The sequence below is a fragment of the Sabethes cyaneus genome, chromosome 2 (assembly GCF_943734655.1).
Source record: "Sabethes cyaneus chromosome 2, idSabCyanKW18_F2, whole genome shotgun sequence".
NCBI classification, from domain to species: Eukaryota; Metazoa; Arthropoda; class Insecta; order Diptera; family Culicidae; genus Sabethes; species Sabethes cyaneus.
In genome coordinates, this window is record NC_071354.1 from 1,017,308 (window position 1) to 1,067,796 (window position 50,489).

General features: G+C 36.8%; 1 protein-coding gene across 1 annotated transcript; it reads right to left on the reverse strand.

Annotated features, from left to right (window-relative positions):
* Window positions 1-6,434: 6,434 nt before the first annotated feature.
* LOC128737751 (uncharacterized) lies at window positions 6,435-46,436 on the reverse strand. The gene is made up of 6 exons (XM_053832455.1): window positions 46,259-46,436; window positions 12,010-12,233; window positions 7,815-7,959; window positions 7,440-7,733; window positions 6,866-6,979; window positions 6,435-6,798 (listed from the first exon to the last, which is right to left on the reverse strand). The coding sequence occupies exons 1-6, from the start codon at window positions 46,422-46,424 to the stop codon at window positions 6,734-6,736; spliced, it is 1,008 nt and encodes a 335-aa protein (XP_053688430.1). The 5' UTR covers window positions 46,425-46,436; the 3' UTR covers window positions 6,435-6,733.
* Window positions 46,437-50,489: the final 4,053 nt, after the last annotated feature.

The window sequence follows — 50,489 nt, forward strand, 5'->3', positions numbered from 1 at the left end:
GATTCAATAGGGGTGTACTAAGCTCGAAAACACTATTATCAGCTCGTAAAAATTTATTTGCATCGCTTTGATAGGATCACATCCATTAATTTGGATTTTATGCATAGGGAAGAGTAGTCAACAGTGAGACAACAGGAACAGCCAACGGGAATACTTTGTACGTCATAAAACATTCAAGATCCATGATATTTTCATGCAAAGTCAAGTTTGTGAACCTACATTGCATAATGCAGTTTGAGAAAAATTTGTTGATTTTTTAACATATTTTTCAACAAAAGTTAGTTTTGGGGGGGTCAAAGTAAATGTTGTTGCAATCATTTTCAAGTGATTTTCAACAACAAAATACATATTAAATTAAAATTAAAATTACTGCATGGTATCACATACTAATAAGAGTAAATATTTGAAAAAAAAAAATGACAATCGAATTGTTTGCTAACTCCGCTAGTTCACTATTTTTCATAAAACATTCCTATCGGCAACGATGAGACACAGAGTCGTGGGTGACACTGAGCCATAGCGAATTTTTTTGTGTTCAATTGCAAATCAAATCAAAATTTTCCATAGGAAATGACTGGAAATCAATTCTGAAGTGTAAGTTAAAAGTCAGATGTCCAGGATTTGTCCTTTATATGAGCATAAAGGTACATGTGAAAATAATTTTCAATCATACCCATAATAATGTATGCTTTATAGAAACAATAAACATGTTCTTTATTACCCAAAAATATTGTTTAAATCGATTTCAAATTAGTGTCTCAGTATGCAACACTCGTTCTCTCACTCTTCACACCTATTGGTTAACAGCGAGCCAGAAATACACCTCCACGTTTGTGGTTGTAACTAATTTAGCTTATAACCAAAACAACTGAAACTTTTTTTCAGGTAACTAGAAGGATACACCTGTCAAATGATCGATCAAAATGGCGGGGACTATAGAACCCTAAAACTGAACGCTAATTCCGCCAATGGATAGAGTGATATTTTCTGGAAAGTAAACCATACTGTGTCTTTTCCGCTTTATATTTCAATAGTTTATATCTTTCTCCATTCCCCGTCTCTGTCTCTGTGCTTCTAGTTTTTTACATTCATTTCCATGTTTAATTTCGGTTTCATTTGCTGTAATTCTCAGTTCGAAAATGTGCTTTACATGTATATACTGCGCGTTACTTACTGGCTCTACTGTTTGTCTTACCATTGTCTGCATTTCTAGATGGCCCTTACAATATAAAATTGTCATGTAATCTACCTTGCAAAACTGTTTCCCAAGCCATTTTTGCCTTTGCTTCTTTGTTTAGCTTTTCTGTTTAGCTTAGCTAATTGATAATTTCCAGTATCCCATTACTCGTACGTAGCTGCTCTTATCGCATGATAAAATATATATGTATTAATATATATTTATAGTTTTAATACCATACACACACGGACAATGTTACAGTGATTTTTTTTGCTGCTCAATTATTTCCCATCTTTAGAAAGAATTCATTTCCTATACTTTTTGTATGTAGTAAATTCTGCATTAATTTATGTTGTACGAATACTTCTTCATCTCTTGCTATAATATAGTTACGATATTTTGTTTGTTACAATAATTCGACTTTTCATATTCAACTCTCAATAAAATATGTACAATAAAATGAAAGTTTTCGAACCCAAAATATCAATGTGTATCATGCTAGAACGGATCTGACTCTATGTTGGATTGGTTGGATTGGTTGACGATAAAATTTTTAACTATAGATATACGTTACGTTGATTCCGTGGTTTTAGAAAGGGTTCTATGTTTTACTATTTTAGCTATAACTGGTTTAAGTAATTCTCTTTATTTGCATAGATTTTTTCGTATATGGGTTGTCAATATACATGTATAGAGTATTTGTTGACGTAATATTTTTCTTGTAAAACTGTTGTCATATCGATTTGTTTTATTTGGTTCGCTTAACTATCTCACAAGGGAGGGGACAATATATATCAGAAGCACCGGGATTAATCTCTAGTTCCTGTTCAGATTGGGGAAAGATGTGTTTGGTTCCTAAATTGTTTGACATGTATGATAAATGACTGTTGATTGCAGCAGTTGTATCTCGAAGGAAAATCTACTAAGTACACGTTTTGTGAAAGCTTATGGGTTTCTATGAGAACAAAAGTACGACGAACTAAAACTTATAGATTGTTGTAGGAAAGTTTTGATATTTTATCCAATAACCAAACTGAAACATGGACTTTTGACGAATATATAGCTAAAACATATAGAGAGCTCGAGAGCATTCTTGTGACAAATGTGCTCCCTGCGTTTACTGCTCCTTACTGCTACAATCAGTTCTTCAGCCTTTGAGAATTTGTTTGTAAAACCTAAGCCGATATGTGACAAAAAAATTCTGTATTTTATTTCATTGCCTTTCGTGGGATCAAGTCACGCTTGATATAAGATCTCCATTTGTATAGTCTGTATAGTGGATATGTGTAATTAACGGATTCGTAAATTCAAATTTTGCATTCGGTTAGTTACTTTCGGATAATTGCTGCTTGATAAAATAATTTTGAGTTAGTTTTTGGCTTCATGTGAAGCTAATTGTTCTCGACTATAGATAGTTTTTCTCCACGATACATTGATGTTTTCAGGTTGTCTGGGCAACGTCCCAGTTCGAAATTGATCCTACTTCACTTCATTTTGCAAGGTTTGAATAAAAACTATTTATGTAGATGTACTTAGGTGATTTTTTTTTCAGTTTGCTATTGTCGCAATAAATTGATGACAGTTGAAAATGCTTTACAAATAATTGCGCCACATTTTGTGCGTCTATTATCTCTCTTGTATGTGTCCACGCATCATTGTGTTTTCATGATTTTCTTTTTGTTCAATAAGTTTTTCCAGTAATGATATAGCGTATTCCAAATAAATTTAATAAAATAATGCTAACAAACTTTGCCCGAGATATGATCAATCCTGTATTTTTTCTTAAATTTTTATTTGCTGGTATTTGAAAAATAAGAATAAAGAATTAGCTTTCTTGATTTCATTACATTTATGTTGGCAACACTGATTTATTTGGATTTGTTATTATCTTGGAAAAGAAAGACGTCTAAACAGTCAGCGTTGAATGTTATTCACGGTTTCCAAAGTTTGCTGGCAAGCGTTCTTGTAATATCTTAGCGTTGCATTCTCACACGTGTAAACACAATCCGTATTTAATTCGGAGTGCATGAGATCTACTTTTTACTGTTAATGGGTTTGTTGTTACTATTCGTGCAATTATTTCAGTTATGATCATGATAGTAATTTGAATGATGATTTGCTTCTCGGTTGTTATTGACTAATTACCGTTATTCTAAATGGTTAAATATTTCTGCAATTCTACTTTAGCATTACATGCTTTACTTTTCGGTCAATATATTATTGTTTCGTTTTCTTCTCTATTCAAGCTTCAAGCGGATAATAGTAATAAAATTTCTACTGCTCTTTGTATGCATTTTATTTTTGTTTTTAATGTAGAGACAGCTTACACTTGTTGTAAAAATTCTATAAATTCAATATGCTCAGCCTTTCTCTAATCAAGAGGAATTATGGAAAGCGAAAATTAAATGAATTAGTTTGGTTTGTAGTTTATGGAATAAGTGGTTTCCTGAAAACTAGCGGAGTAAAATGTTATTTGTCCTATTTTTCTGAGTTATTTCACGTGACGATGCAGACTTTGCAAAAAATAGCATGGCTTATATAATTTTTCAACCGTTCTTAAAGTCTACACACGATATAATGCCAGAGATTGTGTGGTTTGTTTTCCAGTGAAGATGATTTCCGCATTGTTCTGTTGTAACAATCAACTGCAACTGCGTGTATGAGTAAATTTCGATTGTACTTTTTAGTGATCGCTGCTCTATTGTTTGGTTTTCGTTTTTTTTCTCTCTATTTGGTATACATGTATAGATTTCTTGGTTTAACATTACACCAACATTTTATTTTTTGTCCAAAGTTATCGACACATCCCAATACATGTGTATATTATATTGCTACAAATTTGGCTGAGTTTTAATCCAAACAGTTTAATTGAAATTTACACTACCGTGTGTACGACATCCGATAAGGGAACTGCAAACAAGCAATGATCAATAAGTCAAATCTTGTTAAATCAATTGTTACAGGCTTATTAATTACGTCGTTCATTTTGCTAATATTCTGAAAAAATACATTGTTTGAAGAGCTTTGGGTTTCGCCGAATCTTATTGCTGACTAATTAATTATAACGAAACGTTAAAAAAATGCACTATCTAACAGCGCATCCGATGCAATTAGGAAGGAAATTTTCTGCTCAAAATGACGCTTTTAATTAATGCAAGCTTGAGTTTGCCAGTTGTACTAATGAACAACGTTTTCGTGATAGAAGCCAAGGATGTTAAAAATAAACATCATAATATGTATTTATGCATATGTATTTATGCATCTCACATGTCGTCATATCATTACTGTTTTGATAGATAAAATAATTCTTTTATTTTATGATTGTTCAAACAATTTTGTGCAAAACAAGAAATTTACCAAACAGTGAATTCCATTTTCGACTACTGATAGTATGCGAAGTGTGGGCAGTATTGTAAAGCAAATACGTTTTGAACTACCGATTATGATAAAACAATGAGGTCACAATTTAAAAAATGTTGAAAGAAATCGAAAGTAATTTGATAAAAAAAATGCAGTTGTTGAAGATTCGACGAATTTGTCAATCTTTCTTAGCAACGCATACCATAGACCCATTATACGATTGTTGAGCGTAGTTAATTGTAATGCAATTCCCAATATTTGTTTTTCCCTAGCCTATGATTCAATGCAACCATTTCTTCTTGTTATTCTACTGAAATGTGCATTTTTCAATTTGGATTCTTCTGGCCACGGTCATCCGTTTTGTCTCAATAGTATCTGAAATACACTTGCTTGTTTCAAGATGTCAGTAAAAGCCTAAAATGTCTCAGCTTCCACTCATGACAGCGGTTAGTAACACCCTAGAATCGTTCCTCTCCACTTCCTACTCTTGCCTTTAACTATTATTAGTTATGCAGCCAATCACACATAAATCATCATCATTATCTTCTACTTGATACATAACTGACGATTTTCTCAAAATTATATCAGAATGGCAATGTATAGTTAATAAACAATAAGTTAATTAATCTGAAGCGGTAATCAGGGTTTGAACCTATTTAACTGATATAGCTTCTTCGATCGCTTTTTTCGATGAACAGAAAAACTTGATGTCACTGTATAAACTATTTTCTAATAATTCTAATATGCTAGTTTAGCTGGCTATATACTCGCATTCTTTTTGCCAATAAGTTAAAACCAATGAACATTCGTTTTGTTTTATTCCTAAACTCTTATGCTGTGCGAGTGCAGTTTTTACACTTCCTTTGTTTATTTATTCAACACGACGTTGCTAGATTTGCTACATTAGATTAACATTAAAATTTGTTTAGTTTTTTAGGGTTTTCGCATTTTTCTTTCAGTTTCTTATTGATAATTTGTAAACTACATATTCTATTGTGATTCCATGCATATTATCCACTCATATCTACTTCATGCAGTATTTCCAAACATTCCTCCGAACATTAATTCATAATTGTAATCTCTCTATATATAGTTCTGCAATTCTTTTTTGCTATGCTATATACAATTAGTTGCTAGATGTTGGGTACACTGATACTCCCTTTCAATTTACACCCTGCGCGGTTTTTGATGACCAACCAGACAGTCCTATGAAGAGAAATAAAAATGTTAGAGTTAGCATTAAATATATAAGAGCACTTACTTTGGATAATTTATGAAAAACAATAGGAGATTTTTCCGAACCCAATTCACGTAACACAGGTTGATTTTATTTTTATAAAAATTGAATTGAAAAAAGTGTAAAAAAATCAAATAGAAATATAAATGTTTAAACACATCAGGTATAAAACCCGACATAAACAAAAATTTTGTACATAATTTTAAAATCCTCAGTTTTCATTCACTATTTGCCAGTAAAATTAATTGCGTCTTAATCACATACTCACTTCATATAGTGCCAAAAATTGTTCTCCAATTGTGTATAATTTGTTCGTTTATCGGAATGGATGATTTTGTTTTTGCTTTTCGTAGTTTTCTTATCTTCTTTGGTTCTTCATTTTTGCTAGTAAAATTTGGCTAATTTGCATTTGTTCGTGTTCTTCTATTGCACGCCGTTTGGCTTTATTCATTGGTCGTTTGCACGATCACGATACTCTCGCATGACTTCCTTTCGGGATTCTTTCACTTTTCCGTCGCTTGTGTTGAATCGAAAGGTGCACGTTTTGTTTTCGCTTTAGACGTGAAAAAAGATGCATTTGCGTGTATTTTGCAGTAAGAAGATAAATTTTACAAGCGCTTTATGTGATGACCATGATATTCGAGTAAGTGCTTTCTCTGATCTTCTTGCTGCTGTTGTTGCTATCTATCTCAGTTGGTTAGACGCAGATGTTTTTGCTGCTGTGTCGCTATTTTACTCTTTTGTCCGCTGCACGTTGTTTTTCCTCCTCTGCATTATTGAACTTCTTCATTCTCGAACTAGTGTTGGTAATAGTTTTCCTTACCTTTTGTGTTTGCAAGAATTTCCTTTACATTTTTGGTGATTTTCATTTTTGTTGCTCTATGTGTTTCCTGTCTAGCTCTAGACAAACCACTCGTCTTTTTGTGAGGTTTGTTGCGATAAATCCGGACCTAATTGTCTTAATTTGCCAGGCACCAAATGGGACGGACTTTGGCCATCAATTTGTGTGGAATGCGGAGGTACCCTACATAATCGAAACGGAAACAGTTAGTTGACAGAGAAATGTTTTAAATAACGAGGGTCAATCCCACCTAATGGTCCCGCAGGGTGATGCAAGTTTCCCGAAGCAGGTAGCGTTGTTGTTTCCCGCGGCAGTGTTGCATGCAGATGCTTCGATGAACCGTTCGATTCTATCATCTGATTCACTGATTGTCGAGGTTTCGTATGTTCGATTGTGTGGGTGTTGTGTGGGATGATTTGTTGGAGTTGTAAAAAGCACATGTTTTTGTTGTTGATGGATTGTTGGCAGGATTTGGCAGTTTGTATTGCATTGAATCACATAATTGATGATGGATGAATGGTTTCGAAACAAAACGGAATCAGAAAGAAACATGGAAAGAAAAGTTTATGTAAATCAAATTGTTACATGATTGATCGCTTATTGTTAATATTTAGGAAGAAAGAAGAAAAAAGCGATATGAAATTTTTTCGTTAACTATAAGTTAAAATATCTCACTTGTAGACATTGAAAAAAATAATTTGTGAGACTGAATCACACAAAAATATGCCTAGACCTTGCTAATCTAAACACAAAACTAATGCTAATCTAAACACAAACATAAATCTTTTTTGTTTTGTCTTCACGGAACATGGTCCACCACTTACATTGTATTGATGAGTTGAGCTGATTGGGTGCTGCACCCGGGCGTGAGTTTCGCAAATAAACACATATCGTCACGCCAATGATGCACCCACACACGACCAGACTGCTCACACCGATCAGAATAATCCACGTCAGGTCGACACCAAAGATCGTCTTGATGTACTCGTTCGGCGCGGGACATAGCGACCCGACTGCTTCGTCCGATCCATCCGCACAGTGATTCACTCCATCACAAAGCAAATCCTGGTGTATGCAAAATTCCGGTTGAGTGCACCGGAAGTCAGCACAATTTATTTCTGTGAAAAGTGGTCGAAAAAATAAAACGTTTAATGTCACATTAGCTTTAACTAACGCTGTTGTACATTGCTGGTACTTACTGGAATCCTTGACCGAAGTTATAACCATTTTGAAACCGTTCGTTTCCGTGCCCCAGTTGTCGGTCACGTACTTGAATGTGAGAAAGTTTGTCTTGGTGAACAGTGCGCCCACTGATTGTTTTGTATCCTTACAGGTTAAATCCGCCTGCCATACGAGAGGAATTATATGAAAATAAGATGAATGAAAACACAAGTTAAAAATTACACAATGGTGTTGCGTTGACCTTGCGATTTATTTGCTTGCAGAACGGTTCAAAATTTTAAAATCCACTTATCACTAAAGAATATCAGAAGTATCGCTAGTTGGTCAAAAACTAACCTTTAGATATTTCTACGTGGAAATTACTTATTAACTTAACGATCGAATTTATCAACAATCAAAACACTTAAGTGATTTTGTGTGACGTAAGATTTTTAATAACATTTAAAACTTCTCTTCCATCCCGCCCTCATTAATAATATCCTCGATTCCCAGTGAAACTATGCTCGTCGAATAGCCAGAGACTAGGACTTTAGCAAGTTTTTCTCATTTTGCACCACCCGTTTGCACAATCCAAGCCGACTACCGTAAGCGTAGTTCCTACGAACTCTGCCGCTCGGTAACATGATGAAAATTTAATCGCATTTGCTTTATTGATAGAAAACTTGGTGCCTGTCATATTACATTCAGCTAGGTTCGTCCGTTACTGGCTCCATGGTATTGCACAGCCTGATAGCAGTAGCCAGACGAGCGCGAGAAAAACGGTTTAACTTTATGTAAAGTTTCGTTTCGATAATGAGTTTTGATTTACACTTTTACGCTTACATATTATTTGTAATTTGCGCAATGAGCTTTGAGGCAATTGGCAACTGCAAATCATTTACTTTACTAATATTTTATGACAGTTATCCAATCCAAACGATTTATTTATTACAATCATTTTAATTATTTTACTCAACAACGCCATCCGCTTCCTTTACTCGGCTAATGAATGGAAACGCATGGTATCTTTTCACAGTATTTATTACTACCAGCTGTGTAATAACATTTCGATTAAAAATTAGTGGTCAGTTTGATTATCTTATCATTTTTCACGATTCGTCATAATATTGCATTAGTACATACTGAGAGAGATTTTGTGTTTGATAAAAAATTGTGTCCGTATACAAGCAATGTAAGATTTCGCCAACCAAGCCAATTGGTTTCATTAATTACATCAAACAATATCTGCACAGTTTTGTCTTAATATTGCCTTGTTTCCAAATACAAAAACCTTGCAAGCAATATGATTTCACTTTTTTCTAAAGACAGTGCTATCTACGTATAGCATAGTGTGTATCTATGAACACGAATAGCACGATACACTGTTTTGCATGGATACAAAATATCAAGAGCAGCTTGTTGAAGACGAGGAGCATTTTTATTTTATTTTTTTTTTTTCATAGAAGTTTAGTCAACTGTTTGCAAAGCAGCCATACAACGTTTGCGAGCAGCCATACAAGCGTACAACAGACCAGAACTAGACCACCGGCAGGACTTCAAGTGGTATGAGTTTCATCTCATTTTCTCGGCACGGAAGAAACGGTAGACATAGAGGTACCGTTTATAAATAACAGCATTGGTTCACCGGGTCGGATTATAGCAGCAAGCCGTTGTTGAAGAACCAATCCAATGTTATTTTGCAAGGGAATAACAGCGGATGGGTGAGGAAAATATTCAAATTTCTAACTACTGTGGGAAAAATCTTCAAAACGATGGGATGAGGTAGCCCCATTGTTTATTCTGTGGGTCGTCTTTCACTTGTGGATTTTGTCTCTATACGATAAATCCGGTCTAAATTGAGAAACGTGCATTGCACCATGTGGTGGAATAGAAGGTGCCATTCCACTCAATCGTTTCCTTCTTGCTACATGCACTAGTGATGTACATACATACGTACGGAAAATCGGAAGCAGCAGATTATGTGCAATCAAGATAAATTGTGTGCCTTCAAAGTGACCGTAGAACTTTGTGCATTTAGATTTGATAAGGCTGGTAATAGGGTAAAATAATTATTTTGAATTGAAGAAAATCTTTAGAATTATTTGATTTTCACGCATTCAATCCTTTATAATTGGGCGGGGATATAGCGGAAATGTGTGTGGAGTATTCCGAACAACAACTGTGGCTAAATTGAATGCAGCATATGGTAGAATATGTATGCACAAATCGGCAAGCGTCAACATGACAGACTTGGACGACTCATTAGGCCAGAGGTTTTTGTTTGCTTATGCAATCGGCCGATTTCCAGCGTAAACCTACTCTTGAATGAATGAGTTATTAATAGTTTGGTAAACTTCGATTGTTGCACTTGATTTTGTGTTGGATACGAGGAATATGATGTGTTTTGCCATTCGTACACGAAATATTCACTTTAATGATAGTTCGTAAAACAGTAAACCTACAACGCCTTTCGATCTTTCTGTCATAGTTTATTTAGAATAGCAGTAGCCATATCGCCCTTTATGACTTTAGACTTTATGGTTTTTTTATATATTCGATGCTTTTTTAAATATAGGTATGAAATGGGGAAGGCAAACAAGAAAGCGACCAGCATAGCTCTTGCCATCTCAAGCCCCTACCTAGCGCCTCCACGCGGCCATTCCCGGTAATGCTCTATTGAGCAGCTAAGCGAGGAGGTACGAGTTGTGTGGTTCCCAGCTGCCTGATTTCAAAACTGAGATTTTGGGTAGACGACTGAGCCACACGACCAGGTAAGCCCAATATGTTATTCTAATGATTTGTTTTGTTTTAGTTCATCAAGCACCTCCTACTGTACAGAGAAAACTTTGGCCGTGACAAGTTTGAATAATGCACATGATGGAAACCCAAATGACGCAATTATATTTCATTCTATGGATTGCTGGTGAGATTGTTCTATTTTTCCCATATATGCTCCATTTCATTTTATTTTTACTATTATATTCATATCGTATACTACTGGGTACAAGAACACCTATGAAGATTGCGTGAGTTTTTGCGCATCCTCTTAAAGTAGGTGTCCAAATAACGTACGCATTTCTACAATTGTAAGGACATGGCCAGGTGTATGGTGTTCTTATGGGTACACCATATCAGCCACCATGGTGTGTACGGTTGTCTGTGCTATGCTATGCTACGCTATTCGTTGTTTTTTTAAATATATATCTCTCTGTTATTCATTTACTGGATATTTGCAGAATTAATAAATATAAGTAAGTGTGTTACTGTGTGAAAATTTTATTTTAAATGTTTGTTAACATTTTAAGAATTCATATATGTATTAGGTATCAGCATTTGTGGCTCGAGCAGCAGCACTTTCCTCATAGTTGTGTGGTAGATTTGTGCTTTGCACCTATTACTCGTATGGCGATGGGGACGGGATTCTGATGCTGTTCTTCTCCAATTGTCCCGAACACTCGCTATTCCAGCATTTTCATCGACATCGCATATCTAACAGTTGCAGGCTCTGTCTGTCTTGAAATCTTCGGTCTCTTTCGGGTTCTCTTTTTAATCCGGCATTCTTGCTGCGTGGCGCGAGCTTTGTAGCCTCTTTTACGATTGATTTATTGAATTGGAATTGATTATTCACAAAGATTAACATTTTGAGCATATGTGTTTGAAGCCATTTGGATGAATAATAAAAATTGACAAAGTCACAGCTATTCCTACCGCGCGTACCGCGCGTCTGGAACTAACTAAAACAAAAACTTCAATTCCGTTTTTCTCAAAACGAGTTTTAGCCGACTTTCAAAAGTCGGTAGGTACCATAAATATCTCAAGAACGGCAATTCACTTGATTCTTTTTTCGATATTTCAGTTTTTGTATTTTTTCAAACCTTTTGTATTGCTTAGAACTTTATGTTTAAAACACTGACTTTTATGCTTGAATGTCCACCAATTTGTTATGCGTTCGAAATTAAGAAGCCGTAAGAGAGGGAGGAGGAGGTTCCCAAACTAAAACAAAATTGTTAATATTAGCCTGAAGTGCAATGTTCAGAATGCAAAAAACCCGAATCGCTTTTATTTCGCATGAGGGACAATACTTAGTGTGACAATATTATATATTCCTCAAAACTGTTTTTTTCTGTTGCCATGGAATTACATATGATTTGAATGATTTGAATTTGAATTTCACACAAACTTCCACAATCTTTCTTTTGAATTATGTATTCTGACTTTTGAATTGAAGCTTACCTTATGTGTGCCCACAGCGTGTGCTCCATCATATACATATAAATGATCATTACAGTCTAGTTGTAGCATATCGAAACGTAACATAAATCTTTGCAGTATTGAGTGTGTTTGAAATGTGATAACACAGTTTAGGTTTCTCTCGTTCTTGGAGGAGAGAGTAGCACCATCTATTTTCCTATACAATTGTTGTAGAAAGTGGTTTTTACAGATTGAGTCCATGTGATCTGAAACAGATTAGAAAACAAATCTAGATTAGTTCAATTTAATACCAGTTGCAGTTCAATGGGGTATGTACGATGTTCAATGGGGTGTGTCTCTTTAGTAAAAAAATTGGTATGTATTTTCAATATGGCATCGATAGTAAATCCTCAAGGACAATAATGAGTTGACTCGATTGTGTGCTTTTAAAGACAATACAGTATACGGGCTCCTTAAAATTTCAATCACGAAGGCATTTTCGAAACAAAACAAGTAAATACAGTTAGTTTTTATTCGGTTTAATTCTATTCCCCTATCGTCCGTACCCTTTCAGCTTTTTGGCCAACTTCCTGTTCCGGTCAGCCTGAATCGTCACGGGTAAAGTTCCTTCCGCTGTGTTAACTTTCCCATCCCAGTAGACACTAGTAAAAACACGCGCACATTCTGTCCTGGTTGTCTGCAACCGGAAACGCTGTGAGAAAACCAGAGTGCAAAGCAGAAGTTCAGTTCTTTGTTACTACGGATGTCTTACTATTCGTGTCCCGTGGAATGGATTCTCACCCCCACAAGTGAAGTGATACCCACCGCGCACGAGTATCGCTTACTCTTTTTCGGCCTTCTGGTGATTGCTTCTGCCCCAGTTAAAAGCTCCTACCGAACAGGAATTCAAACCGCGACATAGAGAAGAAAGTTTTTTTGTTCTAGTAGAGCGAAGCCATTGTAAAACACGAGATAAACTCACCTGAACGCAAGCCTAGGGTTCAAACCTGAAGTGTACTTTGCCCAACAGACAGAATGCTGGATCGCTTCTGCTGCTGCCATGCTAGGCAGTGCTAAGTGGAGCACCCAATGAAGTAGTACTCAACAATCTGCTTAAATTATTTATAAAATATTCATCATAGATTGAGTTGGAAAAATGATTTCCATGAGCAAGTTTATCAAAGCGCGAAATTATAGCTGGGAAGGAAACTTCCGCCGTTGCATTCGCCTGTGCTGCATGAACAATTTACCGTTTATTTTCTTTTACTGGTGAATAGTTTTTGAGAGATTTTTTCCGGCAAAGCATAACAGAACTTCGAAAAAAGATTGTCGTTATCAGTTAACAATACCTTAATTACATAGTTTTATTCTTAAAGTTGAATGATTCATTATGAGTTTTTTGTTAATGTGTTGTTAAATGTTTTTATATAACATATAAGCTAGATTATTGTGTATGTAACCTTTTTAAAAGATCTAATACGCAATTTGAATGAAAAAGGAAAAGCTATTCCAAAGCAATAGCAGTAACGTTTCTCAACAAAAAACAGCAGAAATATTTCTGCTCACGTTTTATGAACACCAATCAAAACATCTAACGACGTTCCGGTAATCCCCTTCCAGATTCCATTCCGTGTCTCCTCACTTCATCCTACGGCAACGTTTAGGACTCAGCTGATCGCATGCAGATTAAGGCGTTGCTGGACGGAGCCATTTTCTCTCAAAATATAAATACAACGCCTTCTTTCTTATGTTTGCACAGAAAATAAAATCCCAAAGAGCTATTCTTTTCGAATTGGAGACACGGAAAATAAACGAAAAACACGAACACGACATTCTGTTATGCGCACACGTTCCAGCTATCGGTCGTTACGGATATTTTACATTCCTGAAATTACGACTGTAGCTGGTCGGTGTGATCTGATCACAATCGTCCGACAGATGCGATAAAAAGAACAACTTCCAATCGTTTACAGCACGATGATATCTGCTGCTTCAAAAGAAGCCAGAAAAATCACAGACCATTTCTGCGAATCTGCTAAGTACAAATGTTGAATTATATCTATTCTGTAACGATTTCGTGCCACATGTTTTCCCGAATTCTCCGCTGTATGCTTGCGAGTTTATGCCAAGAAAGCTTTTTTAGTTGAAACTAGCCGAATCCCTCTAAGAATCAGCGACTAAGGTAATAACTCTATTGATTCTGAGTCGAACTAATACGTTCCAATATAAAAAATTGCTAATACGTACAGCAAATGTAAATATAAAGCTTGCTTCGTTTAGAATTGGAACAAACTTTTGCTCATATTGTAGATTTGGAAGTTCTTGGCGCCCACGCGTCGGAATTTTGTTTAGCTTCACCTATATATTTTTGACATTCCGCAAAACGACTGTATTTTGTAAACAAAACAACATAGAAGCCGAAAGAAAGGAAAAAATTGTGCACAGTTATTTTGAAAATCCATTGTGGTCTGCATCTAGGCTAGCTAAACAGCTGAAATTGCCCAGAAATACCGTATGGCGTGTTATCAAACGGTATAAGGAAACATTGACGACGATTCGGAAGCCTCAAGTAAATCATCGGAGTGGAACAGTCGACCGGAAACTAGGTGGTAACATTTTGAAGACCATCAAGAGGAATCCCAATCTGTCGGACCGTGATTTGGTCAGAAAATTCGATGCTGCCCATAGTACCGTGAAGAGAATTCGACTCCGGGAAGCGGAGCTTCGAGCTTCGAGCTAGCAAACAGCCAAACCGAACCATAAAACAGAATAGTGTGGCCAAAATCCGTGCTCGAAAGCTATACGACCGGGTGCTAACCAAGTTCGACGGGTGTCTTCTGATGGACGATGAAACCTATGTCAAGGCTGACTTCGGGCAAATGCCAGGTAAAATTTTTTACTTGGAAACGGCTCCGGGGATGTTCCAAGCAAATTTAAAGTTGTTTTTGCCGACAAATTTGCACGAAAACTTATGATTTGGCAGGGCATTTGCAGCTGTGGCAGAAAAACGAAAGTTTTCGTTGCAAATAAGGCAATGACGTCGTAATTGTACCAAAAGCAGTGTCTCCAAAAACGAGTTTTGCCGTTCATTCGATCCCACCACCATCCCGTGATGTTTTGGCCAGATTTGACAAGCTGTCACTACAGCAAGATCATTCAAGAATGGTACGCAGAAAAAAGGGGTCCAGTTTGTTCCGAAAGACCTTAACCCACCTAATTGCCCCCAGTTCCGCTCTATTGAGAAATACTGGGCGATCATGAAAAGGAGACTCAAGGCAAAAGGAAAAGTTGTCAAAGACATCAATCAGATGAGAGACCTGGAGGAATGAGATAGCCAAAACGATGGACGAAGAAAGTGTGCGCCGCCTAATAAGCCTTGTTACAGGAAAAGTTCAAGAATTCCTTCGAAACCGTGACGAATAATTTTATCCGTATTTTTTCTTAAAAGTATGAAGAAAATGCTACATTTGTGTAAGACAAGATCTTGAATTCAATAATAAACTATTGAAATACACGCAATTGTATTTGTTCCAATACTATCTGAAGAAAGCTTTAAAGCCCAGTAGTGCACAAGCACTTCTGTTCTAGACCACCAGGATCAGTTACTTTGTATACACACGTATTTTCGTTTATGTTGAATATGGCTTTTATTTTTGAGACATTTTGAAATCGATATCTAGATGAAATTGTAGCTTAATTTGCTATATTTTTTCTCTGCAGCAGTGCAATACTATAACATAGTGCAGTAGTTTAGCGCATACAACACCATTTTTTTCAGACTAATCGCTACATGCTCATAAATTGAGCGAACGTTTGAACAGCTTTAGTTGCGTTACTGTGAAGTAAATAGCGTGATTTAACCCTTTATAAGGCAGTGTGGCAACTATATTGCCACCAACAAAAATTTTTTATTTTGCTTCTATAATTAAAAAAAATTGAAATTGCCACGGCCTTATAAAGGGTTAAACATGTAACATGAAAAATAATAATTCATTGAAAAGACTATTTTCGAAAACTTAAAACGTTCTAAGGCTCATATGTAAAAACAGTTGCATAAATAGAATTGAACAGATTGTCCAGACTGCATTTGCTCTGTTTGAATATATCATTAAAGCGTTACTTTCCTCAACTTCTTAAATCACCAGCATTCTCTCCTGTTCGGAAAATTAATGTCCTTTTTTATTAGTTTCGTCTCTTCACCATGCTCCTGGTAAGTAAAATACGCTCGCTTCGACACACATACAAGCCGTAAAAGGGTGTTCAGTGTCCCAACAATGCGAAGCACCCCGAACCCTTTTCAGTTCTGTTGTTCACCTTTTTTAAGACCGCTAAGGTTACTCACAGTCAGACTTTTTAAAATATTGCTATAAATAATACATACGGCCATTTTCAATTTCCATTTTCCGCCAACTTCCGGGATGCGGATGTGTCTCGACCTATTTCATATCACCTCTGCTTATACGTGGGCCCGACTAATATGAACCTGAACGTGTACCGATGCAGATAATGGGCCAGCATTCGTCGCCGTCGGCGTGGGTAAAGGTCTTTTCTTGTAAGCGAAAGTCCTATATCACTATATATGTATCTAAAAGCAAGCACAAGAGAATGAACCACACCACTAACGGGATCTGAAAACTGATTGTTCGAAAATGGCATTGCTTTCATAGAAAATTTGCCACCTTCCGGGTGATTCGCCGATCAGGAACGTTCTGCCGGTGGAAAAATGATGGTGTAGATAGGGATAACTGGTAGTCTAGTTTGTTAGATAAGTTTGACGCTGAATGGAAACATCGATATAATACAGTTTGCTGGTTGCTATCTGGCGTAGGAAGTTGTAATCGTCGGCAGTACCGACTGCATATTGAACTCGTAAATTGTGAGATCGAAATAGGAAACTGGCTACGTGTGGGCATGAAATTACATATTTTGGAAAAAGTTTTCCATTGGCCATAATTTGCAGTAGTTTTCGATTAGTGTTATGCATGGCAATCTCGCTAGGTGCTATTTTGGTAGTAATTGAATAGAGAATGCATAATACAAAGTTGAGCAGATCCATCATGTATCTATGTAGGTATGTAATGCATTGTTGCTTTACGTTAACTAATGCGTTGCATTGTAAACTACTTTTTACGTTTTCTACTCTGTGAATTAAATGTTTGACAATTATTTGAAAAAAAAACTATGTAAAAATTGTCACAGGATTTGAAAGGTTTTTAAAACACTAGTTAGTAATTATTTTCCAATATATATAAGTAACATAGGAAGTAAGAACAGTTCTTATTTTTGCAGTTTACTTCTACAGAACGTGTCGCGCTGCTTCAGTAAGCAGAAGCTGTCGCATTGCGCGAAAACGCTTCCGGCTGCGATGCTCCTGATGGCCGTTCGGTTACCCTTCCATCGCTATCGCGAACAGAGAGTCAATAGCGCAATCTTAACAACACAATGCAGGATATGCGAACGACCAGATTTGACTTGAAAATTGCTTTGAGAGCTTCTAAGAAACTGCCACCTACTTACAATCTGCATATAATGTTTATTCACTTTTCACTACCGCTCTTGTATTACTCTCCCACTTCGTTCGAGTAGATTCACTGCCAACAGCAGACGGTTGGATGCGGCGATGATGCTTTTGTTGTGCCTCCGCACTTTCTCAAACTGTAGCTAAGAAACCATGAACTGATGCTATAGAGGCTGATGTCTTGTAGCGATAACGTCAAAGAATAGGTCAGAGGCAATAGCATCGCAGCCTGAGTGAGAGGGCAGCAGCGTACCTTATTCCGTTGCAGGAGTACATGTTTGCTACCTGCGGCTATTTTATGTACCGTGTTGGAGCTGCTACGTCTAAGAACCTCGGTCACAGTTAAGCCAAGCTGTCAACTTGTGCCGCCTGCGGTAGTAGCAGCAATAACCAATGCCAATGGTGATGTTGGAGACATAAACAAGTTGATAACAAGTTATTAACAACAATGCAAACCATTTTTCGGTTGGATTATGGTTTACGCATAGCTAAATGCGAGCTGCATCCCGATCAAATGAAAACAACAAATTTATAACAGGATGACTTCTGTTATAAACTTGGTTTTGTTATAAACTTGGTCTCGTTAGAATTTAAAATAACAAAAATTATAACCAAATCCGCCCTGCGCAAAAACTTCAATCAACAGTTTTGTTTTTAATACATGGATAGAAATTTGATCTCCAAAACGAGCAAAATGACTCATGATTCCAGGTTTCTAGCTTATGATTTATGAAAATACACCATGAATAATAATCATAATATCACGAGCTTCTTGCAGTACAACACAACGCAAAATCATAAACTATTATTCATGATTTTGTGCTGTCTGATATGGCAGTTCAGTCATGATTTGACAGGAATTCACATTTCATGATTTCATGATTTCATTCATGGCATCGGAATCTAATTTATTTCCGTGTACTTGGAGAATCACATTTAGGCCATTGCCAATTTAGGCCAATTATTTTTAAAGTTTTTGTCACCCCACAACCCACAAGTTTTTGTTTTGTTTTTTTTTGTTTGTGATATTGTTCAAAAGTTTTTGTTTGAAATCAATTGTCTATGGGCTCTACATAGCCTGAAGAACTCGAAAGATGAGTATACGACGTATTAACACGGAACGACGGAAAGTCAAATAATAAAATTTACGGAAATCGGCAAAAAAATGCAAATGAAAGCTTGTTCACGTTTACAAAGTTGTTTCCAAAATGCGGATTGAATCGAAAACTAAAAATAAAATCCTGCACATTTGGTATATCGAAAAGGATGTTCAATCAAATCGCGAAAAAATTAAATTTGTCCGGAGAATGTGCAACGCACCATTGAAAAATTTAGTAAGCAGTGTTCCCTGAAACTGAAGGATCTACCAAGCAGTGGACGAAAACCTCATGCTAGCTTTTCCCAATTGGTTCAGAAAGTTGTGAATTATCTTCATGAGAATGAAAGATTTGAAGACATAAATAAAGCAAAAGCCAAGGGGTGCTACAACATTCCGTTCCCGAAGCTTGACCTTCTGTTTTTGCTCAGCAGCCTCTCCCGACCGAGATTCGAACATACGACGACTGGCTTTCGTCAAGACCAGTGTCGTACCTCGAAGCCAGCTGGGAATAGGTTTGAAGACATACTAAAAGCAAAAAGCACCAAAACAAACTTCGGAGCAACAACATCGTGCTATATCGAGAGCTTGCAAGCTATACGAACACATTCTAGATAGCACCAATCGGTGCATTTTGATATAGAACGAAACATATGTGAAAGAACATTTCAAAACACTGCCTGGCGGGGCCTCAGTTGTACACTAAATCGGTTGAAAAGAGTGTGCCGATAGCGAATACGACTGTTGCGCTGGAAAAATTTGGTTAAACGGTGTTTGTCTGGCAAATTGTCTGTACATGTGTCTTGCGATTTTCTACTTTTATCACTAAAGGGACAATAAATTCTGAAATTTATTTGAACGAATGTTTGAAGAAGAAACGAAATGCCATTGTACCTACAAGAAGCAAAAACTTTCTTCTCTATTCTGGTCATATTTGGCATCCACCCATGATGTCTAATTTATCCTATAATAGTAGTTTACCGAAAACAGCTTCAGCAAACAAAAACACCAAACTACCTCCAGCTGTGGCCAATTTTATTTTTATTTCTAAATTAAAAGTTTAAGATTACTTTTCGATACACTCCCTAATAACAGTTTTCATGATTCTTATGCCGATGCTGCTCGTTTAGCTGTGTCTAGAGCCGAGGCTAAAAAAGCTTTGATTTAATCGTATGCATGAGATTCCTTGGAAAGTTTTCTATGATGCAGATCTCGTCCAAGAGCCTACATTCAGCTAGATACTGTTACCGCATGGTTTGCAACATATAGAACCAATCCATTCTACTCGCAAGAAATGGTGGAAACGAGGAAAGATAGATGCGGGCACGATCTGCTGGTAGCATCGCTTCTGCCAAGCACACGACGGTCGAGATTGGAGCTGTAGAACAGATCCATTTTATAAATCCTTTAATCACGGCAATTTATAAATTCTCTCTATGCTGTCTTCTACACGCGCTACGCGTAGATTTAGTACATAGGTTTCAGTGTCACACATATGTGCTCTTGTAAGCTCGACATCATACCAAGCATTGCAGCAATATGCAGCAAAATTGGTTTTTCGTCCATGAACATTGAAGTAGTCTTTCTACAGCTACATCAATGTACCTGTATCGATAATATCACACTTATTCTAATACTTAATGCTTCACAATTAAGTTCGCTCATTGTGAATCTTCGATTTGCCACAATATTTTAAATTGGAAATTCAAATTTCACAAAACTATTTAATCAGAACATATTCTATTATATTTTTAACCAATATGACGTTTTGGAGTATAATTTGAGATTTGTAATATTCGAAATTGATTGCCCCAAGAAAAAATAAATGTCAATTGTTTCATTACAACAAAACGCTGACATGTAATAAACATGTTCGTGTAATTCGTGAATTTTTTTGTCTGGCTTGAACAAACTGAGCAGAGTCATTTTCTGTAGGACCAGCGTTAGAAAATAAAGTCTTACTCCGTTCGGTTCATTTACCGCACATGACAGATCCAAAAAGCATGCTAGAAGTATGTCTTACCAAACGTGCTATGCTAAGGGTGAGCGCACATTGAAGCTCATATTTTCACCAAAATAACAAACTCCTGTTGCGAGTGGGAGAAAATTTATCTATTTGGGAACACACGCAGGTATCATTGTTTCGGTTTTTGTTGAGCTTCAGACACTCCAGAGAACGAAAACAAGCTTACGGAGTCGAAAGGAAAATCCAAAGCTCCTTGATTTGTATCATTGGGCGCTGCGGGATCCCTTTATCTTGAAAGGGAAGTCAATCGTGTAGATGCTTTGGACCGGAAATTCTTCCTTCCCAGCAAATACGGGCATTCGCTTTAGGCTGTAATCTAATTGTGTTTCTTTATAGTGTGAAAGTTCAAAAATATCTTACAACGTTACAGTAATACATAACGTGTTATGTCATATTTTAGCCCACATTGCAGTTTTTGGGTTTCTCTTGAAACTAGAGCTTCCTTCAACGTAAATTTAAAGCTTCTTCTTGCATATTTATGCAAGTATGCGATTCTTCCCTTAAATTTCGGTATTAATAAGTCGTTCTACCATTTTCTGCCTGGTAAAAAAATAAAGTGAATAAATAGTGACAAAGAGAATTGTTTTTTTTTTATAAAATCATTCTAAGTACGCATAATCGAGGTTGAAATAGAGTGATATTAAAATTACATATTTGTTTGACATCAGTTGTACAGTTTATTATATTTCACTATGCAATTCCAGTTCAAGAACTTATCGTACATTAGTTCCGTCTCATTCATCAGCATTAGCTTGACAGAGCTTGTGCATCCAATCATCACGTGGCAACCAGATAGAAGCTACAGTTTCGTACGCAGAGTAGAAAGAAATTGAGAATCAATCGCCATTGATGTACCCTATCAACCACTTTCTTTAATTTATTCGCCCTTCTTCATCTTTCAGCTCCATTTCATTCTTCACCGCCCGGTTGGTGGAATGCGATGGTGGAAGCTCATAAATAATAACGACCGTAGTCTACTGGTTATGAGGAAGATTTACCCGTCGACTATTCACCCGCATCAGGCTTTTTTTGCTAGTGACTGAAAATCGAAGGCTTCTGTCCGCGTAAGACGTTCTCGCAATTTTGTGTTGAACCCCATCGACTTTCTCCGTTGTCAATGATATGAAGAGGGTTGTTGAAAGTTGTAACGTCGCACTTCTACCAGTGGGAAATTCATGTTTGATGGATGCTGCGCTCTTTGGAACATTCTGTGGAACACCTTCCAAAAGGAAGGATATGAAAATATATTAAAAATGTAAGTTTTTCATCGTTCGATTTCAACCGCCTTTATAGAATAGATTCAGAACTTTATAATATCGAATGAATTGTTACAGCTGATCGATTGAGACTGATTATGCTATTGGTCCGTAAGGGTTCTTCCAACGCAAATTTGCGAAAATATACAATGATTTGTAATCACTGTCAATATATCAACTAGTGCTAAGTTTTAGAAAGGATCAAAATAAAACAGTAGCAGAAGAAAACATAAAAGTAAATTTTACTACACTGTACTGAAGAGTTTGCTCACTGGTATTGGATAACATTCTCAATAAGAATAGAAGATCTTCGAAAAAATCACTTTCCCATTAACAGTACTTCCAAGCAAAATTAATGGACTAGATGTAGTCTGAACGACTGAATTCAAGCGTATTAACTCCACCCTAATATACAATTGCAAAGTTCATAATGTTGGAACACAGAAAAAAGACGAGAAAAAGGAAGAACACAGAACATTACCATATCTGAGTAGGTTGTTAATGATGCTTATAAAGCTGCAGCTTATTTCTTATGCCATGCTGAAGCTGCTGCTGATACAGTTTTTTCTTCTCTTACTATCTTTTTCTTCTCTCTCTTCCCTTTTGATATTGTCAGGGAAATCTTTTGAATAATAAAGTGATTTGTGTGGCAGCTAAATTTGTGTGTGACTGACAATCGATATAGAACATTCATACCGCAAAGTGTTAAAAATTGTACCTGACCTAAATAAAATTAAGATTTGGGTGAATTGTTGTGGAATAAGGTGTATGTCAACCAACCAACCAATGTCAACCAGACTGTATTTCAAATGGCTTTTCTCCTGGAAAATAAAGTACTTAACTCTATAACTTCATGCAAATCGCAAGTGGGTACAACTTCGACAAACATTGTTCCAATTAAAATTACTAAAAACTGAAGCAGTGCGTTGCGTTGGTACCTTGGGTTTGGCGAATGATAGTACATGATATTGAAGCGATTAATATCATAGATATCTTCTAATTGATTTCCAGCATTGCATGTTCTACTACAGAATCTCTTCCCGATTGTCCGTTGTCGTCTGATATATTGATCACTGAGCCGGCCTCTCAAATTGATAATGCCACACCCAACATGTCGTGTGAATAGAAAATAGGTGACAGTGTGTACATACAGCCTTCGTGTAGTCTGATGCTTTCCGTTTCAATAGAGGCTTGACAAATTAATCGTGATTAGAGCATATTGTCAATCTAAAGCATGTTCTCACAGAATCAAATTGTAGGCTGAGTTCAACATGAAAACATTGACAAACTGGAATAGCCGTTTAATGAAAACAGAGGAAAGTCATTATCGTACACATAAAATCTTATCGCTCAATCGTATTTGATGAAATTTATTTCATGGGCAAAGAAAAAATGCGACTTTCGGGAAAAATATAGCATCCAGAATGCTAATGCAAAAAATCACGTTGCGAAAAACAAAGCTGCGAAAAAGTTATTTTCAGATCTAAATCGTGGTAGTTATAAAAAGAAGAAAACATTTCAGAAATTTAATAAGTAAAAATTCAGGGTAAAAGATATATAAAGAACAATACAATTTTCGCGGTGGTTCTCGACCTTTATTTATAATATTAATGAATTATTCCATACTATTAAATCCTAATCCTGGAAACCAGTAATGACGAGAAACTAGAGGTATTAACATTTTTTGCCTGCTCTCGAGCTCAATCACACTGTGATCATAAGAAGCGCACACATTTGCAGCTGTCATCGGTTCTGTGCGTATAGGTATATGCCGCAAAGATTGCATAATCCGCGTAACCCGAAGGCTTTTAGTTCGTTTAGGCGAGCTGCACTATAGCGATTATCGAACGGTTACATCTATAAAACTATTTCATGTGGTTTCATAAATACCGCACTCTAGCGTCATTTTCAGCCCTCTCGACGATGCGCTCATCATCATATCTGACAGAATAACTCGGTTTCGCCATTGATATTGCACTCTTACCCTTTCCACACTTCTCCCCCTGGATGCAGCACATACCGGCAGTTCAAAATGCGGAAAAGCTCTCAAAACCACCGCGCTTCTTCGTAGATAGAACGCATCACAAGTGCCCGCCTACCCACCCACCCATCTCGCGAGCTAAGCGCTTGCCGCAATGTTTGAGGAATTTTCAATATGATACGGTAAAGTTTCACTCGCAGTATATTTCCTTTCGCGTTCCCTATTCATCGCGTCGCGTTATAGTTACCACCAGATCCTTTAACACTGGCCTCCCATCTTGAACAGGACTTCACAAATTTAAGAAGTAGGAGAGACCGCGAGCAGAAAACTGCGTTTTGATTTTGTTTTTAGTACACTGAATTTAGATTCATTTCATTCCTGTTTATTTCCTGCCGTTGACTTGAGCGCATTATTTCATTGAACAGCTTAGTTTACTTTTTATTTTTTTTTTTGTACCTCTTCTCGATGATAGCGCTTTCAGTTTCAATTTGTTCGATTTAACGGATTACGAGAGTTGAAAAGTTTTCTGGCGAACGCTTTCATTGTTTCCGTTTGTGCCGATAAATCGGTTCTTTTGTGCGAATGATATCGTTCCTGAATAGTAAGAAGAGCTCACCGAACATCCGTAGAAAACGAATGGCAAAATGCAAATTACTGCAAATTTTCGTTCCCCATTTCAGAACTAAATCAGGGTGTGCTTAGTTTGGCTTAACTGTGAATTTTCGCTCGTCTCTCTTTTCTTAATTCAGTCTAACCTTTTTCCAGTGATCGATGCAGCCATTTCAATTGCAATTCATTGGGCCTGTACAGCTTACATAGTAGTTCTCATGTTTAAGGTATATTCAATTGTGGCCATACTAAAGATTATAATTTGCTTTTATAGTATCGTTGTAGATTTAAAATGTTGTCTGTTTCACTAGTTGAATTGGCACATGGTTAGCATCAGTGGGTTCTCCCGATTCTTAGGTATTTAAATATGCTTTTTACTGTAACGACTGACGATTTTCTCGGTGATAGATTTTCGCTAACGAGTTTCCTAGTACAGTCTGATGTAGGTACGGATAAAGTATCTATTCAGACTAAGACCACGAAATGCCATTCTCACATTGCTGCTGCCAGTTTTCACATGCAAGAGAGCTGTTGGTATCGACTGAAGGAAACTTGGCTTCAGCATTCAATGCTGCCTACATCAGCTACATCAGCTATCACCGGTGCATCGTAAAGGAATGAACAGAGCCATCTCTATTGAGCTGTATCGATGGTCACGATCACATCTGGATGAGAATTTTATCAGGCGACTGAATGCATATCGATACCTCCATTTGGTGTTACTCATGTGCTGTCAATGCCAAGGTAGATTTTTACAGTAGTCACAGAAGGTCAAACAGGATATTCCAATTACTATCCTCTATTGAACGTACGGGTCGAAGGAAACACCGGCACATCTGCGGTTCCCCTCTGGGTGTGTCTATTAACTGCGCCGCCTGCATTAACTCGTTTGCGTACGGCTACATTTGCTGAAGTGAATACCTTATTTTAATGGCAAACGATAGCAAACTGTGTTTTTGTTTAACGCATCCTATACCGGCATTAGAATCAGCCATGCGGAAAACTGCCAGAACAAGAATTCCATTCTTCCCAGTTGTAGTACTATTGTTTTACATGTTAATATTGAACTAACTGATGTCGGATTATTTCTAAAAAAAATTTCACCTCAGTATGGATGAAAAGGTTTAGGTTAGGGGGTCTCAGGAGGTAGTTTACACTAAAGTTACATTTCTGCACATTTAATGTAGTAATAGATGTTTCATAAGCCACTTTTTACGGTTATATGGTGAAGCCATCATTCAGTTTTGTCTGCGTGACTGCATTTTTGCGTGTTTCATAAAAAGATTTAATTTGAATACGTTTTAAATTTTGCTGTGTACACATTTTACTACCAAGAGATATTTGATTACTCTTGAATAACTGATAACTTCATCAAAAAATGACGTTGTTTAAAGCTGTTTATTAGGAACATTCATGAACTACAGAATGTTTAATAAAAATTTCAGAATTTTTAATTCTTTTTAAAATAGATGTTCTCGATACATTTCAGGTTCACGAATTTGATTTTCTTCAATTAGATAGAATTTTTATAATAACCGTTCTAAACTGCCATGCATGCAACACGTTGTCTTGAGAAAACGCATTCAAGCGTGGTATAATCAATTCCTTGGTTCTTTTGGTGTGAGTTTGATGTGAGAATTCCTTTTTGCTGGCAGCATTACATTTTAAGCAAAAGAATGGCCGTGATGCTTTGTTGAAAGCAATTATGTAATTCACAAATCATCTCTTTCACATGTAACAGTGAACGTTACTTTGCTGCGTCCTCATGCTCTGTATATGTTTTATCTGCCTAAATGCCTATAAACATGCCTAGATGGTTGTTTCGAAGGTCAACATTATATACCTACAATATTTGAAAATATTCACAAAACATATTTGCTGGCAGCAGAATCCACCAGCACCTCCTCATATCATTCCACGCTCGATTTCCGTAAATATTATATCAAATGTGAAACGGAAATGGCAAAAAAAGAAAGGAATTTCGTCATTCTAAAAGCAATTTGATTTTCCAATAACAAAAGATGAAACGTGATAACGTTGCAAATATATTCGATTTGTGATAATGTCCCGCTACTTTGCTTCTGGCATAAGGCGCTGATATTTGTTTCGTAAGGTTAGGGTGACTTTTTCTACGGAGGATTTGAAGACAATTGTTTATGCGTGTTCGTTGAGGTCAATGGATAGTGGAAAAGCAGCGAATGATTGCCTTAGCTTTTCATACGTTACTATTAATTATACCCCAAGTACGAATTTGGGTTTTATTACACTCTTATGATGGCATTTAAGATAAAAATTCATCATGAAAACCGCCATAAAACTACAATAAAACTTACATTGTTACTTGGGACGTATACGTTATACGTTATTATTAAAACTTGCCTGTTAACTTGCAAAGCCTGTTAACAAATATTTGTTCTAGTTTGAGAAGCGTTCTGTTCGATTTTGCATTTCCATGGGTCTAAAAATCATGGAACCGCTTTCCGCAACTGGAAGATAATTGTATCCACAGCCATTGTGTCAAATCGAAAGAAATTGGATACGAATTTTTTTGCACTATGTCCTCCACTGGGGCTATTGCATCGGTTTAACAGCAAAGCGCCTCTATCCATGTGTACGCGAGAAACTCACCGCAACCAAATGAAAGGAAAAGGGGCCCTTTTACATTATTGAAAGCTGATCCAGATCTCCTGTCCGCCCCAGCCTGGAAAGCTAATGACAAACTACTTGCAATACTATGCATGCAGAGTAAATATTCGAGTCCGAGGACATCGAGAGTGAACGACGGGGAAATTCAATATCAGCATTTTTACTATTTGTAAAACCCTCTCTTTTGCTCGTCATCTCTTTCCTATTGTTCGAGCCAATCTGTTTTTTTTTTGTGCTAGCTTGCCACACGAGTGCTTAGCATTCTTCAATCTGACAGGATGCAAACATTTATTCGTTGTAAGTATTTTCGCCCCATTGATGGTCAAAATCTTTCTGTTATTTCCTGTTTTATTTTCTTTGCTGGGAATGTTTGCACAACTTCTGCTAGCAGCAACTGAATGGGACTGGTTGGTGCTTGTTTGAAGGATATGTTTCCGTTTTTGTTCTCAAGGTCTCACGTTTGCTATGCTCCTACTGTTGCATATATTTGTTTCATTATCATGAATATTTTTCCCTTGAGTGAAAGAATGTTTCACTGTATTGAATAACATCTTGTTGTCAGGCACCAGGAGAGTTTCGAGATCGATAGTATGTTGAAATGGTACTTTAAATACATCTTATGTTGTATTTTCATCATTGGATTGAAATATACGTAATTGTAACATTGTATTATTTAACCAAAAAGTGTTAATAGATATTATTTAAGAGTAAATTTAGAATTTTGCAAACAATTTCAACTATAAATTGCTATTCGTTGTTTCTACATGACATAAAAATTTAAATGCATTAGGTAGGTATATTCTGATTCTGAGGCATCATGACACAAACATAGAAATAATATATGTACTATGGTTATTTTGTCTAGCGTCTTAATAGAATATGTAAAAAGGAGCTTGTACTTTCAATTTTATATTAATTTATCATTCTGACAGATGCGTATTTCGTCTACGACTTACTTTTTTGCTTCATGACGAATATAGCTTTTCTTGACTATTTTTAACGTTATTTAACGACTATTGCTAATGAATATTTCAATTTAACTTTAGTTTCACTATTCCTGTTCAGGTTTAAATTAGTACGTTTGTTAAATGTATTGAATTAGTTTTTTTAGTGACAAATCGGCATAGTATTTAATAGTATGTTTCCTGGACAATAGCTTTCCCGAAACCAGTTTATTCTTCAAGGGTACAATCTTTTCATAAAGTTACAGCTGCAAGATAGGCAGATGATAAATATGTTACCAATAATCTTTTACACTCGATTTTTCCGATTCACCTGGAAGGCTTTAAAAAATTGAAAGACAACCATGCGTTGCCCATTCCTCGGCCTTCGATGGAGGCGGCTTATGAACGGTCATCACCGATATGGCTTCGTACACAAATTACGTAACGCTTGGAGGGGAGGGTGGGGGGTCTTGTTTGCGTTACTTTTTGTTACATAGGGGGGAGGGGGAGTCCAAAGAATAGTTACGTAACAAAATTATGAATACCAAAAAACAGCTGCAAAACGAAGAAAGGACGTGTTGACGGTGTGAAACAGTGAATTGATTTAGACTGATGGAGATTCAAATTTAAAATTCTAGTTTGTAGCTGATGAAGATGATCCTACTACATTTCCAAATATTGTGTATCCAGGACAAAATTGGACTTCCGAAAAAACGGCAAACGATTTTTCTTCCGTACCGTACATTAAACCTAGTGTCGGAAGTAGTGCCCTGTGTAGCACGTCTCATTTGCTATAGCTCACTACTTCCGACACTAGGTTTAATGTATGGTACGGAAGAAAAATCGTTTGCCGTTTTTCTGGAAGTCCAATTTATTGCTGGCGGCACAATGTTATGGTTGAAAACCAATTGACCTCAACATGGATCAGTGCCTGATTGTTGTTTTTAACATGATTTTGTTCAATTCATTAAAATAAAAAATTATACGATTTATGTGAATTTTTTTCAATGTCAAGGGGGGAGGGGGTTTGGCTAACGTTACGTAATTTAATGGAGGGGTTGTGCCAAGCGTTACTTATCGTTACATAGGGGAGGGAGGGATTTTTGCGTTACGTAATTTGTGTACCACGCCTATGTGGGTAGTTCTGCATTGAATATTTATATTTTTACATGATTTCGAAACTGATGTTCCCGTTCCGACGTTTCATTTACTATGATTCTATCCATCCTTTTCCATCAAAAATTGATATCTTTCTTCTAATTATAATACATCGCCTTTCGAACTATATCGAAATATATGGATTTTGCAATGAAAAACATCTTGTAATAATCAATAATAAATTTATGTAAAGTCGGGCCTTGTTTGTATACTTACTTAAATTTGCAGCTGATTACTAATACCTGATTACACGTTTATTTTTGATAAGTTATCTTGCAGAGTGAAATAAAAAGTATTTAAAGTGGGTAGAAAATCGCTTTCAAACGCGGTGTTCTGATACTAATAATTCAAACGTGGCCGATCAACGCTCTTGATGACAAATTGCAATGTCTTCTTTTGCCGTGACGTGGATTTCATGAATGGGTGGTTCGGCGCTACTAGTTGACCCCCTCCACATGCACCCAGCTATGGCTCGTTTTAACCCTTTTCCCATGCTTTAGTCGAGTATGACGGTTATGCGAGGTAGTTGAAATTTTCCGTCAAGGATGAATTTCGTGTATGCTATGCACGCTATGGTGGTCGGAATGTGGTATGCTGCTTCTGGTGGGCGAGTGTTCAGCTTATGCTCCCGACTAGAGTTAGCTAAACGAATGTAGAGCAAAAAATGTATTTGATATTCTTACTCGCTGTTAGCTACTGATTTTCGGAAAACTTTTCACTGACTTTTGCAGCTTCCTGTCGCCTAAGGCAGGTGGTCTGTGCTCTCGGATATTTCTTGGATGAACAAGCGGAAGATAAATGTGCATTACGAAGGACGGAATTTGTGATTCTCACATGCCTTACTGTTTATTGCTTCTTCCTGGAAATTCTACTTCTTGATTTTTCCTGAGCTGAAAGCGCTTAATATGTGACACGGCAAGATCATTTATAGTTACCGAATAGTTCAAATCGTATAGATTTGATTTAGGGCATTCATAGAACCGGAAATTATATAGCTAAGTACTGAATAAATACAGCGCTGAATGGCTGTGATGTAAATTTAGTTGTTCAAATAGTTGTTTCAGTTTATTAAATAGGTAAAAGTGAAGAAAATTCTGTTTATTATTTCAATTAATTTATTTAATTCTGCTCTTCATAGATAAAATCAAAACGTTTGTAAGTTTTTCGACCACAATAGATCTAAATGCTGGTCGCAGTGGTCTAGTCTCCTGTAAACAAAAAAAAAAGGTTTTCGACACTTTAAATAACATCAATTGCTAACTAAAGACAAAAGTTTATCTTTGGGGAAGTGATCATTAAGCATCAACTATTGTATGATTTACAAAGCAACACGCTTCATTCAATTGTTACTCGATTCAATTGGTTTCTCACCTCCGGAAGTTGTCTGATAGTCATCAGATTGGTAGTAATACCAGTATAATCAGTACGTACTGCCTCCCATCGAATGAACCAAGTACAGCTATCCTTAATTGAAAACGAATCGTATCGATCTGCGCCGCGTGTTATTTCCGATACACATTTACACCCGACAGGAATTGCTTGCTCAAACGTTGTGTTGGGTTTTCTAACTCTTCGTCTGTGCTCGATTCACTACGAATGTGTTAGAGACAGTACCAATATAATCGAACACAGAGAGCACTTTTGTTGATAGGACGAAAGTGATGCTTGAAAGGCGAATAGCGCGTCGCACTGCACTGCGGCAGCGGAAATCCAGAAGAACCTTTTGTAATCGAGTTGGGTTCTTAGGATTTCCGATGGTTTAATTGGAGACAACGTTGTGAAATATTGCAATCGGTCTGGTGCCAATTTGTGTGTCGATCTGCTCTTAATTGTTTGTAGTTTTCGCTGTTATACCGCTAATCGATTTATACTTCAAAAACGACAGGATTGTAGAAAAAAGTTCTTTGTAATCTGTAGTTAGTTCGTTTCGGACTGAAATGACGATTACAAGATCTTATTTGATAATATTCATTAAAACAATTATAGTAGCACCTGTTTCTCGAAAAAGAGAAAAAATTCTTTCAACTCAACTCTTAAAAGTTCTTAAAAGCAAAAAATTGTATATTCAATTTCAATTTACAATATAACTAAGTAATATACTAAACTTTATAGCTTTGTTCACGCTCTTGCAGACACAATTGCAGCTCCTGATAAAAATGGCACGTGTTGAAGCTATGAACTGAGCTATTATTGCAAATCTCTGATTCTGGCATACCGAATACAAAACTCATATTCATGATTTAATATAAATTATTTGACTAAGGCTATTAACAAGAAACAAATTTATGTCAGCCATATATGGCAATGAAACGAACTTCCATTTTTTGTTTGCAAATGTTTCCTCACGCATGAACCTTGGCGCGGATTGATTCTATCTGTATTGTATATGTATAGCAAATAATGTTTCCAGCGTGGTAATGTACACATAACCATCAAATATTTATTTGTAAATGCTCCAACAAACATAAAAACAGGAGACAGACCGTCATCGACGTATAAGCAGAGTAATTTTCAATCAAATAATCAGGAATCACAAGCATGTGAAATGTATATAATATCCACGGGCTATAGTAAACACAGCAGATCGTTCTTCGTTAGTTTTATTAAGCAGAAGAGTATATGAAATAAAGATAGTAAAACTGGGTATTTGCAATTTCAAAAACTCTTTATAGGAACATTTTCTGCAAAAATCCGTTATGAAAAAAAATAGTTAAAGTTTATTCTTTCTTCACGCAAACAGGAAAATCTTCAGGTTGTAGTAAGTATTACGCTTTTACAAAGCTTTAGTATTACATGGAGGAGTAATGAGTGGTCCAGTAAGCTTATTTGATCTGGAATAATAATAATATGACGGATAAGAAGCCCCAGATAGTACTGGCATCATTACTTTAAAACCAATGAGGAAACGATGATAATGCTCCTATTGTAGCCATTTTCCTCAATTACTCGTTGATTCGTGAATTCTACTAAGGCGCTCTACGATTATCTTTAGGTTATCATCACTTAATAGACAATCCAATAATAATTGCAACAAGTTTGAAATAGTCAGCGTGTTAATATGAATTCGAAAAAAAACTTTGTTAGTTCTACTTAAGTTTGCGAATGAAAGATTTGTTGAAGTAATAGATTAAATCCTTAAACTAAGGAATAATGTTCTTGTACCTCTCCTGTATATGAGTGTCAGTCTACGTAGTTTTGAATAACCTGTGGTGGGTACTAATTAAAATTCAAAGAATCGCTAAATTTCACATTCACAGGTTGAACATCACTAAGATCTTCAACGTGCGTTGAATTGACCAGTTTTATTAGATTAAGTTTTTTTTATTGTTTGTTTCACAGACTTTCAGTCTGCCCAGTTAGTTCCGGGATACGATGCTGGCCTAACAAGCCAGTCGTCGTATGTTCGAATCTCGACTGGGCGGTGCCGCTGCAGAGTTAATAGGATCTTTGCCCTTGCCCCGTAATTTTCCTGTACTCTAATAATCGGCTTCGAAGTCTGTCGATAAAGAAGGGTCTAGTTCAGAAGGACGTTTATATACCCATGGCTTTGCTTCTTATTAAGTATTTTCACAACCGCATAAGTAAATTAAATATGCTCGTTCTTCAGACAATAGATAAATAGCCGGATAAACCAATGAAATTCATTGATTATCTAGTAAGTATATAAAAAAATAAATAAACGAATAAATTATTCTAATAGCGACTATCTGATTACCCCGACACGATATTGTAGTCGGACCTGTCCTAGTGTCACAAAAGCCCTCATTTAGTCGCTCGAACATAAAGCAGATTAATGCCGATGTGACGATGAGTAATTTGGTGGGCACCATTTTTTTATTTCTTATATACCGACAGCGTGTAGACCGAAGGTAAACAAAATATACGACGTAAAACGTAGGTATTTGACGTTCGGCAGACGAGCGTCTCTGCCAGTATGCTAGTACAAAAATGTAAAAGTTGTGTGAAAAAGCCTGGAAAAACCAGCGATCTCTACGAGTTGTAGGATGGTTATACGCACGGTAGTGGAAAATGTTACCATCATACGGTTGAACATGGAAAATACGCGCCTGATGAAGTACGAAGAATGTGAACGCGTCACATTGTTCCGTAGGTTTTGATCGACTTTTAATTCCACGTGTCAAGTTTTCTGATGATGATGATGAGGATACTTTTATCGAGCGTCTTTACTTATTTTATATACCCATCTCTTTTTTCTAGTTCAAATTGGAAAGTGTTGCTACCATGGTGGCATTTGATGATGAGGGCTTTTTATGTACTTTACCTCTCGCGTAAGAAAAGTATCTCCCGCAATATGTGAAGGAAGGGCTCAAGCACTTGAAGCCTTCCAGCTCATCAATTTCCATAAAGTTTTTACGGCTTTTTGATACTTTGCACGGGCACATCGTATTGGTTTCACGATTTTGCTGAGAAAAGTTTGATTAAGTGTACTAAATTGACACTTTGACTTTGGTAAATTGAACAAATTGACTTTAAATTTGCCAATGGCTCTATCATGAGAAAACTGATACCTACCATAAATGATGAAAGATGGTAGTTGTCGAATAGAAAAGGTTTGTTAGGTTTTTGTAAAAAGCCTGAAAGGTAACAAATTATGTGTTGGTTATTTTTATCACAGTCTAGTTTTTTTTATTATAGTCACTTTAACAGCTTAGGTCAGTCGTGACTTCTGCGGGGTTGGGATTTGAACCCGGGGGTCCTCGGCGTCAGAGGCGTGAATGCTGACCACTACGCCGGGATTGACCCCCTACATTACAGTCCAGTTGCATAGTCTAATACTCATAGAATTATAACAAGTATGTTTTACAATTATTCGAAATATCGACAGTCTAAATGCGAATTATAAAAAGTACCGTAGAAAAGCATGGAACATTTTATTGATTGGTGGCAATGCATCTATTTACTTTTATTAATATTTTTTTATTATTATTTATTTGTTTATTTACTATACAGGACATAACAGTAGTTCTGGGGTCAGTCCCGGCGTAGTAGTTAGCATTCACGCCTCTCACGCCGAGGACTCGGGTTCAAATCTCAACCCCGCAGAAGTCACGTATGACCCAAGCTGGTTAAAGTGACTATAACCAAAACAAAAACTTAAAAAACAGTAGTTCCTAAAACGATTGGTATAAGTATACTTACACGCAGAAGAATGTGGGTAGTTTTAACAACAAAATGTGAAAATTATGCATGTCTTCAGCGCGTTTAAATATTGCTTGGAATATAAAGAAAAAGCGCGCCGCAGATACCGAAAACAACAAAAACAAAACAACACTTTTATGAGCAATTGCGCTCTTTTTATGATAAAATGTTTCTTATAATCAACAATATATACATGATTTTTGTTTCTACAGCGTTAATGGCAGTTTACAAAAGTCTATTTTAGATTCTACAAAGTGTTTTTTTTTAATTAGGATTATCATTTTAATTATAAGGTATTATTGCTGCAATAGTACAATTTTGTGGGAACAATAATAACTTTATTCGAGTCAGTTATTACTGATCAGTAATTAAATGTAAAAATTTTCTCAGTGTGCATTGTTACGGAACCCCACCCTTTGAATTATTACACGTTCGTTCGCACGTAACATAAACTGTAATGTATATATCCGTCCAATAAGAATTTGTCGCAGGACGTTGGCTTTTTCGTGGATTTTTGATATTTATTTGACTACTATCTGACCCAACAAACTTGGTATTGCCACAAACTAATATGTGTTGTATATAAATCGTGAACCTGTCACACTCTCGAGTTTAGCAAGTTTCTGGGGAGCTCAACCTTAGATAATTCATTTTGGCAGTTACGTCACTATGAAAGCATGGGTAGTTTAATTTACAAATTTTCAATTCTTTTACAGTAAAGTATAAAACAATCCCCCCGTTACTAGATAAAATAAAGCGGAGAGCACTTAAATATTCGCCGGGGTTGTATAAAATTTCGCCGAATTTCGCGAAAAACCTTACGCGGAATGTACCATTTCACGGAAAACCTTTTCGTGGAAAGTACCATTTCGATCCTCGGAGTGATCCTCTCCTTACTCGTTGTCGCTCGTTCGGACCCAACTGAAGGAAAAATAGAAATCAGTAGACTTAGGAAAACTAATAAACCTAGATAGAGGTGATTTCTGCGGGGGGCTGCAGCTAGTTTTTGGTGGTCTTGTTATTGTCTATGTCTTCGATTCTATAAGGAACATACCGACAAACAGACAGACAGACAGAAATTCATTTTTATAGGTATAGATACACAGTGATAAAGAACCGTACAATGTAATTTAATTTATCGTCGTTTTTTAGTGCAATTCAATTTTAATCATCCCAGTAAACATCCCTAAAACAAAATAAAAACTGATTCATATCGTATCCATAAACTCGAAAAAGAAAGATCCGCACTTGTTCGCATGTGGAGTGGAAAACAGAATGGGCCGAAAATTGACTGAGGCCGGGGAACGCTGTCATTCGTTTGAAATTCAATTATATTTGAAACGGCACCATTTAGCCAGCAATTTTTCAATTATATCTGTGAAGCTCTGAAACGAAACTAGATATTCGCTGACAGTAATCTGTTTCATCTTCTTGTACGAGTGATAAATATTTCAAATAGATCTGGTTACATCTTTTTGTACTATTTCGTCAACTAGGCTGACCTGTCGTGGCTAGTCACGGTACCAAAACTTTGAAAATTTATTATAGTTTATAGCACCTATTGAAATTTATCAAATCAAATTAGCAACCATATCATGGAACAACACGTTCAGCGTAAACCAAATTTTGAGGAATTGCTTGTTTTTTCATCGATAGAAGTTCTATATACAATTGAGTGATACACTTTATTCCTTGATAAGACATCAGACAGCTCAAGAAAACATGCTACATCATCACTATGCGATCCAGATATCATCGAAATCTGACTCATTCAAACCTGATTCGGGATAGATTTTTTCTATCATTCTCGTAAGGAACTCCGGAAGAAGTAAATGTATGTATAAGGATACTCAACGGGATATGCATTTTCGTGTTTTATATTGAGCCTTTGGCAGTTCCTGTTAATAAACTATAGCTTGATTAAATCGTAGGATATCCTTATTATCAGGTGCTGAACCACATGTTTAGCGAACTCCTTCAATCTGAAACAATTGATGTTTGCTTCAAATATTGTTTTAAAATCAAGTACTTATTTACGCAGAAAAATGATGATGAATCAACAATGAAACAACAATGTTAACAATGTTAAGTTCAACTTGTACAATAATTTTGAATCAAAAAAATATTTTTCAAGCTGAATTTATACTCCTTTTGTTTCTACTAGATCGTTTATAAACCCAAAAATACTAATTTTTGATTCTACAAATATCTGGGTAAGCCGTGAGTTTACAATATTTGTTGTTGAATTTATACAGAATTCTTTTGCATTTGCAAATTATTTTGCTGCGTGTTGGAAGCACTATCCATAATGTGGTAACCCTTCAATTTATGATTCATTGCCCATTTCACTCACCCATTGATGCTCACTGACTGATTGATATCATCGTTACCTTCACTACGCGTGTTGGAGTCCAGAAAATTTTCTATTCAACGGCATGCTTGGATCAGTCGCATGCGTGCAACAGATTGCATGCTAGTGTTACATGGATACATGGAGACTATACACATTAATGTAATATGTAGGTACTGCGTACTGGTAAACAAGTTGTTACTCTGTCAGTTTGCATTCTATCACTTAATGATAGCTCGTCATGGTTGCAACATCATTGCTAATTTCGCGATCAAGAAAGCAACCCCAATTTTCCGCCATCAAAGTTACGAAATATAAATGGGAAATGATGAGTTTGAAGAAAAAGATAACAACAACCAAGAAATTTAATAGGTATTCGACAACTTTCAGAAATGTTCTAATCTTTTTGAACAATCTGACGAATACCTACAACTTGACAACGATCGTAATTTCAACAAAGCCAGTTTAAATGAACAATTGGTTATTTTTATCTGTACATCACACGTGATGCTCAAGTTTATGCATATTACTTATAGACCATTTGACCATTAGAGTTCTTGAGGCTCGTCAACTATCGCTGAAGATAATAAACATAAATATTACAAACAATGTTTTTTTGTGGTTCGAGTGGTACACCAATTTCACAAAGTAAACTTACTAGTAAAATTTGTAATATCCATGTCGCTTAAATACTAAACCTGTACAAAACGTTTTTCGAAGCAAAAAATGAACATCACCGCCATCAAATCTGTGTGTCAATAAGGATACTAAGGAACTTTGACACTTCCAAGCTCTATCGAAAAACACAGTGCAAAGGAAATATTAAACAAGTTGAACCAAGCTGATCAAAATTGCCCACTACTGGTACCGCTTGCGGCATGCGACGTGAACACCGTCTCTCCTGCATATAGTGCATGAACATGAAACGAAGCTCTACATGCTCAACTTATGAATAATCAATCAAATTTATTATCGAAAAATGATGGCAAATCGGAAACGGCATCTCCCAAGCAGCCGTAGTGTGAAAGTATAGTGTCGCTCTGGTTCTGGTCGGGCAGGGGGCGACAAACATAGTGGCAAATGAAGAGACCGGTACGGAAATGGCAAATGACAGGCACATAAGGAAAGCTGATGGGAAAATATAGCTATGCGAAAATTGATCCCCAGAATGAGGCAACACAGGCGACATAGACGGTGGGAGAGAGGAAAAAGCACTTTCCTCTGTACAAACATTAGCATTGCACATTCACTTTCCGTCTATTGGTGGCGCGCTTTGTAGAGCGTAGCCCCAAGAACCGGTGAAATTGTAGAAATAAGTCTCGATCCAGACAGTGCCTGTCAGTTGAGTAAAGTTTGTTCGACTGAAACATTTCGATTAAATGTCGCTGGCAATTGGAATTGGAAGCGAAGATAAATATCTACTCAAATATTAGATATCATTGATCATTTTTTAGACAACAGATGAGTTTCCTAGTTACTAACCAGATATTCAAATAGTCTGTGGTCACGAATGTTCCATAACTTGCTGCTATGACATCAATGATTATTTCCTAGAAAATAGCCAGATTTACTTGTTCCCAAACAGGTAAAATTATCGTCACTCGTGCTAAAAAATGTAGGTTTACAATAAATCTTTATAGAATATTGAAGGCATAATAATCAGATAGGTCGCACACAATCTAAAGTTTTCAAGCTAAAGTTTAACCAGCTTTCTTATTTTTTCTCGATGAAAAATAGTTAAAACTTCTATTTTTCAAAAAAAAAAAAATAGTTAAAAACAACAGCGATGTCAATCTCCAAAACTTTAACAAAAAAGTATAGAAGTCAAATGAAATGATACTATAGCTATCGTAGTATCGTAGTAGGTAACGACTTGTGTAGTATAAACTAAAATCGAATATATATATAGGTATATATAGCTTACATATATATCGGCACCAACTTTTCAAAAGGGCCAATCTGCAAATTGTAAACAAACCGAGTCAGGGTTTCTTTTCCTAAGCTAGTCCAACAGAAAATAATCCTCACTCGGTTTGTTTACATTTTGCAGATTGGCCCTTTTGGAAAGTTGGTGCCGATATATATTGTATATTATTTGTTACTGTAAATTGCCATTCCACCAGCAGAAGAAGATAAATCAAAAGCTGTTACTTCAACACACTCGAGTTCTTGAAAACAATCATCCGTCAATATCGCTTCCAAATACGGGAACGTGCGCGCGGGTTGCCGATATGAATTCACGCAAGCGAATTTTTTCCCCTGTTGAAGTGTGTACTAAATCGCTCAAGAGAGACTCTTACTTTTTATAACAGCCATTCCTTCCATTCCATTCAGCTTGTTACCACAAGAAATTCACCGTCAGCTATCGGTACTGGAACGGAAAGTACCTTTACAAATTTTCATTTCGTTTTCCACCTTTGTACAGCTTCAATTTTCGTGATTCCGATCGCTTCTTTCTGTTGGTTGAACCAAACAGCGCCCATCGTCAGTGCGAGATAACCACTTTCGGCAAGAACATTCCCTCAACGATGACCATGATTATACAGCTGATGATGATGAGAATGATGATGATGATGATGATGATAATGATGATGTAAATGGTGATGATGATGTAAATGGTGATGATGATGTAAATGGTGATGATGATGCTGCTGATGATTATGATGATGATGATGATGATGATGATGATGATAATGATGATGATGATGATGATGATGATGATGATGATGATGATGATGATGCTGATGCTGATGATGATGATGCTGATGATGATGATGATGATGATAATAATAATGATGATGATGATGTTAATTAATAATGATGATGTTGAAGATAATGATGATGATGATGAAAATAATGATGACGATGAGGATAATGATGAGGATGATAATGATGATTATGATAATGAAGATAATGATGGATGATGTGATGACGATGATGATGATGATGATCATAATAATGATGATTATGATGATGATGATGATGATGATGATGATTATGATAAATAGTCGTGCATAGTAGGTATTGTACATTCGTCCAAGAGTATTGCGTTTTTTTCCTTTTTTTTTGTTGCTGCGGAGAATTGTGAGCAAGTTGTGCCCTGCCAGGCAAGCAAAGTAATAGTTGTTCTTTCTTCTGCAATCATTTGACGGCATATTCCAGTGCGTAGTGATACCCGGCTTCTTCGTGTGAGGGAACCGCCAACGGAAATTTGTATATGGATTGCATATATTCACTTCCTTGCTGGTTGCGACTTTTTCCCGTTGAATTGCTCAGTAATCACTACGAAAGCAACAGTACTAGGCAGAAAAACATATATTATTTGTATATGAAAAATAAACCCATTCACCCATCTGTATACATATTCATACATCGAAAACGTCAAATGAAAAACATCCCTAGACATGAATTGAATTCTGTTGTTTGAAAGCAGTGCTGAGTAAATTTAAAAGTAAACATTACAGAGACGGTACCTATTGTTTTCCCTATTCTTTCAATTTAATGACTTAAGTTTTTGGAGCGTCTTAGTAGAATGCGAAACCTGGAATTAAATAAATGAAAACTTATCCAATTTAATTCTACTATGTATATTTTATTCTTGACATGATGAGACACTGAGGAAGCCTGCAAGTCGTAGGCGAAATACGTATCTGTCAAAATACATGTACATAGTAGAATTGAATTGGATAAGTTTTCGTTTATTTAATTTCAGGTTTCAATTTAATGCCTGTGAATTCGAGCAAATTCTATGTTTTGCAGGTGTTTATTTTCTGCAAATGATTTGCAATATAACTTCAAAAATATACTTCAAGATACGGCTATATCTTCGTAATTTGTTTTACCACATATATTTACTGCATTTTTTATAACTTTCAATTGATAAAAGTAACTTCATGACATCATAAGAATAGAAATTAAATCAATAATATTCTCTCCTAAATCGCACATCCAAAGGACGGCAGCTCATCATCCGAAAACATCAGCCATAAAATTCCACAAACCTCGTCAAACCCAGTCAAGCAATAAAACAGGTCACGTAGTAGCAATCTTGTCCCATGCGGTTCCACAGTGGGCGGAGGTGGAGGTCCCATTTCAAAGAAAATAAGATTAAAACGCATCTGAAGCAGAATTAATTTAAAGTTTTCATTTGATTACCGAGCCGCGCGCCTTTCCGCCTTGTCGCGCGACGCTGTTTGCATACTTTTAACGGTCAACGCTTTTGATGCTGTTTCTAACCAAATATGTTCAAAGAAATGCGCGTTCACTGCTTGCTGGGTCGTCAAAATGTGCCTGTGTATGTATGACCGTCTGCTCCAATGGATGTCGCTATCTCACTTGGTAGAGCACTCCACCAAAGCTCGTCTCTAACCGGCGCAGGTCACAACCAGGACGTTTTCCACAGCCGCATTCGCCAGCATCATCGGGTCCGTTAAAGGTTTTTTTCTGCTCCTCAATCTACTCGCCTTGCGTAGGCCCGAAGCAACCATTTCGCGTCGACATTAAAATTACATTGGATATTTTTTCGCTCAGTACATTATGTTCGTTGCTTCTTTAATTGCTTTACCATTCTGTTGCCGTTGAACTGTCGAACATTGTGGAAACAAAATTTCATAATTTCAATTAAAATTTGAAAGAAAAAACAATATCTAAAGATTTGTGGAATTAACTTACTTTGAACCTGTTTGATATAATTTTTAACAAAATCTCTTGACAGAGATTGGAAACGTCCCAATCAGAAAGATCTCTTAGATTCTACTCGTTTTCCATACTCTAAAAGGTTACCTTGACCTATGGTTGTCCGTATGTAAATGCGTTTCTGCAAGCATATCAAAGGTATGCCATGTGACCGGTATGGCGAGAGATAACTGTTTCCACAACGCGAGTATGGTATAAGCCCTTGTTGGTTGTATAACACGAGCATAGGGAATATTTGAAACAGTACAATTATAATTTGAATTTCGAATTCCTTCCGAGAGTTGTTCAGGAACCACGGAAATTTACGAATACTAACGGCGTCGAGTCTCATCGCACGGACGACAGCTGCATGTGTTTTGTTTCAGTACGTCATATATCCTCGTAGCGAATCCTTCCGCTGCGTCTCGGAAAATATCCTAACCGAAAGAACACAGAGCTAACAGAACGGAACACGAATGTCTAGCTGAAATGTTCCAGCACAGGTAAATGTTTCACCTTTCCGAAACATTATACACTTTGCTATTCTGATGCGTACACACAACATACTGAGTTCTGATCTGATATTAAGAGTCATAGGTCGGCCCGTATCAAGGGCTGATGTTGTTTTGCGGTGAAATGTCCCATGCTTATGAATGCTCTGCGGCTTGGTCATTGTGCCGTTGCGAAACATAATATCTCGGCAGGCGAGGAACCGTCGCTATATAAGCTAGGGCGCCAGGGCGGGCTTTAAGCAGTTGAAAAATTATTGAAACTATTTTGAAAACCCAAAATAGTGGATAGTGACCACCTTATTTGAAACGCCACACCTAACGACAAGAAACTCACCGATGCGTATTGAGATGGAACTCTGATGAAGAGTCATCAACATTTGCTTATTATCTTGAACTTAGCAGTCAATTCGCCTACAAATCATGACAGTGGATAAATTGTTATAATACAACAATTAGTTTTGATTAACCCATTATCATTATCATTACTATTTCTATTGACATAATCTTATAATTTTTTCACTTCCAGCTGCGTGGAGTTAAATTACCATGTAGCTCCATTTGCATGCTATTGGCGGAGACGCCTGATGCTAAGTGTTTGTTATTTGCCGGATTTTTTAAATCATTTAATTTCTGATTTTGCAACTTCCGACTATAGGACAAGGAATATGTTATATAATAAATGATTTGGGGGTTTGGGAGTTTTGCGGTACCTCAGAATACCAAAGATCGTGCTACACGGAAAGAAATCCGATTTCGCTACCTTGAAGAAAATCAAAAAATCATAAAGTTTGAATTGCTGCCATATCAGGTAGCTCAAAATCTTGAATAATATTTCATGATCTTGTGTTGTGTTGTACCGCGACAAGTTCGTGATACATTTCATGACGACTATTATTCATGGTATATTTTCATAACCAGAATCCAGAATCCGGAAATCATGAGAAATTTTGCTCATTTTGGAGATTGAATTTCTATCTGTGCAGGTAACAAGGTAGCTATTGTAAAAAACACAATAAATTTAAAAATTGTAACTTATTGTGTTAACGAGATTTGATCGAATGCTAAAGCTAGTATTAAAATTTGTTTATTTAATATAAAGTGAAGAAAAAATATGTCATTCAACATGATTGCTAATAATAGCATCGAATGTTATATTTTATTCTTCTGAGACTCCTTTCGACTGGTCTAACAATGCATTTTCGAGTCTCGACTGGTAGGGACTCCTAAAGTCAATAGGATAGTACAATTTTATCCTAACCACTGGCTACGAATGGAACTGAAACTGAAAGCGTTCGAACTCTCATAACATAGCAACAAAATTAACGTCATCATATTTCGAGGAATTTTACACACTGCTCCTCATAGCGTACCGACGCGTCTGGTTGCAATTAATAATTCAATTGCTTGAAAGTTAAATAAAACCAATTGTGGAAGCAATTAGACAGTTACAACTGTTTCATTCATGTAAAATGTCAAAGCTTTTACACGTGATAACGCAGTAAATGAGCTCGTAAAAGATTGATGATACAAACTGAACGCAAAGCAGCGCCGCATTATGTATCCATGAGGCGTCGTTGTCGTCGTCGTCGTCATCGTCAACGACGTTGGCGACGTCTCCATTGTCATCGCTCTTAATGCTTGTTTTTCGTTCTAGTTATTTTATCTGGGCCGCAAAGCTACTGCGAAAAGAACGTCGCCAAAGACAGAAAAGTTATAATTAAATATCTGCTTAGCGCACAATCAAAAACCGAAAAGTTTACTGTAATTAACAAAAGTGAAACCAAAGTTCGAAATAAAGATTTTGAAGATTGCTTCACCAAGCGCTTCGAATGCCCAAATGGGGTAGTTTACTAATAGATTATTTGAAACAAATCAAAATGGCACAATTTTGTTATTTGAGCATTCCGTATGCAAGTTACTAACTAGTAATATTAGGGCTCTATCACAGCAGTAAACATTCCCTTTCCTTCTCGTCCGAATTCAAATCCCATCCAGCGACGGGTTACAACCTAACATTTCCGGCCCACGTTTTGTCACCGATTCAAAGACTGCACGCCCAGCTACTTTCATGCATGGACACACCCTTCCATCAGTATCGTCATCAACAATAGTATGTACGGCAGTAGAAGTGCCGTCGTTCTACCCATTCAGTTGTTGTATGTGTATGTAGTCCTGACATTTTCAAGTTTAGATCGTTTATAGACGGCACGTACCGGAACCTACTGTGCTTAGGTCGGAGCGGAATAAGACTAGCATGCCATGCTAAGCCGTGATTTACTATTAATATTATAACTGTTACACCACCATTTTGGGAAATAGGTTTTCATGTTCCGCACCAATAAAGCACATTACCGGTCGCACACGAATGGCAGTGAACGTTGCCATACGTTTGAGTTTTGGTTGTATGAAATGCCGTGCAGCGAGTAATAATTACATTTAGGATTGTCGAAATGTCCTACTCCGTCCTTACCCAAAGGTAACTTGCAAAAGGAAGATATTTAAGAATGACAAAGAAGTTTGTTTTCATATTTATTTACTATCTGATACTCATCAAGAGATAAGCCGATAAAGTAAGTTCGATAGTTAGAAAAGTTAAGCAAAGGGATCATATTTAGTGTAAATATTAATTAAAAACCACCGTTCGCCCGACCGAAGCCTTTAGTGGGTGTCAATGTTCTGTGGTAAAGTTTTTGATTTCTGAGGTTTTTTGCTATTTAAATAGTAAAACTATCAAATATTAGATTTTAACAAAGTCAAGTGTTCGATGCGGCATCAAGCGCTCTTTCGTTTTATTTTCAAAAACTAGTCCACATTTTCGGGCAAAGCCAGCTGTAGGCTCGTAGTTTGCCAATTCGCACAAAACTGGTGCTTTACAGAACACTAATCCTTCCGGATTAAGTAAATCATAAACGCTAAAGGAAACTAATCTACGAGTGCTTGAGGTTTTCGAGTACTTGGTGGCACAATGGAAAATGAAGTGTGGCGCAGACGCTGTATCAAGTATATCAAGTATATGCTGATTTAGTGAAGATAGCACAATGTGTCGGGCTGCGGTGGGCTGGGCACGTGGCCATAATGCCCGATGAAAGAGTAGCCAAAACTATGTTCAGCAGAGAATCAGGAAAAGGCCGTAAACTGTGGAGCAGAGCCAGCACCAGATGGATGTGTGCTGTCGAGGACGGTGCACGATGGGCTGGTGTTCGAGGGGATTTGAGATCAGCAGCCCCAGGACCGAGAGTACTGGAGGACCATAATGCATTCGGCGCACGATCGATAACGGACCGTTACCGCTAAAGTAAAGTAAGTAATATTTAAAACAAAGGTAAAAAATGGTAAAACTAGCAATTTATACATATAAAATTTGTCAAAGTAGTCACCAATATCTAGCTGATAAAATTTATATATAATTTATTAACTCATTGATTTAATGAGTAATGATCAAACTGCGGCCCGCGTGCAACATGCAATACTTCGAGGTAGACCGTGTGGCCCGCGAATTGATTTGAAGGATAGTTGAGGGGAATTTTCTCCTCATAAATAGTGTGTAGCTGTCTATCTGGCATGAATGGTATGATTTGTTTTGGGAAATGGTAGTTGGGGTCGCATATTCAAGATTTTGTTATGAGCAATAATGGTCAGTTATTGCGGCCCGCGCTTTTTTGTGGAGATCAGAGTAAACCCGCACTGTGTTAACACCTAGCCGCCACTCATTTAATGTTCGAGTCGGAAGTGTGATTTTTGAAACAGCCGACGTCAGAGCAACTCGGTAAATTTCCTCTTATGTTTCCTGGAAAAAAATCTACTTTTTTGTCATTCATACATGAACATTTTTTGTGAATTTATAACATTCCCGTTAGGGGACTTGATTCAATAGCTGTGGTAGAACTTATGGTTGCGTTAATATTGATTGATAATGCACATTTTCGTCGCCGTAGCAAAATAACAAATAACACAATTAGAATTACGGTTTTTATATAATACGAGTTCTTTAAAATTAAAGCTTTATTTATTTGTACTTTAGGCGCAGTTGGGAGACGCTTGTTTCTATAGTTGTGCAACCCCGCTTTTCCACATAGCAAAATATATAGAATTTCGCCTTCAACTTTGCGCTCCCGGTTAAGCGAAAAACGGACCAAAAGAGTCCAAATCCCAACTGATCTGATAAGGGAGAAAGAAACAATAGTTACTAATTGGCCTAATATGGAATGAAAGAGATTTCTTTAGCACCATTATAGGAACAACATTAGCACAACTTATTAGTTCATTCTAATTATGCAGGGAAATTTTTTTTATGTGTGAATCTGCAACGTATATAATTGTCTTTTATATTTATATAAACATCTTTTATCAAATATACTTACAAGCTTTGGTTTTCTCCGTCTTCACATTTGGAAGGTCCACAACCAGTAGCATTACAATTGTCAGTAGCAGCCAATGGATCAGGGCTGACCGTGAATATACTGATCTAGTCCGCTGCTGTCCGAGCAAAGGTGGGGGCCTTCCAGGGCCACACGAAGTTGGTGCCATGATTCTGTAATCGTACACTTCAGCTTTCTCTACTTAACACTGACAGATTTCGAACAATGATGGCTGTAGTTTCAGTGGGGCACGTTAGCTAAGTTTTGTTTGTTTAATATTTATGGATTTTATTTACGCTATTGCACATAACCAGAAACCAGATAAAACCACTGTCTTTGACACTCCATTCTTCCTATCATTTTCTCCTTATTTTCCGTTCCGCAAAATGACAGGTATATGATAAGTTCCGGAACATTTCAAGTTTACAATGCTATCAACGTAACTGTCACAACCGTTCACTGCTTCTAAAATCATTTAATTAATTTATAATATGAAACTATACACAATTACGATCAAAATAACGTTTACAAGTTTAAAAGCAAAACTTTCCAAAAATAATACTATTCAAAATGTGTTGACTATTTAAAATGCTGCACCCTCGCATACACATTCATAAACAGTCGTTTGTGCCAGTACCGCGGCTTATTTTCACGAACTTGTTATGTTTCCATTCATATTCACTCCCCAACAACTGTAGTCTGAGTGGGCGTCAACTGTTTCCACCCCAAAGTGTGCCCTCCCGGTGGGGTGGTTCAGCCGTTCGTTAACGGTCAGGTTACTTACTACTCTTTCGAGTGTCGGTTACTACGATTGTTTATTATTTGAACAGTTCTCTATGAACGGCAACCTCGATAAACAGTTCCCCGGACTGCACATTTTCCGGCCAACAGAAGCTGCGCTATTCATATACATGTTCCGATTTTTTGTTGCGTGTGGTATTATTTTCCGCCCTATCACATGCTGGATTGGGGTAAGCCATTGTTTTACACAAACTGCGACCTCATCGGTCCACTAGGAGTCAGAAGAACCATACAGGGGCACGGTCCGGCACCCAAGCGTATCTTTTCAATCAATTGCCGTAATTTATTACACCATGATAATTCTGCAACTCTCGCTTCCGAACAGCCGAGTCTTTTCTTTTGAAGTGCTTTTTGCAGAAAGGCTTTCCTGTGTTGCCGTTGGCAAATTAAATTACGTTCATTTATTTTTATACTGACGTGGCCGGTTTTTGCGGCAAACCACGCACTGTCGCTCCGGAAATCTCTGCAGACGCTTTTAATCGCTTTAAACTGCCGCCGGCGTCTGGCTTCCGAAAGCAATGCTTACTCACACACATTTCGTCGACCGATTAATGCATAGTGAAGCCAATTAACGCTGCTGGTCTGTGAATCAAGAAAACAAATGAAAAATTTATTATTACACAATCAACTGTAACTGATGGCGTATTATTCACAATTGCGTGTGACATAAAAGTCGATTTGTTAAAATTGGGATTTTTAAAGTCTATAGAACATTTTATCCAAGCGAGAGTACTTATTTCTTTCAAATAAAGCGCACCTATTTACTTTAAATATTTTAGAAAACACAAAACCTTACTCGGGAGATGAATGAATCTGAAACTTAAATTCTCTTTAATAAAAAAAATCAAAATGAAACATTACGAACATAAAAAATTGTCACAATGAATGATAACATTCATGTTACAACAAATATGAACAACAGTAGTTTTACATAGCACGCCGTTAAAGTTTTCCCAAGCAACTGGCGTTGGTGCTCGAAAGAAAAAATCCCAGCGGAAGGCGATGTGTGAATCTATGCTTATAGAAATCGTACGGATTTCTGCTGGAGAAACAAAACTCAAACGCGTTCGCATTGGATGCACTCGAGTAACTTTACTTGTTAAAAGTTCATCTCTTTTCACTAACCCGACCCTGCTACACCAGGCCAATATTCTTGCCATTGCTTGCACTGATTTGGATAACCGAAGAATAGTTGCATCCTGTCTCTCAGCACCAGAGTGATAGCTTTCGACCATGTAAGCAACATTCCATTTTGAGTTTTCACTTGCACTTCTTTGGAATGTCTACTTCATGCGCAATAAATTTTGAAACTAAAAATTTAAAATTAATAAAATATGCGACAATATCGGTTTAGAAACCAAAAACATCGATTAGAAACTGATGCGATACTAAAGGCTAGAAAGAGTTTTGTGTCACGTAACACGTGAACAATCCCTTCAGAAGCTTACACGCCCGTTTGAATTGCTCGTGCCGATGAGAAATTGCGCTCGTTATTCAAGCGGCAAGTGCATTGTGGCGGATGAATTCTGAAGTCTTTTTGAAAAGCCAATTTTACGGCTTTCGAGTGTGACTTTGTCTTGAAAATGTATTTTTACTTCAACATTGGTTGCGAAAATAATGATTTGTCGACTGTTGAAGTTTACAAAGACAACGTCAAGACGCACGTGATAGTACAAACAGCAAACTCACTACAGTTCGTTTTTATCACACAATAGTATACAAATGGGTCACCAAGTTAAAAACGCAATGTTTTTGACAGTCGAAAGAATATCCGATATAAAAGATGACGTTATTTACGGAAAGAATAATCAACCACAAAGGTCTAAGATAACAACATGGACGAAGGGTAAAAAAGGGCAGTAGCAGGAATAATAATAAGCTTCTCCACAACAGATCCAAACCGATACATGGCTAAATAGCTGTTTATACCTATAGAATGCTAAAAGCTCTTATCATGTCATGCTGTTTGCGTCCTTTAATTTCTTCGCCCCATATCGGATGTTAGTGCCATCGTAACCGTATCGTAGAGATATTTCTATAAGACATGCTAGCTGCTTCGTACGTATCTGGAAAAACGATCCAACTTACGTTCTGCTTGTAACCAGACAGTGTGGTTTTTGGCTTGACCCAATTTATCTCGGTGTGACAAATTTCTACTCTGCGTGTTCCGATATGGATAGCATTATAGAAACCCAGTTTATGTACCTGCAACGTGGTCACACGATGAGTAACGGTTACATCATTCGCTCATGGATGACGAGTTGGCCTATTGGTTCGCCGTTTGTTGGTTGTGCTAGCAATAAAATTTGAGGAATGTTGGTAGACAAAATCTAATAATGCTGATTTTAATAAAAACAGAATAGTTTAATCAAAATAAAAATTACCTCCTCATTGCATTGTGATGGAAGAAATTTGACACGCGAAACGAAGGAGCGAAAGTACGCAAATAAAAGATTCTAAGAGCATTAGAGCTGGTATGATTATGGAAAAAATATGAAAAAGAAAAAAGTTGAATTCTAGAGACCGTTGTGGAATGACAATATAGTAGATGTTTTCTGCGAAACTCTAGGAAGCAAAAGCATGCTTTATGCCATCTAAAACTCTTGTCTTTATATTCGATCGGAAGTGTAGCTACAAAATAAGGGCTGTGGTTAATTTTGTTGATCATTTTGCATCATGAATAAGCTAACAATCATGAATAACTGGAACTAAAATGACGTTTCAGAATCACCTTTTTCGCCCAAATAGTACAGAATTCAAATGTTTTCCCACGTTGGACCAGAAGCCATCATAAACATGATAAACGAGATTAATAATTGTGCCACAACACGTAGTGGGTGAGCTTTTCGCCGGTCGTGACTATTTTCAAGTGCTGAACTATCATCAGCGAAAACATGGGCTCTGCAGGGCTCGGGCGCTGCTTTCTTGGGGTGTTCAGAGACGATTCCTAACAAATCGGGCACGTTACGCAACCAGAAAAAGGGCATCCTACAACACCAGTTGCATAATTTATTGCCGCAACATTATTATTATAAATGGGAAAAGGCTTATTGAGGACTTATTGCCGACTGTCTACTAGGTGGCGAGTGCTCGTGTTGCCAGAGTGAAATACAAAGAATTTCGAGAACCACTCTTTCATACATAATAATTCTACCCTGTCACGAGTTCAGTGAATGAAGGTTTAGTGTGAGGCATGAAAATTTTGCACTAAATTGAAGGTGCTTATGTACGCTGCTCGCTTACCTGAATCATAGTACTTACAGCAAAATTTCGATTTTGCACAATAAACAATTGAGTAAATAACTTTAATACTAGAAAAGTTCAAATTAATGGACAAAGTAGTCAAATCCCCCAACAAAAAAAAACAACTTGAAACTAATCAAGACATGCTTGTGTTGTGAAGTAAATGAAAATTCTCTTAATGTTTTATTCG

Coding starts and splice junctions, on each gene's coding strand:
- LOC128737751 (XM_053832455.1), bottom strand. CDS start 46,424: ATGGCACCAACTTCGTGTGGCCCTGGAAGGCCCCCACCTTTGCTCGGA. Junction 12,234..46,258: donor GACGGAGAAAACCAAAGCTT/GTAAGTATATTT, acceptor AATCTGTTTCAG/ATCACATGGACTCAATCTGT. Junction 6,799..6,865: donor TCACCCTGCGGGACCATTAG/GTGGGATTGACC, acceptor TCGATTATGTAG/GGTACCTCCGCATTCCACAC.